The 60,058-nt window shown below is 40.6% G+C and overlaps 1 protein-coding gene across 4 annotated transcripts; it reads left to right on the top strand.

The window, feature by feature from the left end:
* The first annotated feature begins 8,755 nt into the window (after positions 1-8,755).
* On the top strand, positions 8,756-42,355 carry chrnb5a (cholinergic receptor, nicotinic, beta 5a). 4 transcript variants are annotated; one of them, XM_028598388.1, is made up of 10 exons: positions 8,756-8,791; positions 26,447-26,550; positions 28,457-28,571; positions 32,931-33,076; positions 34,782-34,826; positions 34,941-35,050; positions 36,119-36,645; positions 38,382-38,872; positions 40,374-40,519; positions 41,327-42,355. In XM_028598388.1, exons 2-10 carry the CDS (start codon positions 26,539-26,541, stop codon positions 41,340-41,342), a joined length of 1,608 nt encoding a protein of 535 aa, XP_028454189.1. In that variant the 5' UTR covers positions 8,756-8,791; positions 26,447-26,538; the 3' UTR covers positions 41,343-42,355. The 4 variants fall into 4 exon arrangements, with proteins under 4 accessions (XP_028454189.1, XP_028454196.1, XP_028454190.1 ...); XM_028598395.1 differs by lacking the exons at positions 8,756-8,791; positions 26,447-26,550 and adding an exon at positions 27,208-27,674; XM_028598389.1 differs by lacking the exons at positions 8,756-8,791; positions 26,447-26,550 and adding an exon at positions 27,781-28,271.
* The last annotated feature ends 17,703 nt before the right edge of the window (positions 42,356-60,058 follow it).

Here is a 60,058-nt window from a genome sequence, read left to right as displayed (position 1 = left end):
AAGTCACTCTCTCAAATGTAAATAAGTTCATCAACAAATGTCTCAATACAACCAATTCATGTCAATAAGGAACTATTTAGAAATGAAAAACATGAAAATGTAAATCCCTTCCAGCATCTTATTGACCACCCAAACACTTGTGTCTATCTGGTCACAGCGTTCTCTTAAGATTTTATGTCATATCTCATCTAGTATTTGCACAACACACAATACACAAAAACATTTTGGCATGGTCATCATCAGGTAAACATTGAAAGTATTCTTCCATTGCAATCACAGACTGCAAGCCGCCTTAAAGCAACACCAAAGATTCTTTTGTACCTTAAAATAATGTTTCCAAAATCGTTTCAGTGGTTCATCCACTCGTAACTTCTGCATTTGTACCTTAAAATAATGTTTCCAAAATCGTTTCAGTGGTTCATCAACTCGTAACTTCTGCATTTGCTTTGCTGCCCTCTATCGGCTATAACCGCACTATGCAAGTTTGCCAGATTGGGGAGTGGAGCTGTAATTTGAATGAGACAGCGGTAATGGACAATTACGCTTCCAACCTGTAGGGGGACCGTAGAGGAAAAGTGCTTTGGTGTTGCTTTAAACATAGCAAATTCATATGCACTTTTAAACAACCTACCACTGTGACTGTTTAAGGACATGACCAGCTCTGGCACGTGGGGTAGGTTACTGTCCTCTGCAGTCCCACTGTCATCTCATTTATGTTCCATTAAATTCCATTATGTCCCCATTCCCGAGGCTCAGGTGAAGGAAAAGGACAGCCGATGATTTTACAATCGGCCTTCATCTCTTGGTCATTGAAGAAGATGGAGTGTTATTCGATCTTAAGTAGCACACTGCTTCACCATACACACAGCCCTCTGATGCAATATAGACAGTCTTGTAGGATGCGGAGGATGTGTTTGTGCATCAATGGGTTGGTGATTTTGGTCACAGTTGCAATTGAAGGAATATTTTACTGTTATTTTTTGGGACTTCCAGTCTTTGCTCAACGTTCACGTAACTAGATTACCAGCCGGTCAAAGTGGACCGGTCCGGGGCCCCAGGAAACGGTTCTACCAGCTCTCTGTAAGTTCAAAATTACATTTATAGTTCTAACAAGTGGAGATTTAACACATCACAGAATTAAACTTATTAACTTACTAATCTTATTACACTATTTACACCGAGTAACTGCAAGGTGTAACTGAACCAAGTGACAAAGCTGACGTTAGCTTGCTAATATATGACCCTCTCATCTGACCTGACACTTGATAAAATGCTTTCTCATAATGCTACAAATTGGTACAAAACATTTTAAATTACATTTTACAAAATTACACAACACATAATTTATATAAATGATCATTCATATTACAAAATATGCCAATAAGGTTCCACTAAATAACAAAATGACATTGGATAGGTTGATGCTAGCAAAATGGGACATTTCCCAATAGCATACATTCTCCTAACTTTGAAACACACTAATTCTACGTATGCATAATTCTGCAGTGACTTCCTGTTTACATCGACGTTGCTTTTGATTGGACAGGGCTACAAATGTTTCCTGGCAACTGTTTTACTCTACTGAGTTTTAGGCTATGTTTAGACAGAAACGATCTGAAGAGAAAACGCAAAAGTGGTGTTGCATTCTCACTTTTTATTCCGCGTTTATACGAGCGTTGTGGGGGGAAATCTGCGTGCATATGGTGAAGCAAAAGTGTGTGAAATTGGATGTAGTATGGTGGTAGTGTGAAGCACTGCCACACAACACCACCAAGTCCGCCCGCCTGTGCAGAACCTTCCTTCTACTTCTCTCCCTGGTAGCGTGAAGCCAACAACAAAAGCAGACAATTTTGACTGGACAGACGAGGAGGTGGAGTTATTGCTCCAAACGATGCACACACACGGCACACGCACACACGGCACACACACACAAGCGGCACACGCAAATGGCACACACACACTTGCACAGTGCGTTTTTACCCTTTAGACGGGAACGCAACGGTGGAGCGTTTTTAAGATTTCCACTCTGGAGGGTGGTTTCACTTTTGAGCACATCTGGTAAAGTATTTTGTCGTTTTCACCTGCGAGCGTATTTGTGTAAACAGGGCCTTAGCATCGGTCCAAGTTTTTACTAGCTAAGACATTTCTCAAGATTTAAAAGTGACCTATTATAAGCTGTTTTCAGATTCATACTTGTATTTTGTGATTCTACTAGAACATGTTTACATGCTTTAATGTTAAAAGACACTTTATTTTTCTCATACTGCCCATGGCTGTTGCACCTGTATTAACCCACAATATACGCACAACCAGCACATACGGGTACTTTGCTAAAACTCAAGGCCGCACCCCCTTTTAGGGGATAGAAAACAGACGGTCCCATAGAAGGCAATGCAATTTGACGTGTGTTTGGATCATAATTTAGACAAATGTGTATGGATTATTTTCCTGTTAAACAGATGGTTTGTTTTATACACATGTCTAATGTTGATTGTGTAACCTTGCCTGAACCTGAGCATTCACAATACCTTAATAAACTACGGTTGATTACTGTCATGTCCCCTTCTTCCCCTGTATCAGTCGATCAATGAGCCAACACGGTGGCCACATACTGCTAAATGTAGAAAAACATATCTGATTAAATCACTATTGTTAGGCTGAGTGTCGTCTGTAATTAATCAACCCGTTATTAATAACCAACTGTTCAATCCATAAGCTGAGATTTAGTTGGAGACGACAGTCTGATGCTGCTAAACTGTTAGCAGCTTCCCACTAAAGCTAACGTTAGCTATCCATCAGTAGTAACTGTCACCAGCGTCATTTACCACACTGACTGTCAATATTCACGTTTCTTATCAGCCTCAAATATCAGTGTGAAAGTCTCGATTAACCCGCTACACTACAGCTGTTTCTCTCCTGATGTGACAGCACGATTCTTCCCTCTCATAGGGAGCCTCGGCGGTAGTGGTCTGGTCTATAGCCTGGAGCCAAAGCCCATCTATCAGGATCGGTTTTAGGACATGGCAAGAGGACAAATCAAAGACTGGGGTTTTTGGATGTATTGTTGGTGCAACAAACTACACCGCAACCTTTCGGCATAGTTATTAATTCAAAACGGTTTGTTTACAGTAAAGGTTTGGAGCGATATACATTTCCTCTGTTGTAGAGACATTCTATGAAGTTGCGCCGGTTGTGCGTATGAGGCGCTCTGTTGGAGAGACTGTCTCTTTAAGCCAGCTCTGATTGGTCAGCGCGTTTCTGCATTGCCGAATATCCCTAGCTTAGTCCGTAGGGCAACATGACATCATGACTTTGCGTAAACATACACGCCACTTTGATTTCCCTCTCTATTAGACCACCAAGTACTGCCGACCTGATAGCATCCCAACGAGGCTACTCAAAGAAGCATTACCCGTGGTAAACACTTCATTATTAGATATGATCAACATGTCCTTACTAACAGGTTATGTACCGCAGTCATTTAAAATTGCTGTGATAAAACCTCTTCTGAAAAAACCCACCCTAGATCCTGAGGTCTTAGCAAACTATAGACCTATATCAAACCTTCCCTTTCTATCCAAGATCCTTGAGAAGGTGGTTGCTAATCAGTTATGTGATTTTCTACATAGCAACAGTCTATTTGATGATTTTCAATCAGGATTTAGAAAGAATCATAGCACAGAGACGGCACTGGTGAAAATTACTAACGACCTTCTAACTGCTGCAGACAAAGGACTTGTCTCCATTCTTGTTCTACTAGATCTTAGTGCTGCATTTGACACTATTGACCATACTATCCTGTTACAGAGACTGGAACACTTAGTTGGCATTAAAGGAATCGCACTAAGCTGGTTTAAGTCCTATTTCTCTGAACGATCCCAGTTTGTTAATGTTAATGATAAACCCTCCAAGCACGCTAAAGTTAGCCATGGCGTTCCTCAAGGCTCAGTGCTTGGACCAATTCTATTTTCCTTATATATGCTTCCTCTAGGTAATATTATTAGGAAACACTCGATTAACTATCACTGTTACGCAGACGATACCCAATTATATCTGTCAATTAAGCCAGATGAAAGTGGTCAGTTAGCAAGACTTCAAACGTGTATTGAGGATATAAAATCCTGGATGACCCACAATTTCCTGATGTTAAACTCAGACAAAACTGAAGTTATTGTGATAGGACCAACGCACCGCCGAACTTCGTTTTCGAAAGATATAGTTACTCTGGATGGTATTACCCTGGCCTCCAGCACTACTGTCAGAAATCTAGGAGTTATTTTTGATCAGGATATATCCTTCAACGCCCACTTAAAACAAACCTCAAGAATAGCCTTTTTCCATCTTCGTAACATTGCCAAAATTAGGAATATCCTGTCTCAAAACGATGCTGAAAAACTAGTCCATGCATTCGTTACTTCTAGACTAGATTACTGCAATTCCTTATTATCAGGTTGCCCAAATAAGTCCATTAAGACTCTCCAACTGATCCAGAATGCTGCAGCACGTGTTCTGACGAGAACTAAGAGAAGAGATCATATTTCTCCTGTATTAGCTTCTCTGCATTGGCTTCCAGTGAAATATAGGATTGAATTTAAAATCCTCCTCCTGACTTACAAAGCTCTAAATGGTCAAGCACCATCATACTTAGAAGAGCTCATAGTACCTTATTGTCCCACTAGAGCACTGCGCTCCCAGAATGCGGGGCTACTTATGGTTCCTAGAGTCTCTGGAAGTAGACTGGGGGCCAGGGCCTTCAGCTATCAGGCTCCAGTATTATGGAACCAGCTCCCAGTCGGGGTTCGAGAGGCAGACACCGTTACCACATTTAGGAGTAAACTGAAAACCCTCCTCTTTGATAAAGCTTATAGTTAGGGACGAGGAGTTGAAGCGTCCACCTAACCCGGCCCACCTGCTTCTCCTCGTAGTCATCAGTTTTTTTTTTGTTTGTTTTTTTCTATACTGTATAATTAATAATCGAGCGAGAGTAGAGGGAGGCGGTCCAGTACAGCCCGACCCGGTTGGGGGGAGTTCTAGCCCGACCAGGCACCTCTCTTTAACCTGCCTCTCTTAAGTTATGCTATTACAATTCTAGACTGCCGGGGAGGCTGTTCCTCCCTAAGACACACTGAGCTGCTCTCTCATCTCTACTTGTTACTTTTGTATGCATCCTGTCCCAGAAATGCTTGTTACTAATCTAGCTCTGGGGAGTTTACTCCCCGGAGTCCTTATATTTTTTCTTCGCAGAGCTATGCTCTGCGATTCTCTGCATTCCCGGCTGCATCCTGCTGCGTCCTGCTGCATCCGCAGCCTCCCCGTGCTCTGCAGCGCCACGTTACATCCCGCTCACGCCCTGCTGTGATGTTCCTATGCACAGAGTAGTCAGGATCCGGTATAGGAGACTGCACTACTCAGTATGACACGATGTGCCCTGCTATGACATGAACTTCCACGATAACCTTCAAGTCAATGTGACTTCTAATGTGACTGTTATCACCACTGTTCATCACGCCCCAACCGCCCGTCAGACACCGCCTACCAAGAGTCTGGGTCTGCCGAGGTTTCTTCCTAAAAGGGAGTTTTTTCTTGCCACTGTCGCAATAGCCACTGCTAATGCTTGCTCTTGAGGGAATTACTGTAATTGTTGGGCTTTTGGAATTTATAGAGTGTGGTCTAGACCTACTCTATCTGTAAAGTGTCTCGAGATAACTTTTGTTATGATTTGATACTATAAATAAAATTGAATTGAATTGAATAGAGCACCACAACCGGCAGCTCGCGGTGCTCTGTACCCAGCGCACAGTCACCTATTCTGGGGTAACTAGACCATTATACCACTCAACTGACGGAGCACCCAGACCGGTAGCTTGCGGGGCTCTGTACCCAATGCACAGTCACCTATTCTGTGGTAACTGAACCACCAACTAAACAACTGCTCTAATTCACATTAAACTGAACATTTCCGAGCTTGTGTTGGGCTAGGTAAGCAAAACACTTTGTGAATCTTGTGTGCCTTTTTTTGGAATACTTTTTCTCTTTTTTCACCACCATTCCCGTACGGGCGGGGGACACCCCCACGGGAGGACAGCTCAGACTCCTCTTTAACTGCCCATGGCGAGTTGCAGCCCGGCGGAGACCGATCTTGACAGTCAGACCTCCTGTTATCTCTCAGCGGAGTGCATTTCCCTACCCGCTCGGCCGGTCAGAGCCCCCGAGCGCTTGGCCTCTCTCGATGTGGCGACCAAGGAAGGCTAGCCGGCGTCCTTTGGAAGGAAAGGACCTTCGGTGATCCTGAGAGGAGCGGCCTTAAACCGAGAGTACATAACAAAAATCACTTCGTTAAAACGACTGCTCTAAACATTTCCGTTGATGGTGAAGTGAGATGTATTGTATTTGGAAGCAATGCTGTAATGTTGTGTGGTGAGGAATCCGCTGACACGGTTTCTTGATTATAAAGGTTTATTTACTTCAAAGAAATCAGCATCAATTGACAAGCTCTGAAAAGCTTGGAGAGGACCTGTTTTCCCTTTCTCCAGTGGTCCTCTAACTTTCTTTGTTTGAACATGGTATATCTATTCTTCATAATGTAGCCAATGGCTACAAGCCAACTGGCCTTCTTTTCAAGATGTTGGGGGCCCCATTGATAAGACTTTCCAGATGTTAGAGATGTCTTCTAAAAGTAGGCTAAAGTTCATCCGAGTTTCTTTGTTACCAAAAACTTAAGACAAAGTTTATAAAAGGTCCGTTAGACGTCCAGATACTACAGAGACAAGGTGAATGGGACTTCTTTGGGACTATTTATGTGGACGTTTCTGTCCTCATTCATCTTGTTTCCTTCTTGCACAGCCGCTGCAGTTGACACACCTTTAACCCCTTAACGCCGACTGTCGCTAATTTGCATCAAACCCCTTCCATTCCGACTGCAGGCAAGATTGCGTGTGTATTCCCCCCAATGCCGGTTTGTTTACATGCGATACATACCTAGGAACCTTTTGCATGCGCTGGTTTCTCGTAGGACCGGTCGGAGTGGGAGATATATAAGCAAAATTAACCCTACCCCTAAACCTAACCCTACCCCTAACCCTAAAGAAACTACTGTCAATGTTAGGGAGTACGAGAGTGTTTTCTTTCTTGCCGTTGTCAAGATCCATGTATTTGTCATTTACAGTTTAGAAGTTCTAACAACTTTGTGACATAAATGAAATCTACTATGTGTTTTATTAATTTTACCATTTTGTAAAGAATTTTACCATAATGCCTGTTGTCGCTAATTTGCATCATACCTAAATTTATATCTATTCCATATGCTATAGACAAATTAACAATTTCAACTTAATTTAGCATCAACAGAAACACACATAATATTTTTTTTATATAATTGTGAATAAATTCAGGCGTCAAGGGGCTAAACATGATGTTATATAAAATAAACAATAAATACAGAAACGTCCACAAAAATAGTCCCAAATAAGTCCCATTCACCTTGTCTCACTTCACCATCAACGGAAATGTTTAGAGCAGTTGTTTGCCTGCTAGCTCACTTAACACCGCCTCAGCTAATGTTGTGTCAACCTGCAGTGGGTACAGGTCAGGTCAGTGGTAGTTGGTGGTCTAGTTACCCCAGAATAGGTGACTATGGGCTGGCTACAGAGCACGGCTCTCTTCTGAATGTGAGAGATAGCCACGCTCCCTGATTTGCAAATAAGAACTGGAAATAAATAGGGAAATCAATAAATGTGCCATTAAAGAAATAAAATTCCACGGAAATAAACATGTCGATTTATGAAATAAAAGTCTCTTGAAATAAATAAACGGGGACTTATAAAATAAAAGTACCATGAAATAATTAAAAGTAAAACCTTTTAATATATTTATTTAACTAATTGATCCATTTGTATATGAATATTTACATTTATTTAATTATTTATGTATTTATTGGCTCATTTATTTATCTCATGATGTATTTCAAAGGCATATTTATTCATGTATTTATTCATTTATTTAAGTATTTATTCATTTATTAAATATTGAATAAAACTGCATTCCATAGCTTCAGATCGGTTTCAGTCATTAGGTTACTATTGCCATCTAGTGGCGATACATTATATGCATAGCCACATAATATCCATCCATTCAGGGGCGGATCTACAGGGGGGCAAGGGGGGGCAGCTGACCCCCCACCAGTGGCGGATCTAAAAAATGTTTACATGGGGGGGCAAAGGGGTAGCGAAAGATCTTGGTAGGGTGGCAGGGGAAGACGGTACATGGGAACCCCCATATGTACCATCTATGTGCATACATTACATTTATTACAAATTTAAATTTACATGAAACGTGTGTTTTAACTTCACCTCGGGAAACTGACTTCACTTTCAGAGGCTCGGGGGGCCCTACAGTGGGGGGCAGGGATCTACAGGGGGGATACAAGAATAACAAGAGCTTTTCACATCTTGACTTTTGCAGGCCAGAGTAGCTGGAGATATTAGCTGAAGCCTAAAAGTGGGGATATTGCCAGCCAAGAAAATGCTGAGATGTGCACAGGAGGAAGAGAAGGAGGGAAATGAAGAAGGAGAAGACAGTCAACTGGAGAGAACAGCCAGGTCAGAGCAGGAGAAGACCACAGAAGGAGATGCAGAAATGAGTGAAAGAGAAGAGGGAAAGGAAGAATTGACTGTGAGGGATGAAGAGGAGGCTGCAGCTTCAGAGAGACAGGAAAGAGGCAGAGAGTGATCAGGAGGAGGCAGAGAAGACGACAGAGAGGAAGAGGAGGCTGCAGTTACCCCTGGACCACATGGTTGGTTTATAGTCTCCTTACATATAAATTGCAGTACAGTAACATAACATGTCGTGACCTGACGTTTTGCAGTTTTTGGCTATTTCCATTCTGTTGTATATGTTATAGGGTTAGATATGTAAATATTTACATATACAACAACAGTTCACTCTTCTCAAAACACTTTACAGATAGAGTAGGTCTAGACCACACTCCTTAAGTTACAAAGACCCAACAATTCTCCCAAGAGCAAGCATTTGGTGCAACAGTGGCGAGGAAAAACTTCCTTTTGGGAAGAAACATCAGACAGATCCAGGGTCTTGGTGGCCGCTGCCGGTTAGATACAGATGGATACAGATATACAGATATAGAGAATTATGATTCATAATAATGGTAATTATAGTAACAAAAAAGATAATGGAACTATGACTAGAAATAATAGTTGTAGCAGTTTAGGGCGTAGCAGCTTAGGGCATAGCAGGGCATTGCAGGGCGTAGTAGGGCATAGCAGTTTACGTATGGGGGTTCCCATGTACCGTCTTCCCCTGCCACCCTACCAAGATCTCTCGCTACCCCTTTGCCCCCCCATGTAAAATTTTCTAGATCTGCCACTGCATCCATTTCTATTCATATCTCAGGATTGAGTTGGCTTTAATGAGCTTTCATTTAAAACATATTACAAGCATACAACAGGTAATATACTGTTATTTGTACCTGCATCTATGGGGAAATGGGTATAACCACACCTTTTTTGTGATTGAAGCACAAGCTCATGCTCCTGGACACATTCCCAAGTGTATGTGTTACTTCCTTTACACTAGCCATCACACACAGAGCTGTTGTGACAGCTTAAACTGAGTCATTAGCTGAAGTATGGCTGAAATTATTTTGAAAGAAATGTTCGAATGACTGTTTGAATCAGATCCAAGCTGCTGTCACGATGTACCAGTAAAGTGGTAGGTGTTGTTTGCATCAAGAGTCAGCTAATCCGCCTAATCTGAGTGAAACACTTCCAAAACATCAGTGAATGTAATGAGCTACACTGAAATATCGTGCCAATAACGAACATAGATTCATTTTAAGGAAACAGCACATTCATACTCCTGTTACTGTAATGGTTGTGTAATACAGACAAATAGAGCACAGAAGCATTGTGTGAAACCTGTGTACTTGTATATGTACAAGTGCTAAGATATTTTAAAGGAAGCAATCAAATTCATTTTTCACCCATGAAACTGTGATAAGGACTTTTGAAAATAATTATTGCACTTCCTTAAAAGGTCACAGAAAGTTAACGTTAATTTGTTTGGATGCACATGCACTCAAAAAAAAAAAAGAATAAAGAATGTGATGATGTAAGAGCACAGAGGACTAAGTGCAGGGTAAAAGCTGGGGGCTTTGGTGACTGAAACATACACCTGTTACACTTCTGTGTATACAGTATGTGTGCCTTTGCCTGCTTGTCTACGTCAGTGCTTTTCCCCTGGACTTATTACAATATAGAGCTCAACAGTGTGGTTCCCGAAGTAAAATCCCATTCATTTTCTCCATTTAAACCATCCGAATGTTTCTGCTTCTGTAGAAGCTAGAAGTCCAAATGAAATCAACCTTGTTTTAAGAAAAACATGTATAACTTGCTTAAATACTTCACTACCCACAATCCTAAGTGTAACAGTGATGTCTCTGATTGGTGGAACTCTGTGTTACCATGGAATTGTTTACCGCACGGCAAAACGGCTAGAGCGAGCTTCTACTAAGGGGGTAAGCTCAAGGGGGTAAGCTTCGCTTCAGAACTCGAACCTCCGATGGCGCCATTTTGTTGCCACAAAGGTATCACCTCTTGTTAGCATTCCGCTGACCGCCATTTTTTTTTTACGTCACTTGACTGCAAATAACTTTACATCTGAAGCGTTTAAAGACTCTATTTGTCCATTGTTTATTTCTAAAGAAACACGACAACGTATAAAAGGCTCCATTACCTTGTACCTCACGTTATGGCTCCGTAGCAGACGTTTTTGTAAAAATAGGCTAACGATTGTGTCACATAGTATAGGAATTACCGTATAGTACAGGATAAGCTTGCAGGCAGTTTTGACTTACATGAGCTGTTTAGGTTTAATTACTAATGTTAACTAGCATGTTAATTAGCAATAATTAGCCTGTGCCCATGTTATCTCCTTACATACACCTACACTCTCCGTATCTGTAAGATTGGGAATGATTGAGATTTCTCTTGGCACAGCTACCAGAAGACTTACAACTTTCAGACAGGTTGCTCACGTCACATTCTCTCAGTTGGAGGCTGCGCAGTAAAGCTTGCCATCACCGGAAAAGTGCTTCTAATAGCCTTCACTGGTCTCCGTCCAGAACAACGAGGTCTATTGGTCCATTATATACTGTCTATGTCTAAAACAGCTGAATGTGATGCATACACCCCTAATTATTATTTTTTAGTTTATATCGATATTTATTTAAGGAAATCAATGCCAAATGAGTAGCGTGAGTATATCGATCTATCGATACCACAGGATCGATACGCCCATCCCTACTGTTGAGCTATTGATAGTGTCCTGCAATACCTGTAGCTACAAGCTATATTTATCTAATATTTGCATGTAGGTCCAAGTATTTGTCCAATTTTATTACCCTTTGTTTAAGGTCCCATATTAGAAAAAGCGAGATTTTCATCCAATTTTTTTTATAAAGCAGGCTGAGGAGCTTTAACCCAGGAGCCTGGTCCTGACTGCTAAGTTGGTCTTTGTTAAGACCAGTCTTTAGAATTGACTTCACGTCGGTTGCACCAACCAAACTTAAGCCTAGGCTTAACTACGCCCGGTCTTAGCGATGCGCGTTCATGTGAATGACCACCGAACTATGGCTATTGCCGGGCTACAGTAAACGATGTTCCTCTGTTTTGTAACCGTTTCAATGGAGGATCAAAGAAAAAGAAAAGGCAATTTCACTGACGTTGAAAATTGATAGAGCTGTACAGGCAGCACAGACATATGTTGACTGCCAAGCAGTCCAATGTTATAACATGGAGACCGATAACTGAGGCGATCAACGATTGTTCTGACTCAGGCGGCCTTCGTACAGAGAGTGATGTACGAAAAAAGTGGAAAGACCTTGTGAGCAGAGCGAAGAAGAAAAAAAAACATCCAACCAGTGGGGGTCCTCCCCATAAAACGTCAGTTTATAGTGACATAATTGCAGAGCTGTATAGTGACGAAGTAGAACTACTTTACTACTCTACTTAAGTACTAAAAGGCTGTATCTGTACTCTACTGAAGTATTATTTTTTTCTCCTACTTCCACTTTTTCTTGAGTACATATTTTCGATGAATGAAATACTTTTACTCCGATACATTTTTTATGTGCTGCATCGTTACTCGTTACTGTTGTGAATTCCTCAAGCTACAGAGACTGTGTAGATTACAGTGTGTGTAGTTACGGCTATGTTAGGTACGTACGAGATTGTGAATCCCCGAGATCGCGTTGTGATTCTTTTCATTACGGTTGCCCGTTCAGAAGTCAGAGACGATGTAAGTTTGTACTCTTTCTATTTAGCCATTGTTGCAGCAGATTAAGCTATTCCTGAGTTTCTTCAGTGTGCAATGAGTACTGAATGTTAACCGTTTGACCCTGTGATGTGAAGCTGCTAGTTTACCTGTATTATGCTAGCTTGCTAACTTTCCACTGTTATGTGTGATACGTTTTTTGGGGCTTTAATCGTTACTGTGCTGGAGAGGATGTTCATTTTACTTGCACAGTGTAATAATTTGTTATTTTTAATATAATATATTTAATATTTGTTAATGCCTTTGGCTACAGCCTTGGCTAAACATTTGAAATAATATAAAAAATATGATATTCAAACTTTTGATTGCTTTCTTTAATAACTAAATAACACAATACTTGTACTTTTACTTTCAGTACTTGAGTAGTACATTTTAAAATAAACTACTTGCAATACTTAAGTACAACATTTTTTTAATACTTTAGTACTTCTATGTGTGGTGCTTAAAGAGCACTTCTACTTCTAGTCACTTTATTGATAGAGCACTTGTACTTTTACTCAAGTATTGGTCTCTAGTACTTTATACACCTCTGCATAATTGTAGATACAGTATATTTGGAGGGATTGCAGCGAGGACAGCGAGAGTGTGAATTGGGAAGGTCTGTAGAAACGTGCTTAGGCCGGCGTCACACTGGCTGCGTGGCGGCTGAGTGGATTTTTCTATGTCTTTACACATCAGAAACATGTCTGACGCTGCTGCTGCTAGCCTTGTCTGTACACATGTATGTTTCCCATACATGTGTTTGCACTCAAGCAGTAGTATACTTTGTGTAAAACATAAATATACACTGATTTGATTACAACAAAGACAACGTCGGCAGTATTGACGGCAAAATAAGCTACAGAATATTTTGTTCTGTATTGACAGGTGCAATATTTGAAAATCGATCATTATTTATACATTTTTTAAATTACATTTATATCTGCATTTATGCCAAAACCTAGAGACTTTCAAACATCAAAATGTCATTTATTAATATGTATTTGTGTCAAAATGACATATAAACATCTTTTTGTATTCTATTTTGCCTGGAAACGCTTCCAACACACTTGCAGACCTGCCAACCTGTACGCATTTTGCATAGTAGATACGCATTTTGACATCAAAATACGGTGATACGCTTTGTCACTTTAAACTACGCGAAAATCAGACTGCTTTGAGTTCACTCGTTGACGTGCAGTAGCGTCTCAGTCTAACTCTTGATGGTAGTAGGCTAAAACCATTGACATATATGCTAAAACAGCGTAGCAGCCATGAGCATGCTGGAAAAAAAACTAAAGAAGAAGAGTTCGACCAATCACAGCGTAGGGTTTCTTCCTATCGAAACGTAGCTACGTTAGAGGCAACAGAAACATCGCTGCATGTGACGCTAGTTGACACTACTTGGCTAGTTAACACTACTTGGCAGCAGGTAACGTTATCCTACCATTAGCTACAAGCTGGATTAAACACGGTTAAAATGCTGACTGATAACGTTAAACGATGTGACTATATTTCACTGTAGACGAGACACGAGACGTAACAGTCTGCAGCTGCCGCTGTCGGAAAAACAACAGACGGTGCGTCACTTGAAACTGATCTCGTGGTGAATTCAAAGTGATTGTAAAATATGCTTTTTCCATCTAGTTGTTGTTTTTGTCGTTTACCAGCAATTTACTGGTGAAATAGGTGATTATTATTACATTTTTAATAAATAAGTTAGTATAGGAGGCCAATTTTGGAACAATATAATAGTAATCTTATAGAAATAGGCTATTATAGGCCTAGTATTTTGGGACATACTATAAAAGTATAACAGTATTACAGCCCAGGTTACTTCTATCTCTATTATAATATATATATATATATATATATATATATATATATATATATATATATATATATATATATATATATATATATATATATATATATATATATATATATATATATATATATATATATATATATATATATATATATATATATATATATATATATATATATATATATTTATATTATAATAGAGATCATAAGTAACCTGAGCTACACATCACTAAAAATCTTATAGTATTACTCATATTTACAGATCATGGCAGACAGATGGCCTACATGATGTTAAGAGGATGGGGTGTGTGTGTGTGTGTGTGTGTGTGTGTGTGTGTGTGTGTGTGTGTGTGTGTGTGTGTGTGTGTGTGTGTGTGTGCGCGCACCTTGCAGTGGTGCATGGTGTCAGACGAGGACACTGGCAGGGAGAGAGAGGGCAGCAAACCTAAAAAGAAGCGGGTCTGTGCCCCTCAGAAGTTCCTGACAAAATATCAAGAGCAGTGGCCATGCCTTCGCCCCTCTAAACTGCCCAATCATGCCTTTTACACTTTGTGTAATTATGATTTTGACATTGGCCATCAAGGAGCTACAGGTAATAATATAGCTATCATATGAATGGTTGGTTCCCGTTTAATTAAATACTTGAAGGCAATTAATTTATGGATATCAGTTTATATAAGCACACCTAACATACAATTAAATATTGATCATGAAAAAAATGTTTTAAAGCAGGTGTACTGAAAGAAGTATAGCGTAGTAGTGCAGAGCAAGTGATAAATATATAATCATAGTTTTTCCTAATCACTTTTACAGTCTAACCTAAAATTATGAAGAGAGGCTTTAGAGTGTGTGTGTGTATGTGTGTTGCAGACTGTCGACGGCACGTGGAGGGGAAAAAACATTAAAAAATTGTGGCTGCTACAGACTCAGTGCCTAGAATTAACTCATTCTTCGTACAACCACAGGATTTGAGACCAATCCGCGCATAAACCCTTTACACTACATTCATTGTACAACACAACTTGCCATTAGCTGCTGCAGACCATGCTGGACCACTGTTTAAGAAGATGTTCCCTGATAGTGAGATAGCCAAACAGTATGGCGGTGGCAGAACTAAGACTGCTGCCATATTAAAAACACTGGCCTGGCATGACGATGAGTGCATTACAGAAGCAATGAAGCAATCTCCATACAGCCTTGCTACAGATGGGAGCACAGATATGGATGACATAAAAATGTACCCCATTGTAGTGAAGGTGTTTAATGCCAGTCTTGGTAAGGTAGTTGTGATGTTGCTCAAGATTTGTGAATCAAGAGAGTCTACCGGGAGAGCAATATTTGAATTGCTTGATGGTGAACTGACAAGGAGAGGCATACCATGGTCAAATTGTGTCAGCCTTGCAGCTGACAATGCTGCAGTTCTGCAAGGCTTAGGGAAAGGTGTAGCAGCTTTTTTGAAGGCACAACATCCGCATATCTACCTAGTTGGTTGTCTCTGCCACCTGATACACCTAGCTGCAGAGAGGGCATCCAGGCAGCTTAGTGTGAACAACGAAGACTTCCTCATTACCATCTATTACTATCTAGACAAAAGCAGCAAGAGGATGTCGAGCCTACGTGATATTCAAATCATGTGTGACACAGAGGTGAGGAAGATCCTCAAGCTGGCCACCACAAGATGGCTGTCTCTGGGGCAGTGTGTGAACCATTTACTGCAACAGTGGGATGCTCTTACTGTTTTCTTTGGTAATGAGTTGGATGCAGGAAAGAAAAAGAGGACAAAGTCCCCAGGTTCCTCCAATCTGCCAAAGCTTCCACCTGGTCCTACACAGAAGCCAAAAACCACACCCTCCACCAGCATGCCAGCTACAGTGCAGCCCAAGCGCTCCTCTGTCCTACCAAAGCTGTCTGCACCTCCACCTGGTCCTACCCAGAAGCCTAAAGCCACACCCTCCACCAGCATGCCAGCTACAGTGCCTCCCAAGCAATCCTCCTCTATCCTAACAAAGCTGTCTGCACCTCCACCTGGTCCTACCCAGAAGCCTAAAGCTCCTGCAGCTCCTCCTTGCTGCAGAGTTTGACTTAACAAATTTCCTCTTCAAGCAAAACGAAATTGGAAAAAGAGCTGCAAAAGAAAAAACAAAGGCCAAAAGAACCGAGAAAGAAGAGAAAAAGGATCTGACAAAACCTGAGAAGGTACTTCAGTTCCTCATCAACCATATGTCAAAGGTGTATTCACTCTTTCTGAAGAGGGTCATACCAGTTTTTGACATCAGCAACCAAATACTTCAAAAAGAGGAGCCATGCATACATATCCTGCTTCCAACTTTGGAGCTGCAACTGCAAAAGATATTGCTTTCATTCTGTAAACCTGAGCATGTGATAACTATGCTGAATGAAATTGGTAGAGGTATCAGGCAAACCATCACAAGTGAAAAGCAGCTGCCTGATGAGGAACTCTCAATTGGGCGTGAGACCCAAGTCTTTATCCAAAGCCAGGGCAACTTAGAGCTGAAGCCATTCTATAGGGATGTGAGGAAGTTCTTTTCATCTGCAGCTGACTACATGCTTTCCAAATTTCCATTTGGGGATGAGCTACTTATGCATGCTGTTGTGGCCGACATAGAGAAGAGGCAATCGGTGAAATTCTGTTCTGTTGACTTTTTCATCAGCCGCTTTCCTTCCATTTTGCCGGACAGTGTAACAGTGGATCAGGTAGAGGATGAGTTTAGGATGTACAGTGGGGGAAATAAGTATTTGACCCCTTGCTGATTTTGCAGGTTTGCCCACTTACAAAGAATGCAAAAATCTACAATTTTAATCATATGTACATTCTAACAGTGAAAGACAGAATCCCAAAGAAAATTCCAGAAAATCACATCATATGAATTTATTAAAATTGATAACCATCTGATGAGGAAAAACAAGTATTTGACCCCCTGGACAAACACCATGTTAATATTTTGTAGAAAAGCCATTATTGGCCAGCACAGATGTCAAACGGTTTTTATAGTTGGTGACAAGGTTTGTGCACATTTCGGCAGGGATGTTGGCCCACTCCTCCCTGCAGACAGCCTCCAAATCATTCAGGTTCCGAGGTTGTCGCCTGGCAACTCAATTTTAAGCTCCCTCCAAAGATTTTCAATCGGATTCAGGTCTGGAGACTGGCTAGGCCACTCCAGAACCTTGATGTGCTTCTTCTTCAGCCACTCTTTTGTTGCTTTGGCGGTGTGCTTAGGGTCGTTGTCGTGCTGAAACACCCATCCTCGACCCATCTTCAGCTCTCTCACTGAGGGAAGGAGATGTCGGTCCAGAATTCCACGATACATGGCCCGTCCATCCTCCCCTCAATACGATGGAGTTGTCCCGTCCCCTTGGCTGAAAAGCACCCCCAAAGCATGATGTTGCCACCCCCATGCTTGACGGTGGGGATGGTGTTCTTTGGGTTGTACTCGGTGTTCTTTGCCCTCCAAACACGACGAGTTGAGTTGAGGCCAAAAAGTTCTATTTTGGTCTCATCTGACCACATCACCTTCTTCCAGGCCTCTTCTGAGTCGTCCAGGTGGTGAATGGCGAACTTCATGCGGGCCTGTACATGTTTCTTCTTGAGCAGGGGGGGACCTTGCGTGCGCTGCAGGATTTCAATCCATGACGGCGTAGTGTGTTACCAACCGTTTCTTTTGTAACTGTGGTCCCAGCTGCCTTCAGTTGATTCATCAGTTCCCCCCTTGTGGTTTTGGGATGATTCCTCACCGTTCGTATGATCAGGGACACCCCACGAGGCAAGATCTTGTGTGGAGGCCCAGACCGAGGGAGGTTGGCGGTGGTGTGGTGCTTCTTCCATTTCCTGATAACTGCACCGACAGTTGATCTTTTCTCTCAAGTTGCTTTCCGATTCTCTTGTAGCCCATCCCAGCCTTGTGCAGATCAACAATCTTGTCCCTGATGTCCGTAGAAAAGCTCTTTGGTCTTGCCCATGGTAGTGATGTTGGATGCTGGTTGTTTGGGTGTTCACAGGTGTCTTTTATACAGGTAACGAGGTGAGGCAGGTATATTTGATGTAGATAATTGGTTCGGATTGGGGCTGTGTCTTAAAGAAAGACTAACTGGCTTGTAGGAGCCAGAATACTTGCTGTTTGTCCAGGGGGTCAAATACTTGTTTTTCCTCATCAGATGGTTATCAATTTTAATAAATTCATATGATGTGATTTTCTGGAATTTTCTTTGGGATTCTGTCTTTCACTGTTAGAATGTACATATGATTAAAATTGTAGATTTTTGCATTCTTTGTAAGTGGGCAAACCTGCAAAATCAGCAAGGGGTCAAATACTTATTTCCCCCACTGTATCAAACCACCCGCTTTGATTCCAGCATCCTCAGGAAACGTATTTATGAGGCCTGGAGAGAAATTGGCCTGTTGAAGAGGGGAGGCCAGGAGGTCTTGGCCAACCTCTCAGCAGTCATGCTTGGAATACTAGTAATATTCCATAGCAATGCTGACTGTGAGAGGGTTTTCAGTCTTGTTACCAAGAACAAGACCCAATACAGAGCAAGCCTGAGCACTGATATGATCAGTGCTTTGGTTATGAAAAAGGTGAGCATGGCTGCCAAGGGGACTGTCTGCCACATGGAGGGCTTCAGCGACAGGCTTCTGAGGAAGGCCAAGGCAGCTACCTATGAGGCAACACAGTCTAGAGCAGCTGCCACTGCCACAAGTGATACAACTCAACAGTAAAATGTTTATTTAGAAATTACATGACACAGCTTCAGTGATTTTATCTTTCAATAGTTTGCCAGTTGTCAATGTTCAAAAGGACATATTTTCTTCTGTGAGTTTAAGTTATTTATATTATGTTAAAGGTCTATTAAGGTCTATGAAGGTCTCTGATAAGGGTCATAAACCTTTAAACCCTTCCCCTTTGTCAGATGTCCAAGTTGAAGTGAATGTTCTTTGATGTGAAAATACATCTTTTCATTAAAAATGTTCTTGCTTCCCTCATAGTGAATTTATATGTTGAATAACTGAATATGGTGGTGAGTGGGGATATAACTGTATGTCCTATGACCAGGTGAAGTGATTGGTAAGCATGTGAACTAAATGATACACTATACTGATGCCCAACCAGCCAAAATGACGTCAAAGACAGCGGTAATGGCACATTTTTTCCGCATGCGTGCCGCCGTGTTCATGAAACAGAACTTTGACAATAAATCCGCAAGTTTCTACTCAAAAAAGTTTTTGTGGTTGGCAGGTCTGCACTTGAAAAATAAGCGTTGTGCATGCACATGTTTTTGGCATTGCTCAAGCCGCGCCTGAGATGTGCATGTCACGCAAGCAGTGCAAGCTCTAACCTGTTAACATGGGAGCCAAAATAAAAACGGACACTCCACGTAGCTGACACGCTCACACCACGCAGCCAGTGTGAAGGAGCCCTTAGATTTCAACTTTACGCCTGCTACTGACTAGGTGTAAGAATTACGCCCGGTCTTAGCGAGAAGAGGGCTTAAAGCATAACTCGCCAAAATGCAACCTAGGGTCTTTTTGTGAATGTACCCGTGTCAAACTTTCGTTTAAAAACATAATTAGGACGGAAACGCCACTTTTAAGATTCACCGTCGTTTTTTGGTCAAATGGTCTTTTATGTTAGCCTCAAAATAGCTATTTTTAAAACACTAAGAAGGCTCGACACAACATGAAACTTTACTTGAAGTATCACCAGGGGCTCTACACCTTAACGAAAGCATTGAGAACATTGTTTTTTGTACCCAGAGTTTACTAAAAAGAAAGGTAGTTCTTGTTGTTTCCGGCCGCAGCCATTTTATCAGTCAAAAACAATCGATTTCCAAATGCAACGTAACAGGGAGGAGAGTAAAGATGGAAAGCTCCTAAAGTTTAGTTCCATATAAATGCACGGATTATTTCTTGCTTTGTCGTTATTGAAAAACAATATTGACCTCGAAGTTGAAAAAGGAGCCTCATATGGAGTCTGTTCATTCGCATTCGGATATCGACTCGTTTTGACTGCCAAGGTGGTAGCGGCTGGAAACAACAAGAGCTACGGTGAGTTGTTCAAAACCTTTCTTTTTAGTAAACTCTATACAAACAATGTTGTCAATGCTTTTGTTAAGGTGTAGAGCCCCTGGTGATACTTCGAGCAAAGTTTCATGTTGTGTCGAGCCTTCTTAGTGTTTTAAAAATAGCTATTTTGAGGCTAACATAAAAGTGCCCCTAGCACTCCCATTCAAAAGGCCATTTGACTGAAAAACAAAAATACAGTAAATCTTAAAAGTGGCAATTCTTTTAAACGAAAGTTTGACTCAGGTACATTCACAAAAAGATCCTAGGTTGCATTTTGGCAAGAGTTACGCCTTAAGCCAAGATGGTGCAACTAGCATAACTATTAGGTCGGACTTAGAATGCTGAGTTAAGACCTACCTAGCTTAAGACCAGGCGTAAGCCCTGTTGGTGCAACCGGCTCTAGTGGTTCTCAACCTTTTAGAGTCGCGACCCCCAGAATACTGAAGTTGTTGTTCGCGACCCCCTTACCCTCCTTTACAACGAAAGAAAGAGAGCCGCAAACTGGTGTAAACAGCTGTTTCTACATGCCTCCCCTTGCTGATTTTGAGTGATTTTTCCAAATGCTCTGATTGATACATGTAAACAAATAATGGTTCGCTTTAATCACAGTTTAGTTTTAGCAGCTAGCACCTAGCCGTTGTCCAATGCGCTCCAGGCTCTGTGGATGTTTGTGACTTTTTCTCTTCCCCTGACTCCTTTCTGTGTTTCAGGACCTCCTCATTTACAAATGAAGCTCTGAATATAATACATTAAGTGTACCAAACTCACACAGTAATGCAAAAGCAACATTCCCCAGTCTAGAATGTTATTTGTTTTCTCCCCAGTCATCTGGCGACCCACAGAAATGATCTTGTGACCTCCAGATTGAGAACCACTGCTTTTGCCTATAAATACTGTGAAAGTATCGAAACCCTAAATTCACAAAGAAACGAGCCGTCTGGACTCCCATAAGGGTGTGATGTCACTATATGCTATATAAAGCTATATAAATGCTATAAAGTGCTGCTCCAGTGCCGTTACAGTCATTCCCCGGCTAATATGACATGTGCATGATGTGGAAGACCCAAGAGAGGGTAAATACAGGTATATTCAGACAGAGTATGAGAGAAATAATGTTTTTTGAACATTAAAGGATGTAAACATGTTCAAGATTCAATAGTTTATTTCCATGTCCTACAAGTTCTAGTAGAAACCCAAAATACAAGTACACACTTAAAAATGATGGGTTAAAAATATCCCAACTTGGGTTGTTTTATAACCCAACCGCTGGATCACTATTGCACCGGACCAACAGTAGTTAATTTGACCCAGCAAGATGGGTTGGTCATTTTTAACCCAACAGATGAGTTAAATATTCTACCCAAATGCTGGGTCAAATTAATTATAATTCTGGATTGATTCAACTACATACATTTGTTATATAGTGTACCCAAATGCTGGGTCAAATTAATTACAATTCTGGGTTGATTCAACTACATATTTCTTATATAGTGTACCCAAATGCTGGGCAAAATTAACCCATATGCCAGATTAATTCTAACACATTACAGTACAATTTAAGAAAATAAATTGCAATAAAACTGTTAAACTACAAACCTAGAACAGAATACATGCTAGATGTATGCATATATTATTTAATAAACACTTAAACAATACAAAAACAAAACAACATAATGGAATCTTTGAAAAAAATTTATTATATCAACAATATAGTGGAACTGGTGCAGTTCATATCACTCAGGTAGGAAATAATTCAGAGCAAAACAACAATTACGAATGAACTGGCTGAACATTCAACAGGTCTATAGTGAACAAATTCAAATTCCTATTAAAAAGCTGCTATTAAGAGCCATTAGCTCTACTTGCAAGCAAGTATTCTACTTTGAATGAACTTTACCATTTTAGACTCCCCTCCTGGCATTTCACGTGACCAAGTTTCAAACAACTTTGATGCAGCATCCCCTTGCAGGACAAGCCTGTGCAATCTATAAAATGGAAAACACATTTTTAAAACCAATTCAATGTGGCACACTAATAAAACATTATAAACAATGCATCCTTATATGTAAGATCATATTTCCCTATACCTACCATGCCTTTGGTCATTAGGAGAGGGAACTCTTCGAGGATCTGATCAATGGTCCAATTGTTGTCCCTAATACACTTGGCCCTGTAGACTGCTGTGTTCGGCATGTAGTTCTCTATCTGGCTGAGGGGCTGAGAATTATTTCCCAACCATTCTTTAAGCTGTGACCCACGTTCGTCTGATATGGTACATTCTGTAAAAAAGAACAAGAAAGTTGTCATTCACTGAAATATGGATGTTTTGCTTCATCAAATCATTTTTCAGTTTAATAATTACCTGGTATGAGAGCCCTTGCTAGAGCGCCATCATCTGGCGTTTGTGGTGGTGTCTGTGCCGTGCTCTGCAACCTGCTGGTTGATCTAAGCCGCTTCCTGACGTTCCGCGGCCTTTCCTCCAGGAATCCAGTGGCTGGCTCTATTCATCTATTGGAGTCACTTTGACATATTACATGGAAGCTATTGAAAAAAAGAGGAAATTATATTTCATAAGAATTCATGTCTGAAAAGGGCTTTAGTAGCAATTCAGACTTGATGTGCTGTGGATGGGAAAAAATATTTCTTACCTTTTAAATCTTTTGACAAGGTCTGGCACTCTGTCAAAGTGTTAATGACAAAGCTATCCATTGATCTGAAACAAACATAAAAAGAGCTTAAGCAAAGATACAATTGCTATTGTATTAACTATTCAGATATCACCATGTAAAAGCAATGCAGACCAAAAGCAGAATGTAATCCAATGTAAAGATAACAGCCATTTTATTTAGCATCACAATCCTCCCTCTCTATCTATACAATTCATATGACAAATTGCATGCATGTGAATTGTTTTTACCTTTTTACAAGAATATTTGTGGCTGCTCAAAGCATAGCCTTCAGGGCACGAGTGTCAGTACAACAGTACAGCAGTGGTTCCCAAACTTTTTATTATATATTTCTTAACCCTTAACTCAAGTGGCCCTTGTCGTTTGCCAGGCCACCATTTTAAAAAAGCATTTGTTCTTATCTATTGTGGGTCACCACATTACTTAAATAAATGCACATAAATGCATTTAGTCAGACATATCAGGTTATCTCACTGTTTTTACATACTTTAATCAGTCATACACTGTTATGCCTTCACATTTCACATTAAAAGATTCAGGAAAAACAAGCGCGTTCATTTATAGCCAGTTAAAATAATATAGCTAGCAAAGCAACTAACTGACAGCCTGTTGGCTAGTAAACTATCTAGCTAGCTAGCTAGCTAGATAGTTTTAGCCAGCTAGCTAGATAGTTTGTTAACTGGCGAATCACCTGGCTAGCTTGAAACTAGCTGGCAAATTAGCCTGGTGAACTGAATAAACATGACCATATGCCCATGGGCATTATGAACTTGTTTCATTAATTCATTAATATAATTCAGACCAAACGGATAAGCTGTAGGCTATCCATGCTTCCATGATAACGGCTAAATGGCTAACGTTAGCTAGCTACGTTGTTAGCCAAACTAACCAACTAGCCTCACAATATAAAGATAGTACTTTAATAGGTAACGCAACACAGACAATGTGAATTAGACATGTAGCTAGTGTACACAAACCTTTTATTATTTATTTGCCTCGTTGGATGACCAGACTGGTTCTTTGCTTTGACAAGTGCTCGGTGTGTGGACTCTGGTGATGATCTGATGACGTTCGAAGCACAAACAACCCAAGTGCTGGGTCAACCGATGTATGTTGGGTTGATGGATTTTGACTCAACGCATGAGTTGCACAAAATAACCCAACTTCTATATAAATAACCCATAATGGGTAAAACATTTCATAACCCAGCAGTTGGGTAGATGAAATAACCCAGCATTTTTTAGGGTGTATGATCCTGAAAATGAGCATCATATGTGACCTTTAAATCAGTTCAAACACCATGGATGTGAATAATTAGAAATACTGGAAATTGGAAATACATAAAAAAATTTTGAATGTAGGTTTGGCAAAACACCACTGATTTTTTTTCTCTCACACTCAACACTTGCAACTGAACATTTCAAACTATGCCATACAAATAATACCCAGATTATCAGGTTTTGTCAGAAGATGCAGGGTCTAGTAAGTGGTGCCCTTGGGTCTGATGTTTTGTGTTTGATCTGTACGACTACACTTATCAGGTATGAGCAGGGGAGCAGAAAATTTCCGCAGGCTTCTTTCCTAGACTCTATCTCCTTCTCACTCAATGTTACCCTATCACATCCCACACCTGAGCCAATGACACTCAAATCTCAGACCCTCAGGCTGAGTTGTACATATCTAGTACGCACTGATTCACTCTAGAGAAGATGGAGTGACTTGTTTCCCGGGGAACAGCCTGCCCTGCACACAACCTTTACATTATGAACTCATAGTGACTTCTTTTCAGTATCTTTGAAAAACCATCATCCAGTGCCTAGCTTTTGCTTCTGGTCTGCACTAAAAACATTCCCTTAATATAATTATGACTCTTGGTACAGGCTTGTTTCATGCTTTGATGCACAACTTGGTTGTTTCCTGCCTTCTTGCTGTCTGCTTTATTTCTATCCCCATGCTCCTATTATTGGGCCACATATTTATCTGCTACTCTGCTGCCCACCCCCTGCCTGCCACATCTTATTTGAAGCTCATTCTTCCTGCAAGACGACTTAAGAACTTTATAAGGCCCTCCACCAAAAAGGTCAGTTTACTTGGACCTAAGGAGAAAATAACCCTCATGATGATATATGTATCCCATTTGGGATTAAAATGCACCTGGATACATTATCTGAATCTGAAAAAAGAACGCAATCTAACTCATTTGCATATTAAGGTTTGATTCATTTAACACAAGGTGTAAATGCAAAGATCCATGGATCGGATGTCATCATCAAGATAATGTATCCAGATACAGAGGAGATGTTAATACCAGGTACCGTAGTGATGCTTTCATGGTTTATCTCAGTTTGGGCTTAGAGGTTACAAATGTATAACCTGCGTTACAAACTGAGGGTGTAGCATTTGCTGTATCGGGCAGGCAGTGTCTCTGTGTGTGTGTGTGTGTGTGTGTGTTGGGGGGGGGGGAGTGCTCTAATGAACTATGCTATTGAGTTGCATTATGGGAAATATGGGATGAATGTTTATGGCCTAAAAGTCAGGATATCTTGGCCTATGGGGCTTTAATTTTGAGCATTATAAACTACTACTATATTACTATTTTCTGACAGAATAACCATCCTCCACTGGAGCTGTTCTTTGGCTAACATTAGCTAACTCATTTATGAATGGGAAGGGACTGGAGGTTGTTTGCCGCAGGCACAGCAATCTTTCCAACATGCACACTCAGCAGACCTTATCTGGATAAATAAAGATTAAAAACCAACAAGAGTAGAGCTCTAACAGAGTAACTCCTCCACTGTGTGTTACGTTGATATATTGGCCCTACCAAACACAGTGTGTCCAGACTGTGTGTGTGTGTGTGTGTCAGGTATCATCTTGGCGCTGTTGTTTAGCAACCTAAAGCCGCCTGTGTGAGAGAGAAAAGGTAGGGATGGAGCAGAAGAGTTAGAGCGGGAGGGGTGTTGTCAATTGCCGTAAACTGTGGCGCGCTCGTGCCAGTTAACTTGACTGAAGCAGACACACACTTCCATTATGGCGGATTGAAATGTTCACTGGGCCGTGTAAAGGAGTAATGTGTTAGTTATATGGCCTGGACTGTGAGGGATTTATTCACATGCTAAACCCATCAATAATGGCACACAAGTAAATCTCTCGTCAGTCTTTGTCTGAGTTCATTAGTTCTGTTTTAGGAGATTTTGTGAGTGGAAAGGCATTAGGAGATTGTGTGTGTGTGTGTGTGGGATTTAGATTAAATCATGAAAGTGTGTTTTAATCTTTCCTTTTGGTTTTCTTATTTGTTTTGTTTTTCATATCCTGCTTGTGGAGGTGTCTCAAAAAATCCAGGTTTTCAACCAATCTCCCTGGCCAAGAGGAATCAATTCTTGCAACTGTCAGCTACTGAATATTCAATGGGTTATTCATAAGCGACACGCAGAAATAGCAACAAAAAAAAGGGTGGCCTGTTCATGTCCTCTTCTCTTTATTGCTTTCACACCCAAGCCTTTCTCTCTTTTCACTGTGACTTCAGAAGCAGAGTGGCCTGCGACATGACTCTCCTCTTAGTGTGATGGGAAATCGTAGCCATGTGCACTCGGTCCAGCTGTTAAAAACACTCTTGGAATGAGTATAAAGGCAAGCCCACACACACTATATGCAATATAACTAAGTACTCTGTATAGCGGCTCTAAGGCAGATGATGTAGGATAGTAAGATGAGCAGGATACATTATAGCTCCACTATAGAGGTGTCTTTTAACAGAGCCCACATACGCTACGTTTCAAAATAAATCATCTTTCAATTAAAGAAGTCAACATAAATTGTTGTTCTTCAGACATTAGAGATACAGAAAGCCTGCTGATGGTGAATTAATTAAGAAATCTGTGGTGACTGCAATTCCCACTTCTCACATTCTTTTGTGATTTTAAAGCCCCCCCCCCTCTGCTCAAAAATGTGTTTTGCATATTGTAACTTTACTCTGATTTTTGACTTTGACACTAGAAGGCTTTCGCATTCACCTGCAGTTTTGAAATATATATTATATTTGCGTATTCTTAGACCCCGATTTCCAGTATCAGAGAATGAGTAGGCTACATATAATTTGAAGAAATTGTAAGTGTAATTCCTTTAAAAAAAAAAAAAAAAAAAAATGTGTGAAAAAATATAAAACAAATAGTTATTAAAAGTTAGCTATCTCTAAAAATAAAGATTCTTATTTTGCAGGCAGTGTGGAGCAGTATATATAACATTTGTGTATATTTGTATATTTACATGTTTATATTTGTTTTTATTCCATTTTAAGTGTGTTATTTCACTGAACAATAGAAGGAAATCCTCTTCCCTATCCTCCACTCCCTCCCCTATCTCATCATGACAACATCTGCTCACAGCTGGCACTCTATCGGCGTCTGCTTATTATTATTTCAAAGCATATCCCAGTGACCAAACTGCTAATATTTACATTAAGGTCCAAGTAAGCTACAATTCAAACTTAGCTCACTTTGCGTAATCGTGCGCCTATACAGGCATCATTACAGAATATGCTACAAACACATTCTATATCAGATGGGTGTATATTTCCGGTTACACCCCTCGTATGGTGTGGTGCCGTGTGGATTTCCCTCGCTCTCTGCAGTGTTGTTCAAGTTTGGGATCACTCCGTGCCATCCATGTAGCCTAAAGTAGGCTATCAAAGCACCACTAGCAGAACAGAGGCCATCCAGACAGACTGGCAGCTGAACAGCAGTTCAGAGCGTGACGTGAGTCTTTTTCCACTCCGGTCCGAAGCCCAAGGAGCACTCGCTTTACACACCTCCCCGCCCCCCCTATCCCCCCCTCCTCCCTTCTTCCGCTTCTCCTCTTGAGGAAAACACGGACGCTCATGGAAAATCCCTCCCTGTCCTCTTTATGGACTTTAAACGAAGTTACCCTGAGGTAACACATGTAGCCGACAACAAGCGTCTTATCTGCCCGAGTGCACTTTCTGCGCCGATTTCTTAACGCACTAGAACTTGCCTGCGCTCCATCAGAGGAGAGCGACGCGGGTGGGCGCTGCTGGTGGGTTCTATCCACAGAAGAAGAAGAAGTTAAATGAAGATTTTTATTTTGGACCACAACAACAACAACAACACTCATTTGGACGGTTTGATTCGGATCGCGAGTGGTCTAAATGTCCCCGTGCTGAGGCAGCGGCGCGCAATGGGCAGCCCAGCTCATCTAATAGTAGTCGGCTATAAAATAAAAGACCAACGATGTTCTAAAAATGACCTGTTTATTATATTAGAGAAGTTTCTTCTTTAATATATATATTTTTTGCGCTGCTGAAAATTCCAGAAATAAACGACCAACCGGAGCAGGTGTGTGTGTGTGTGTGTGTGTGTGTGTGTCTGTGTGTGTGTGTGTGTGTGTGTGTGTGTGTGTGTGTGTGTGTGTGTGTGTCAACCAGCGCAGAGAAGAGAAGAAGGGAGTTGTAAAGAAAGAAGACTTGCTGCATCACGGCGGAATATTTAAACACTGTGTATTTCCGCTGTTCACATTCAAGGGACTTCTTTTTTTTGGAGGACAAGAAAGACAAGAAAGTAGCAAGTGTGTCCAGGGAAGCGGAAAGGAGATGACTATCAACACTGTTCTCCTGCTCTTCATTCTCTCTCTCACAAGTGAGTTCTTTCATATTCTTTAAATCGACCCAAGTATGGATGTGTATTTCACTGAGATGACGATGATTGTCATTGTTGACAATAATCATAAGTGAAGACGCTGTCCACGGTGCTGAAGCACGCATCACATCACTTTGCTATTTTGAAAACACGAAGACAAAAACTAATAGTCACTCTCTCTCTCTCTCTCTCTCTCTCTCTCTCTCTCTCTCTCTCTATCTCTTTCTTTCTCACACACACACACACACAGAGGGAGAGAACACCTTGAGTTAATTAGGTCTGAGTAAACTGCAGAAGAGAGATAACTCACCACAAAAATGAATGGATGCAGTGTCCGGTAGATAATCGTGCACAGGTCACATTAAGGGTGGCACTAATTTGATATTGACCGTTTTAATTAAATCTTGAGCTAAATCACAAATTGCTTCTTTGCTGTCAGTGTTCAGTAAATCTTACTGTGAGAAATCTTCCAAGAAGACAGACTGAACAAACTGCTGCGTTTTTTTTTTGGCATGCTACATCCCTATACATCAGCCATTGGATTTGTATGTACTTAAATTACCCAAAGTAAACAGGCAACGGTTCAAAGTAGCCTACTGCATGTTTCAAAATGTTGCAGTAGCCTGCTTGTAGTATTCCTTTATATTCTCTAACAACCAGGAAGATAATCTGAACAAATCATAACAGAATCGGGTCATTTGATTCCATCAGTGTAGCTTGGGGCCACTCTTAGAATTCTTTGACTATAGTTTGTAAAAAAAAAGGCAATAAAATTGTCTTCTTTTTTTACATTTAATTATTTATGTTACCATTTCTATCTCTCTATAGTTAAATGCTACTCAAACCCTTCTTTACATGACAGGAATGTCAATGTGGTGGTAAACCACCAACTCACTTTCTTTTATTGAAATTACATTTCCTTTACATGATTTCTTAACAGTAACTGCCCAATTTCAAAAACATTAATTTCAAAAGGTAGTTTGGGTGTATTTGTAGAGTGTAAACAAGTCCTCAGGCTAGAATATGAAGGACATGACCTCACTGTTCTTAATAATAGCTACGGCCCTAAGTGTAGCTTATGTAGCTATTCTCTGTGCGTTATGTTTTGTCATCGTATTGTTTCTGTAAATAGCAAAACAACATTGGCAGGTTCCAATGTGTGCGTGTTGTTTAGTTCATGTTGCCTTAAAAAAAACATTGTGGAAAGGATCTTACACAACCTGTCTTACCTAATTGTGTTCTGTAACATCTGATTTACATTGTTAGTGTAGAGCTTGATGATCAGTCTGAGCCCATTATGACTTTATTTAGAAAGAGACACAAACTCAGAAGACCCCTGTGTGTCCCAAATTGGAAGGATGTGGCATGTCTTTGAATAACACTCAACCTTTGCCTCAGAGACAGGGTTTAAAAAATGATGTGTAGTGGTCATACTTTTAAAATAGTCATAAGTAAGAGCAGATGGGCACTTTGAATAATTTACAGAAGGCTATTTTATACCTACCGCCGGAGAGCTCTGTCTCCTGTCTTTTAGGAAGAACACTTCGATGTCTCCACCGCTGTCCTGAAAGAAAAGCTTCCTTTTACTAACCTGACCTTCACAACATCATCAAAAGTCCGTGTTTACCATCCATTGTTTTGATTGAGCGACACCTAGCAGCAGAAAATTACATATTGTATGTTTAATAGAGTGTTGACTTGTGTCTTTTCCCCAAAACTGTATTAGCTTGTAGGCTGGACTTATCCTTTAGTAGGGCTTTACTAAAGAAAGACCGAAAACGAAAAAATCTGAGCCATCAATGTTCATATCTGTTCTACAAAAACAACTGGACTCAGACAAAGATCTGGTATGACAGGAAACATAGTCAAGCATTAATCTGTAACATCCATCAAGGCAAAGATATCCTGAAATCTAGGTTTGAATTATTTAAATGATGTAATACACCGAGAATGCACATAGCACTTTGCGGTGTCTTCCACCATGTTGTTGTGAGTGTTTGTATTTCCATGAAGGTCTGAAGACTTGACCTGAGGGATGTACCACCAAGCGAGTTCGACAGAACCAGGCTTTCTTTGCCTTAGCTGGCTCGACAAAGCCTGAAGCCCTCATCAGACATAACGGGTACCACGAGAAGTGGTTAACAACTTGCTCTGTTAACCCAGGATTTCTTCTTCAGGATGTGTACACATTCCCATAAAAGCATCATTTGACTCTTCTACTGCACAAAATGGACCCATCCCATGCCACCTACTTCCACCCATGTAACCTAAAGCGTTACAGGTCAGAGTAACGCATATGTTAAATTTTCTAAGCACAAACGGACATTTGGAAAAACAGAAAAATGGGTTCAAATATCCAATTTTTCATTTTTTTCCACCTTGACAAATAAAAAAATTGGATCTTTAAACAGTTTTTCCAATTTTCTGTTTTTATTCAGAGGATCAGAAATTTTGAAAATTGCGTCTGGGCTCCAATAATTCATGCAATGGTATTCTTTCCCTCGTTCTGCCTAGCTACGCCCCGCCCCCCACTCGAAACCATCAGTTGCAAGCACCTCTGACCCCAAAGTCTATCAGTTTTTTTGGTCCATATGCAGTTAATGACCTGCATATTCCGCAAAGTAGAGGAAGAGAAAACCATTGCAGTATTGAATAATTGGAGCCCAGACGCAATTTAGTAATTTTTTCAATTTTTTGATCCTCTGAATAAAAAACTGAAAATTGGAAAAACTAGATAATTTAATCAAGGTGGAAAAAAATGAAAAATTTGAATCCCTTTATCTCTTTTTCCAAATGTCCGTTTGTGCTTAGAAAATTGAACTGATAAGTGTTACACTGACCGTTGCAACACCTTAAAGGTCCAGTGTGTAACGTGTTTAGTTGTTCATTATCAAAATCTGTGTTGCCCGTTCACAAACTTGTCCTTTTTCATAAACATTTACCACCACCATCAATTCCAAGTATTCCTTTTGACCTGATATTTTACATTTGCATGAACTGGGGTAGACGCTCCATATTCATGCGCCATCTACAAATACGTTAGCCGGTAAGGGACATACAGGACATACAGCTCCGCCTTTTGAGATTTCGCTGTCACATGATAAACTCACAGGTGCCGTTAATGCTGCTAATGGGTATCGTAGCTTCCTGGCCCCGGCAAGTCTGAAGAAGGAAACATGGAGGACCACACGTATTCAAAATCCAAATTTCAGGAATTTCTTCTTCTTTGCCAAGAAAAAGAAAAAGGAGATTGAAAATAGCAAGAGACCGGCTTTTTGAAGCGTGAAGGCTACCGTAGCTGTAATACCTACTTTGAACTGCGTGGCGCGAGAGAGTTAATATATATGATTTCAACTAGATGGGAGAAATTTCTACACATTGGACCTTTAATACGGGAAATACAGGCCTTTCTGTTGCATTGAGACCACTCCAGATAAAATCTGAATGTGATTAAGGGCTCTAACTATTAGCTTAACCTTCAGTTTAACTTTAACATCTCTATTGCACAAATAGACTATTCAGGTTCTTACTTTATGGCAAATGATTTATCCTACGAAGTTACAATAAACTGCAGGCTGAAGTTCTTTTCTTAACTTCGCACAGATTCCCCAGCCTCTCTTGCTTCCAAATAGCTAAACACATTGGCGCTCACAGTTACATGAAAACTTGAAACAGCAGGTCGCTGTTGTAAAAATAAAAGAACATGCATGCTCACTCAGCCTTCCCTGCGTGTAATCTTACAAAAACAGACAATTCATCGGGGCACAGAGGGGGTGAAGCATTCCAGATATTAAATGCTCTCTGTGCTGTTGTCAGTTTGTTTGACAATGTAGACATAATGACTGTGGAAGTCATGAGAGTGGGTCAAAAGCATTCCGCTTCTGACTTATTTATATGATCACTTTTACGTAACCAATAATTTAGGGCTGAGGAAACACAAAGCTTCAGGGATCCTCTCACAGGGAAGGATGCATGACTGGATTTTTGTTTGTTCTTTGGCTCTAAAACCCTGCAGTAAAGCGCAAGACTGCAAGACACACACCCATACACACGCTCACATCGCCTTAGTGCCCTTTGGTAAATTTACTTCATTTACAGCCAACTTGTTTATTGTTCATCATACATGGTTGACACTGGCTTGAAAACATACTGTGATAGAGAGGGTATCACGCATGGAACTGCAACACACACTCATAATGTGGTGACATATTCAGTGTTACGCTACCCATAGACAAATGCTTTGTTCATTTCAAGCAGAGCATGTAATGGTACATGCATGTGTACCTTGTGTACGGTTTTAAAGGTATAGCACTTTCAAAATAAAATGTTTTCCCACTCTGTGTTCTGAATGGTCTGTAGGCAGCAGGGCAGAGAATGCAGAGGAGCGGCTGGTGAACTACCTGTTGGGTCCAGAGCGCTACAACAAACTGATCCGACCAGCTGTCAATAAGAGCCAACAGGTCACCATCTCCATACAGGTGTCTCTGTCGCAGCTCATCAGTGTAGTAAGTATGCTTGTATAGAAAAACACGTTTGTACACATGCACAAATACACATTATCAGAAAAGCTTTGGGGCTCACTTTGGGGCCCCTACCCTACCTATTTGATAACGGTGACATCCTGATTGTGACAAAATGTGTTTAAGCATACAAACAAAATATATCGTCGCTGTCTGGTGAAAACCTTGTATGTCCTTGCATTTCAGGAAATGAAAAAAGGCGAACGTGAAAACATTACAGTGAGCTATTTACCTTCGCCAAAGTCAGATGTTATCGCCTCATCGCTGTTTAAATATTTGTAAAACCAACAGACAGACTTAAAGGGTGACCAATAGCATTGATTTATGAAAAAAAAATTCAAACCATACAAGGCATATATATTATTGTGAATCTGACCTGGGAACTTGGATTCATATCTTTTAAAGCTTCTAGCAATTCTTGCACATCACGGCTCATAACAAACTTGCAACATGTAGTAATATTTCATGCTTTGCGTTTTAAATGTGGGGGTCATAGCGGTCATCACGGCCTACAGACACATCACCGGTATGCTTGTTTTAAAAAGTCATGATGGGCAAGCTGCATTGTAAAGCCCCTGGAGGCCCACAGCACCCCCCCACCCCCACACAGGTATTTTCACTTATGTAGCCTGATGTTCTTCTCACGACAGTGTGGATGTGTACCAACTGTGTTTGATTGACATCTCCATTAGGGCGGGACATCCTGACCATTGGAGTTGATTTTAGTTCAAAGAGTCACGTCACATCACGTGAATCCAACCATTGCTCCTCTCGATAGGCCCTTTTCATATAGGAAAAAAAACAGGTGTTACTAATAACAACAATGCCTCATACACATACATCAGACTTTATTACTGCTTCAGTACAGTTTCCCTTAAATGAAACTCAAACAATATAGCTACATAAGTATAACAACAGCATTGAATACATATTACATTATTAAATGTGTTATAACAAAAAGGTTATGATAATGCAGGTTAGGTGAACTGGCAACTTCAAATTGCCTGTAGGTGTGAATGAGTCTGACTCTGTTTGTCTGTCTCTTTGAGTTAGCCCTGTGACCGATGTACGTCACCTCACACCCAATGCATTCTGGGATAGGCCGCAGCCCTCCTGCAACCCTGAATAGGATAAGCAACTTAGAAAATGGACGGAAGAATCATTTTGGACATTTTTTTGTTCAAAGAAAGTATATCTTATAGTGCAGTCACGTCAGCATTGGCCCCCCATTGATTTCAATGATGCGATGCTTTAGCTTCCTGTCATAGCCATATCCCATCTCAGATGCCTTGTGTGACATTTAATCCTACATATTTGCAATCTCAAATTATTCTAAATATTACAATTTATAATGTGTTATATTCTCTAACTTATGACCACACATATTTACTCTGGGTGCACGCTCTGCACTCTAAAACTTCTGCACAATAAAACACAACTCGGCTCTGTATTAAGTCTAACTTTGTGACATTTGTGAAGGTGTTGGAAGGTATGTTATTTTGCCTCAAAATGGTTATGTTATTGCATCCACTCCCTTAAGGTGTGCTTTGGCATTTTGGCTTGGACTTTTATCGTGCTAAAAGCCCTGCCGGTGGACAGCATTGTAATAATTCAACCATTTATATTGTAAAGTCAAATCTTATGGACATGATGCTCATTGTATCACAAGCTGATTGTTGTTTTCTTACAGAATGAGAGAGAACAGATAATGACGACCAACGTGTGGCTGTTTCAGGTACAATGCAATCTTTCTAACTGCCCAGTGCACATACAGTGTTCAATACACAGTACATTAGGCCTTTGTGTGTTTGTGTTTGTGTTTGTGAGTTCATAAACGCTCTCTCTGCAGGAGTGGAATGACTACAGACTGAGATGGGACCCAGAGAAGTATGAAGGCATCAAGAAGCTGCGAATACCATCCAAACACATCTGGCTTCCTGATATAGTGCTCTATAACAAGTAAGTATTTGCATGTCATTCTACCAAAAAGAAGATCCGTTTGTCTGTATTTGAGTTAGAGGATCTGGTTCTATTATGCTGTTTTTAAGTCAGTATAATGAAAAAAAATCCGGCATTAACATTAATGGATTACAGTATGGTATTAATAGAGGTACAGTATATTTTTTGTACAGTATTAAGATATTTTCCACCATTATTGTCGTTTGAAGCAGAAAATCTGCTGCTAAAATAAGCCTGTTTTTTTTCTATGGGGATTTTGTAATTATCATTTTCTGCATTCTCTCTTCCGGTTAGTAAGTGCTTAACAGTGTGCAAAATACCCGTCAATATTCAGAGGGGCTCCCATCTCCCGATTTTTGCCCCAATACCAATCTAAATTTTCTCAATGTGCAATAGGCCTATAACATTACAATATTTCATGGATGCAAGCCAAGACAATCAGTCTATAGCCTACATGACAACACACATACACACTTAACAATTTTTGATAATCCGATATGCTATAGTATTCGTAAAGGTAAGAGGTTGCATTGGCTAAAGTTGTTTGGATGCACGTTGTTTTATAACAAGGAGAGGCAAAGTTGTGCATTACAATGCAGACATGACAATAATTGGCACCAATCTGGCGCACTTACAAGAGCAATCAACTGAATAAATGCCAGGGATAGCCTATGGGAGACTGGCACGCAATCAGTGCACTTGCAAATAAGAACCTGCAGTATGACCGATTGTGTGACATTATTTAACCATCCATCTACAGCAAATATGATCAGACAGATACATCACTGAACACATACATAAAGTATATTCGCCTAACCATGCAAACAGGCCATCTCTCAAATTGAAAAAAGCAACACAATGTCTGCTTTTATTATCACTTCAGACAATCATCAGGGAGAGTTTGGGTTTGTCTGATTATTATCGTTGCAATGAAGGGGAAAAAAGGCCTACAGTGCTGCCTCAAACGTTAGCCGACTTCAAATATGTCTTATTCAAGTGTTTAATGTAATTATACTCTGTGAATCTGTACTCTCTCTAATCTTACATGTCACTCACAACCTTTTACAGTGCTGACGGCGTGTACGAGGTTTCCTTCTACTGCAACGCTGTGGTCTCCAACACAGGAGACATCTTCTGGCTTCCCCCGGCCATCTACAAGTCGGCCTGCGCCATCGAGGTGCAGAACTTCCCCTTCGACCAGCAGAACTGCACTCTCAAGTTCCGCTCCTGGACCTACGACCACACAGAAGTGGATCTGATCCTCACCAGCGACTTTGCCAGCCGCGACGACTTCACGCCGAGCGGAGAGTGGGACATTGTCTCGCTCCCGGCGCGCAAAAACGAGGACCCCAACGACATCACCTACCTGGATATCACCTATGATTTTGTGATCAAGCGGAAACCCCTGTTTTACACCATTAATCTGATCATCCCGTGCGTGCTGATCACGTCGCTGGCTATCCTGGTGTTCTACCTGCCGTCAGATTGCAGGGAGAAGATGACGCTGTGCATCTCAGTGCTGCTGGCGCTCACTGTGTTCCTGCTGCTGATATCAAAGATAGTGCCACCCACCTCTCTCGCAGTGCCTCTCATAGGTCAGTCATATTGATGTGTTATAAATAGGGATGCACCAAATCCAGATTTTTGGGGTTCGGCCGAATACCGAATCCACTGGTTAAGATTCTGCCGAATCCGAAACCGAATACCGAATTCTACTCCCAGTTTTTAGCTGTGACTGTCCTTCCTTTGCCGTACCTGACGTTGCTGCATTTTGGCTGCTGTCTGTAGATTCCTTCACGCACAACTCGTATTCTTTTGGATGTTTAATACGCAAATGTTTTAACAGCGGCCATGTTGTGTTGTATTGTTTAGGGTACTTGCCACCATGAGACAAATTGGCATTGCAAATTGAACACGTAGCTCGACTTGAATCGCCTTCTTTTGACTGAAAGTACTGCCAAACAACACTTTTTCTGCTCACCAGTTCCATTTTTTCTTTCTACTACTACTGCATTGAACGCTCCACCTACGTAAACACCTTCCCGTAATCAACAGTGTCGTCATTACGTCGACCAGCGTAGCGCGCGTAGTGCAAGCGTAGGGTTCGGTTCGGTGGAAAAAAATTCTAAGGTTCAGCAGAAACCGAACCCCGTCAAAATGCTACGCTATTTTGTGCAAACTCACATTAAAAACCTCAAGGGGCATATCCCTTGCTTTCTTCGTAGGCTTTTAATATGAAAAATGTGCAGGAATTGCTGACTATTAACTTAATAGCAACTTAATAGCAAACAACAAAAGAACAGCAAAGTAAGTCAAGTTGATTTATTTATTTTTTAAGCACATTTAAACACAGCTTATGCCAACCAAAGTTCTGTACAACATATATAATAGTATAAAAGAACATTAAAATGTAAAAATAAAGAAAGCAGAAAGATAACATAAAGAGAACATACCAACGACAACAACAGGCAGCACTTCACAAATACAGAATTATAGACATGATAGCACATTGAGGGATTAGTGGGCTAAAAGGCCAATGAATAAAAATGTATCTTTAGCCTGGATTTAAAAACAGAAACTGAGGGAGCACATCTGATATCTAGCTGGTTTCAGAGTTGTGGAGCAGCAACTGCTAAGGCTCTGTCACCTTTTGGTTTTGGTTTGATCGTGGGACACACTGGAGAGATTTGTCGTCAGATCTAAGAGACCTTGGGGCTGACTGCCGGTAAATAAGATCTGTGATATAAGACGGGGCCTGACCATTTAAAGCCTCCAAGGCGATCAGCAGGGTCTTAAATTGGATTCTAAAGTGAACACGGAGCCAATGAAGAGAGACTAGCGCTTGGGTGATGTGCTCACACTTTTTAGTGCCAGTCAACATCCTTGCAGCTGCATTTTGTACCATCTGTAGTTGAGTTAATGAAGACTGGGGAAGGCCTGAATATAGGACGTTGCAATAGTCCAGTCTGGATGTAATGAAGGCGTGAATTACTTTTGTTCATATCATGGAAGGACCGAATTGGCTTGAGTTTGGAAATGTTTTTTGACTGAATTGTTTATCAAATATGACACCAAGGTTTTTTGCATGTGACTTCACATATGGGCCTTTGGAATTGCTCAGTACATGTTGTACTGATGGAGTTAGTGATGTGAAAATGTACGTCCTGAAAAATGTGAGCCATGCGGTGCCTTTATTAGAGACTTATTTGTCCATGTTGGACATGCAGCCAGCAATTACTGTATTTGAGACTCATTATTGATTACCTAGAAACAAGTGAAAGCAGAAATATGTATTTGTTGTTGATGTCATCTTGTCTTTTCTTTCTCTAAGGTAAATACTTGATGTTCACCATGGTGCTGGTCACTTTCTCCATTGTGACCTCCGTCTGTAACCTCAATGTGCACCACCGCTCCCCATCCACCCACCACATGCCGGACTGGGTCAAACACTTCTTCTTAGTCCGCCTCCCCACCTTCCTCTTCATGAGGCGTCCAGGCTCTTTCAACACTCGTGATAAACTCCGCAGGAAGTATGCCAACCGGAGTAGCGTCGGGAAGAACAATTCCCAGAGTGGCACAGAAAAGAAGCAGTACTCCAACATCAGACTCGGTGGGATCCGAACAGATGCCGACTCCATCTACGTGAATGAGGACTTGGCGCACAAGTTCTGCTGGAAGGATGACGACATCCCGGATGGGGGTGGTGGGTTGTCAGACCTCCGGAGGTCTTTGCCTGTTCAGTGGGATGCGGATGTGGAGGAGGCAGTGGATGGAGTGAGATACATCGCCGAACACATGAAGACAGAAGATCATGATGATAGGGTGAGGACGTAAAGCCGTGGTTAAAAAAATAAATAAGTGATGAAGAGCAGGAAGAGATAGGATCAAAGGATGAAAGAAAGGGAAGACAGAATGTATTATTGGAAAGAATGGGGGAAGAAAAGACCTACAAAAGCAGATTATGGAGAGGTTATCAGGACTAGATAAGACACGGAACATGTCTTAAATCTTTTAGTATTTGCTTTTGTCCTTCTGCCAATCATCTATATTTGTTTATGAAAACCTCAGAAAACCATGCACACACTCATACGAACACAAACTGACTGACTAACCCAACTGGGGTTTTTAAACTTCTACCAAACTTACACACTTAATACATATCATAAACATATCACAAACATGTTTTGCAGCTGTAATTGCTCATGGCAAATTCTTCATCAAGCTGCCCCTCTTCCTTTTGGCTGCAGTGCTGTTAAAATTATGACCTGATATGCATCCTAAAAGCTCCATAGACACTGCAGCAGGGAATACAATACTGCATCTTAATAAGTTTGCTCATTTAGTTGGTTAAAAACATTGTCTCTGGCTGACTTTATTGTCTACAGCCGTCTTGTATTTAAACAAGAACCCAATGGTGTTAAAGGCATAGTCCGGATTCTTTGAAATGGAGTTGTATGAGGTACTTATCCAGAGTCAGTGTAATAGCTACAGTAGATGGCAGTCGGCACATTGGAGAACCAGACAGGAGTATCAACACGGAGCCACCTAAAAAAGGCTTTTTTTAGAATATTTTCACCACTTTACCTTGCCGTCAGGTCTGGATACTCCACATAGCATTCGGGGATGGGAGAAAAATGTGCTCTGGTTTAATGGCATTTCTTTAAACCAATCAGAATCGTCATGGCCGGTGCTAAACTCCACACAGAGCTGCTGCAAAATAGTCATGCGAGAGAAAACTCAGATTGGACAGATAGTCTAGCTAGCTGTCTGGATTTACCCTGCAGAGATCTGAGGAGCAGTTAACCATAGTCCTCTGAAATCCACCGAATTTAAAATTCCAACACAAAGAAAGAGGAAGGAAACTGCACGGGAGCAATCCCGGAAGTTGAATGTCAAGGATATAGACTAGTTAGTTTGTGTTATTGTGTGACTTTGGGATTTTTAAAGGTTTAGTTCGGATTCATTCTCAACCTGCTTTCAAACAGTGGGGAAATGCTACACAGTGGATGTGCTTGTCTTAAATGGGTCTTTTTATTTTACGTAACTTTTAACACCACAAACTAATGTAGTTACTTATTGATGTGCTCTGTGGCCTTGGAAGTAATTTACTACTGTTGGTGGTAAGCTGTTTACCTATTTCCAGTTGCTAAGCTACCATTGCACAGTCATTGTTAGGGGGAGGGGTCTAGCAAATGATCAATTATAAAAATAGGTGGATTATGAGTACACAAACCTTTAGAGCTCTACACGCACATACTTTATAGTGATGCTTTGATCTGTCTTAACAACCTGTAATAATCTAAAGTTGTTGGTTTTGTTCCAGATCATAGAAGACTGGAAGTACGTAGCCATGGTGATAGACCGTCTGTTCCTGTGGATCTTCATCTTGGTGTGTGTGGTGGGAACTCTGGGGCTCTTCATGCAGCCGCTGTTCCAAAGCTATAACACACCCACTGCTGATGACACAGAGTGAGTCACATACACATAAAAATAAAATCCATCACAACACATATCTTAACTTGGCAAAGACTGTCATTTAAATGTCCAAAATATAAGTGAAGCATACTGTTTTCTGTATACCCGTTGAATGACTTGACCCCATGCTTCTGCACAAAGAGGCTCAACATTTGTATTGCATTTGACATGTCAAGTCACTTTGTATTTAAGCAGTTTTACTAGTAGTATGCCTTATTTGTTTGTGACATGAAGCTGCAGCTGCTTCACAATAAAAGCCATACTGGTAAGTGGAAAGCTTTGAATGTGAAAGTGTTTCACATCTTTCTAAACTGGATCTGCACTGCATCAGTTGTATTAAAGCTTCAGAGTGGATGAGATAATGGCATGTTATCAACCTGTACAATTGCAACTGTCTGTTGTTGATGCAGATTAATGGCCACTTGGTTGAGATACATTACGGTAGACTCATAAAATATCTTGTCATTTATGATAAATGGCAGCCTAAATCAGATTAAAAAAAGAATTGATTATTGCTTTGACATTTTTGACGTTTGTTTTCTCGCTCTTTCAATTTGCTATTGATTGATTAACAATTGCAAGAATTGATGAGGACCGGAATCAATATGCAAATCAGAAGTGATAATGTCTAAACTATTGCCAATCCTATTAATAGTAGCCTTTTGTGTTCATGCTAACTACTTAAACATTTCATTTTTTTCATTTTGAAACATAAAACTAAGCATTCATGCACCAGGTGATTTTTGCAGAATACAATTTGTCTTTGTTTCTATTCACTATTTTGTGTTTTTCTTTTGCTAGGTATAGAGATTTCTAGGATGTGTGGACATGAACTTTAACTGTAGCAGCTATAACCGAAAGGCTGCACCAGGTCTGGCTCTGATCTGTCTTTGCTCGTTGGATCTGATACATATCCAGCATAACCAATGCAGCCAGCTACATTGGTTGTGTTTGCAGCAGTGGACCTCAAACAAACACAATCATACTGGGACACTTTTCTTTTTGAACTGCATGGCTTCTATTTCTGATGGACTATGCCTCCATCCAAGCTCCGCCTTTATCACAGGCATGGCAGTCTTGATATACTTTTTATAACTCAAAAAGTGTGCAACAAGAATGAGGTTGTCAAAGAGCCAAAGTAGTGCCCGTGCAGTTTCTGACACAACATACAAGACAGTTTCCCTAACCCTAAGACAGGCTATTTTACCCAGCTTTTATTTTCCAAATGTATATAACAACCACAAATGACAAAGCTGGTAAAAAATACTGGTCATCTGTTGTCTTTGTTTTATTTTGGACTGTCTGTGCTGCTGATGGAGCTCTTTACAGACTCAATGTGAAATGGAGGTGCAAAGGTTCATTACACATAACAACTCCTATAAGACCATGAGGTCTTTTTTTTCTCCTCTGCAAATAAGACAATTTTCCCAATGGACCATCATTTCTTCGTTCACAATACAAGCTTTATTGTAACATCGTGAGGACAATTTGTCCTATCCACCTTTTCTCTTCATAAAAATATGAATGCATCATCTCTCTCGCTCTGTCCTTTTCATGTTCTGCTTCAGAGCTTTGTGCCTGATTCTCCAGCCTCCACCTCCCAAGTGGTGTTGTAATTGTTAACGCATTGTCTTATTTTGAAGAATGTGTATTCTCCTCTTGCTTTCTCTTCCTGTCTTTCTCTCACTTGCTTGGTTATTCTCTTATTTTCTCCCTTTGTGTGCTATATCACATAACACTTGTAGCAGCACCGGGTTACATACAGTACTAAGCGTAAATATGACACTGACTGTATTCTATTACATGTTAAATAAAAAGCTCTGTATTTTATGTGTTTGTTCCCCAGTTTCTTTCTCACATCTTGTTTCTTTACTTAAAGGACGATACCAGTCAGGGAAAATATAGTTGATCCACTCTCTCAGTAAGAGAGAGGAGGGGAGAAGCTATTAGTGGAAGAGAAATCATTGTATTGCTTTTGTGGATGGGGATAACTGACATTGTTGAAAGACTCGGCTGAGGCCTGACAGTGTAGGATAAAAGCAGGTGTTCAGTACTCAGAAGGGGGCAGACAGGATTGGCAGAAGGTGGTATAAGTATTTTTATACTTTTCAAAAGTTGGAATAATGACACTAATGTTTCATTTGTGACTTGTTTTATCTGGATGACCTCAAATACATTTTGAACGTTTCTCACACTTGTTTTCATCATGTGTTGATCAAACAGCAACGGAAGACAAGCAGTTGTGTGTTTTGCGCGTGTGTGAGGTCTTGTGAATGTATGTTTAAGTGTTGCTCTAAAATACATATTCAGAAAGCATGCATTTGTCCTGTTTAAAATCAAAAATAATGTTCGTCTGTGTTATTAGTGAGAAAAAATTAATTCATGGACAATTCAGGGAGACATTTTGTTTTGCGAGTATATACACACACACACACACACACACATTTAAAATAAAACACCTTTAAGAGCCTCCGCTCTGGTCAGTGGATCTATCAAAAGAAAGTTGAAAAAGGCCGAATCCACGTGCAGGGTCACATTCTGTTAATGGACATTCTATTGTGTTTGTGTGTGTACAGAAAGCCTCCTTCCTCAGTCTGAAAGAAGAGGAAGTGTGCTCGACAGCACTAATGCGCCTGGGTCCCATTGGAGTCATGTGTGTGTGTCTGTGTGTTTCAGAGTGCATGTGCCCAAAGTGCGAGCTCCATCTGCCAAAGAAAAGGTAATATCAGGTGAAAATAACACCACCTTCCAACTGTCAGCAGCCTCTGAAGACAGAGCACACTGTTACTTGTGATGTACTACTACTAAATGAACACGCACACACATAATAGACTATGATAAGATTTAACTGGCCCAAATCCTTTATCTCAGCAAAAATGAAGCACTGATTCCTGAAGTCAGCACGTCAGCAGAAATACTATGAGACTCTGCTGTGGGGACAGCTATCGACAAAACACCTATTTACTGTGCCCTCTCTGGTGTGTGTGTGTGTGTGTGTGTGTGTGTGTGTGTGTGTGTGTGTGTGTGATATTTACCAGGTGCCCCACCCTATCAATATAAGGTTGACTGAAGCATTAAGTTGACAGATGTGACGTTGCTGTGTCTGGGCGAAAGGCAGAAGAGGACAAAGCAGGCCAGCTGTCAAACTGTAGGATTAGATCATGAAATGTAATGTTGTTGTGGGCTGCATCAGAGACACATCACCAAGGGGCTGTAAATGGGGGGGCCCTTGAATTTGTTTGATATTGTTATTTTATCCATGAATATGACAATTTATAAATGCCTTTAAAACTCACTCATAATGACAAAAGGCTTGCAAAGCATCCCTTATACAATGCATTTTTTATTTTTTTATTATATTATTAAAATGTGGTGTCACATTGCAATAGTTTAACGGGTATGTGAAAAGAGTGTGGAATAGCTCAACTAAAGAAAAGTATAGATACATTATGATTTGAATAAAAAAAAAAAAATAATAGACTATGCAACTGAGAGTACATAAAAAACTAAACAAGCAGAAGTCTTAGAACAGGACAGAAATCTAAGAGTAATTAATAAAGAGTTTAAATTTACAAGTAATCAAATGGGTATAAGTCAACCATTTATCCATAAATAGTTGAAATACAGTAGTTTGCTTAAAAATAGAAAAATAAAATGGATAGCTAAAAGTAGCCTAATGGATACACAATTGAAATAGTTAGCCAAAAGTAATTGATAAATGGTTAAAATAATAAACTAAAAGTAATAGATACATGTTTAAAACTAACGGATAAACAGTTGAGATAATTAGCTAAAGGTAATCGATGAATGACTGCGATAACAGTAATGGATAAACGGTTGAAATGGTTAGCTAAATATAAATAGTTGAAATTGCTATTTAAAAGTAATAAATGGATATACAGTAACATAGCTAAATTAAATAGTTCAAAAAGTAATCTAAAATAATTGATAACATGCTTCTACTTCTACTACTAGCTTCTGCGAGGTGGTAGGCTTCAAATGCAAAGTTGACCAAAGTAACCTAAGCATGTCATGCATTTTAACTTGTGCTGTGCTTAAGCCAAACTAACTACACCAATGAGCTAACTTGAGCCACTGCTTTCATTTATCTTCCTACTGTGACTCTGATCTCTGATCTGTTTTTCACAGAGCAGCACTTTTCCAGTACACTGCTTTTTAACTGATTTCTTTCCATCAATCCTTTTGGTGCTACCCTCCGCAGCCACCCCTCACCCTCACCCGTCTGATCTCTGCTGCAGTGTTAATTTAGGTGAACCCAGCTTTGTAAGATCAGCACTTTTTGTCCAGCACACACATGTACACACTGAGCCTTTTTGTCTATTTGTTAGTAGCTGTGGTGACTGTGCTGTGCTGATTTGCCACATTTCCAATGCCCATAGCTCCCAGTGAATATCCAGCATGCTGTCATGCAATAATATACATATATATATATATATATATATATATATATATATTAATAGACATAAGCAGTATATATATATATATATATATATATATATATATATATATATATTAATAGACATAAGCAGCTTAGTGATACATTGTGGTTGGTGGACTGATGTAGACTCAAACTCTGGTCATTTAGCTATCAAAAATATTTAGATTAGTTTAAATTTTTAAGAAGACCTTATACATTGTGTCAGTTGCCTTGGAGGAATATGCTTTTAGCCTTCTTGCCAAGAGTGGGGTGAGAAGATCAATACCACTCATGTCTGTGTGGTATCAATCATCTCATCTAACTTCAGCAAAGCTGTTATTCCTTCCTAACTTGACTTTACATATATGCATTTATTAAAATGAGGCATCCAACATATTGTCAAATACTACTTCTATTTGCTTTTTCGCATCCAGACCATCATTAAATGGAGATTATGCCATGGAAATAATCTCCAGCACTCACTGTTATTTGTTCTCTTCATCTCACTTCTCAACATGACGTTATGCCTCAAACAACAATCATCTGATTTCTATTCTTGTCCCCTGCAATGTTTGCAAGTGTTAACAGGGGTCTGCACCACGGTGGATAATCCGGCTGCCTGCCTTGCTAAAGTTTCCTAAGGTTGCTCTCCTAAATAAGCAGGGTTTGTCAGGGCGCCCCTGCAGTCATGCAGAGGGCTTGTTCTGCTCCGTCTACCCGCACTGGTGCCTGAGGGCGGAAACACTACTGCTCCTTCACACACACTCCACCAAACCTGGACACGTCACACATCTCCGTGACCCATTCCTTCTTTCTCTTCCCTCTATCAACCACCGTTCCTCTATCCCTCTCCTCTCTCTATGTCTGCTCTTCCACTCTTACCACTCTTAGCACACTTACTCCCCCCGCCCCTTTTCAGTCTGTTGTAAATTGCGTGTGGAGAAATGAGAACTAAAAATACACCAGTGATAAACCCAATTATCTGTCCCTTTTCACGCTACACGCCCAAATAGCTTAGAACATGGGACAGGCTGTACGCCAGATACCAGCCTTCAGTGGGGATTGTTTGCATTGGTGTTGTCTACGTGATACGCAGGTATCCGCAGTATACCCACTAAGAAAGCTCCAGGATTTCCATATACCTACTTAAAAATGTCCAATGACACACAACAACATACTTTCCATTATATTTTTGATATATTTTGAATTGTCATCTGTGTTTTTCTTCTTTGCATTTGTTAAATGAAGGTATTTCCACCGTTAATTGGTGCATAAAAGTGTATCCAAATGTAGTAAATAAAGTCTTTGACGCTGAAAATAACCCTGGGGGAGGACACCCAGACCCCTCACTATGATATGATTTCGGAATAGAAAAGTATTGTATATACTTCAGTGAAAGCTAGTAGAGAGTGAAACAGCCAATATAAAGTTGTGGCAGTGTAGCTGTAGACCCCCTGAAGACCCTGCAGTATTATACTTTCTGAGTTTTCACTGTGTCTTTGCGGCTCCTCTAGATAACGCCTGCTAAGCATGATGCCTTAAGTCAGCTTGTCCAACAGGATAACTCACTTTCAGTAGCACCCAATATTTGATCAGCTTGCATGTGCGTTTATGTATGTGTGTTTGTGTGTGTGTGTGTGTGTGTGTTCGGCCTGCTGTCTGAAGATGACCAGAAAGGACATAAGCACAGAAACACTGCACTGAGAAATACATTCAAGACGACAAACGAATGCCCGACTTTGCTCTCTGGTGAACAACTTTGATTATTTTAAAGACTTATCCTTTCAGATATTTCACACTCTGCACAGCACCGATGCACTGTACTTGGCAGATGAGTTTTAAGTTTGGCTTTTCACTTCATTTCGGATATCCAAACCATGTAAAAACATCCCCAGTGTTGACAGTACATTTGGTCCCTGATTAAACTCCCCTTCCCCTTTCTGCCGCCACAGCGATGAATTAAAGATATCCAGCTCAGACAGTAATCAGTGTGATGCTCTTCGACAGCACTTATGATGTACTAACAGAGGTTTGAGCTTGTTTAAGTATTCCTCTTGCCTGTGGCTCAAGTATGTATGAGTGTCAGATAGTCCTTCTCAATCATGAGCTGCAATAGTCAAAGTACAGCCAAACTGGTGAGCTGCTGCATTTATTTTTGATTTATTCCCACCAATCCCTGACTTGCAATCTCCTCACACAGAGACCTGTGGAGCTCAGTGATTTTCATGTGTAGAATATCATAAGCCACACATGGGGACAAATTCCAGGACTTTAAACTGTTAAGCTGGGAGTTTTATTTATATAATTTGGGGCAAAAATTGGCATCCCCAATTTGATTCATTGCAGTTATAGTCAGCATAAGCTAACCCATTTTTGGACTACATGCACCGGACCATATGACTTTTACTGTCCCAGAGGAAATTAGTTTTTGCAAGACCAGCGTGTGTGTGTGTGTATTTCTGGGTATGTTTTAGCTCCAGTGTAAAATATGGTTTCTGCTGCTTATGTCTATCATCCCTGTGTAGGTGTACTGCACATCCTGGTGTTATTATTTTTGCTTTTTTTTAATCAGACAAATGAACAGATGTTTGTGTAGCCGTGTGTATGCGCTTTTCCACCTGCATTTATTTGTGTGTGTGTGCATTAAGATGATAATCCTAAATTCAGTAACACAAGTGCTTCTGTTGGCAGATCTTATATCATATGATGTAAACACAACCATATGTGTTAATAAGATTAATGTAAAGTCTTTACTGAGGTCACTTCTATTGGTCTTAATGTACTCTATGCTAAAGCACTGATTGCTTATATTCTTTTCTAAATTGCTTGAAAAAGACTTGGTCCCAGGTCTTTAGATTCAATGGTAACAATTAAGCAACCACTGAAGCAATAAATAGCCATTTATTACATTACAGTAATGTGGTGTTTTGTTCCCCAAGCATATACATTGGAGGCACTTTAGGGTTAATTGTCTTGTGGACAGGAGGAGTAAGGGACTCCGGATGTCCAACTTGTTTAGCCATTTGCCACACAGTTCCATTGTAGGCATCCTTTTTTATTTACAAAAATAGACCGATCTAGGAAAAAGTGACTTGTTTGAAATAACTATTGTACTGAGACAAATATTTACTCAATATGGCATTCTTTGGCATTTATTTACCATCACTCTGCGGAGCAGTTCTGCTCTATTTCACAGTTATTTACCTACAAAATTCAGATGCCAAATTACACACACGATGTTGTCCATTTCCATTGACTCCATTGAAGCATTTTGCTTAATAACAATTTAAATTAAACCATTTCAAACAAACTTTTTAGAATATCTTCCTGAAATATAATTTTCTACATTACACCACAACTACAACCAGAAATAGGTGAGCAGAGTGCAGATGACTACACATGGACTGCAGGCTGGCTTTGCCGTAAGGGCAGGTCATTTATGACGCCAAAAATAAATAAAACAGTTTTCAGTGTTTCAGTGATATCATGATTACGTCGTGCTGCATGCAATAATCCCTTTTTGTTTTCAGAACCGATAAAAGGTCTTCAGGTCTCAAAACTGAATTTAATTGTCTGCTTTAATCAGCTGATTTAAAAACTGATTCAAAGGGGCAGTCAGTGATTCTAATCCCATATGTACACATTTTGAAACATTCAGTGAATATCTCCTCACGGTCCGCTAGCTGTGTACTGAAAAAGCCCCGGCTCTGCAAACGGGAAACAAACAAACTCCCAACACTATTCAGTTGGTGCTTGTGCACAGGACAGGGGAAAGGCCACGGATGTATGAGAGGGGGCGTTCGTTTGGGTGCTGAGTTCAAATATTGTGACAACCCTGCTATTAGTCAGCAGTGTCTCTGTGGTAAATTAATTGATTGGGTGATTTTTGGATGTGTTAGTTATCAGTGATATCTGGTGGTGCCTGGGCCTGGTGCTCAAAGATTATAAATTTAGGCTCTGCCAATCATTCTCTCTCTCTCTCTCTCTCTCTCTCTCTCTCTCTCTCTCAGGCACCCTCCCTGAATTTATACTCTCTTTTGGATATTTTGTAAACTCTACAACATGCACACACGCCACATTGTCATACATGCTCACCCATTACTGATCCTACTGACATTCACATCCCACGGTATGTGCTCCTTTGCCATGCTTTGCAACCTACTGTAATTACTTCTGTTAAATAAATGACTTTGTTTGTTCCTTTAAACGTGTGCATCTCTCATTTTTGTCATGGCCCAAGAGACAGGTTATGACAATATCAACAGTCTTTCACCAGAATCACTGCCTCCACCCTTAACCCTCTGGGATCTGAGGGTAGTTTCAGACACACAAATGATTTTGGCATGCTGTGATATTGTTGTCAATTTGAACAAATCCAAGCAGTATTTTTAAAGTACCATGACTGTTTTGTATTCAGCACAGGTTCATCTACAATAATATCATGTTGTATTACCATGATATGTTTCACTTGTGTTGTGCGTTGCATAAGGGTGCAGCCATTTGTAGAACAGACTATTGTTTGGTGAGTCTGACTGACTTCCTGAATGCAGCAACAATAAACCTCTCTGAAAGTCATGCCTTCTGTTCTGTCCATATTGTAACCCTGACCTATTTTACTCTATACCACCATTTCTTTTCTCACCTTATAAGGAAAACATGATATCCACCTCCCTGCATACTGGAAGCTTCCAGAAGCCTCTGATCACCTCCGCTCCATTAAACCCAACCTCAGCGAGATGATCATGCCAGGGAGAATAAAAAAGGGGCCATCCAGCTTTCATTACTTGGGGTTGAAAATAAAAGCACTTCTCTCGGGGTCAGGGGATGTGGTGCGGATTTGGGGACATGAATAATTCAGGTTGGTCTAAAAGTTCTAGCGAGGGAGGTAGATATTTTTATATGTTGTGTTTCACTTGAGGCAGAAAGATGGCACCAGTGTACGGTGTATGAATGAGAGCAGGTGCAGGAGGGAAAAAATTTTTTGGAGGTATGTGAGGTGAAAGTAGAAGGGTGACAGGAAACATGGAAAGGATGGAATGTATTGAGCAAGTACGGAAAATCAAGTAAAACAACCGAGGAAAAGCAAAGTATGAAAAAGGGAGACAGAGATTGATGAAGACAATTGTATTGTTGGGATGACGACTGGAAAGAGAGGAAGTGCAAACGGAGAGAGGTGGAGAGACAAGAGGATGACACTAATGGCGCATCCAGCTTTTCCAAAAAACATGAATTAAACATTGCCCAGGGCAGAGCAGCAGCACAGGCCATGGGGCATCACGCTAAACAATCCTGGCAGAAACATTGATTCTCTCCTAGTTCCCCCTCTAAACCGCTTCACTAATGAGGCTGACGAAGACGAGCATGTCATGACGCCACGCTGTGAGCTCAGCACTTGTCAGATGGTGACACCAGTAGCAGCAAAACCACATTATCCCTGCCGTGCTTATTCTGTTTTTCTTCATCCCTCCTTTTCATACAGCGCTTGTCTGCTAGGATTAGATTAAATTAAATTCCTTCCAATATAAATTAGAAAGAATGTTTTGATGCTTTTACTTGTGTTGAAATAAGGGGAGGCTGATTGTTGTGACAACATTCAGACAGTTGTGAAGGTTGATTTTGTTTGTCCTGGTTGATATGGCCTGAGGGTAAAGGGGAGATCCTGGCATAAAGTCTGTGTGTGTGTGTGTGTGTGTGTGTGTGTGTGTGTGTGTGTGTGTGTGTGTGAATAAGCCCTGGTATACACACACCTATGCTGCACATAGGATATTTATATCCACACATGCCACATCTGGTAGAGTTTCACCTGGGGCAAAACACCATGTTTGACTTAGATATTGTAATAAATATTACTGTAATGTGGTAATCGTTTCATCCAGTCTCATAATGCAGTGGTTTCATTATCTTGGTAATTCATTTAAAAGATAATATTAAATGAAACTAAATTGAATATGATTAGAAGGGGTTTATTGGATGGGTGGCAATGTGGCTCAGTGCCACGTTGGTGTTGGTGGACTTTAAATAAGCTACATCAGGGGATGTAGTATATTGAAAAACACATCAACAGAAAAGCATTTGAACACATGATGGTACTTTTTGAATGATAATAGGCCATTTAACAAAACAGTTCAACATACTGAATCATCTACCGTGCATTTTTTTTTTTTTTTTTTTTATAGCTGTAATAGAAAATAAACTAGTCAGCAAGGGTGAATTCTTCACAGGCCTACTGGGCCCAGTGAGCCAATCGGTCAAGGCGCAAAAACCTCTGATTGTAGTGACTGTTATTAGCATTTCTCTTTGGAAAGTCACAGGAATCAGTCAGTACTAATGTCTGTGCCCAGTGGCCTAAGTGTGTGCATATGTGTGTGTGTTTGTGTGTGTGTATGTGTGTCTGTGTCTGTATGTCTGTGGGTCCATGTACAGGCGCATACACACATGCACGCACAACCACTGAGTGAAGAGGTAAATTCAGTCTGTCTCTCTCTCTGTCCAGGACACATCCACATCCAGTTGTGTCTTGTTCACTTTCTTCCCACTCACTGACGTATTTGTTTGTGTCGACTCGGTTTAGCTCAGCTCGGCTAAGCATTACTCCCTTAATTACTTTGTTTAATGACGTCAAACCAAGCGTGGAAAATCGCGGGCTAAAATTAAACATAATCAGCGTGATCCGAGGCACCTGGAGAGTATATAATACGAGCAGCGCTCCACAATGAGACAGAAACGATGTCTCGGAGTATCTCAACTTTCCTGCTCAGCACAGCGCGGTGCTGCAGTTTAGTGGCTGCTGTGGAAAAGACACAGCATGCTATACAGTCCCTCTCTCGTCTTGAATTTGGCAACCCAAAGAGTCTCAATAGATGCAAAGAATGTGCTTTAACTCATCAGGATACACTGACAAAATAGGTTTCAACGTCTTAGTGTCATGCAACAGAACATGGTGTGAAACGCCAATACTAAATGACACATCCCTCAAAATGAAGGAAGTGCGCAGCTGGGTTCAGCACCACGGACAGCTCTCAGTGAGGGAAACTCAGTGGCGCTGTCCGTGGTGCTGAAATCAGCAAATCAGATTCACGCATAAGGAGCAACACATCATTCAGTCCTGCATTTACCATCAAACAGAAACTTTTTAACCACGTCTATATCAGCTAGAGATCTGGGTAGAAAAGCGGAGCACCTGCCGCAACTGCCGACCACTGACGCAATTAAGTCAGATCTTATTCTGTTTCATTATTGTGATTACTGACCTCTTTGGCTCTGCCATAAAGTAATTAAGGGACATTCGAATGTGTGAGAGACTATTTTAGACGGTATTTCAGAATCGACCTAAAAAACTAAACCATGGTGAGTGCAACACCTGCCTGTAGTTACTAGACACCAGTGCCAAACATTCCTCCTGAATATAGGCTCACTTTTTGTGTTTATAAATGAACGTTCTCTTCCTGTCACCCACGGAATTAAATTACGTCTATTATCCTTCAAAGCAAGTGTTAGGGCGGCTCTTCCCTCCCTGTGTGGAGTCCGTATTGATGCGCCGGAGGGGAGCTTCGCGCTCATAGGGGAGGGACGAACGAAGTGAAGTTCGGATCAGATCAGGAAGGTGCGCACCGGCAGAGCGAGACAGACTGCACCAGGGGAGAGACGCACGTTTTCATGCCATTACGCATTATTTCTTTCGCTCATTAATTGAACCGATAGAGTTCATTAAGAAGAAAGTGAAGAGGATCCTCAAGCGACACGGGGGAGAGATGCAGCCGGCGGCGAGATGGACTTTGCCGCTTCTTCTCGTGGGGTTGATAGCGCAAGGTAAGTGGGATTTATCCCAGGTAGGCTTACATATGATGTACGGTAGTTTTTTTTTGTTTGGTTTCAAAGAGTATTTGATGATATGGTAAGAGACCGTGCTCGATAATTAACTTGGAGATTTTGTAATGGTTTAATTAAACGCGTTTATTTTATAACTTTGTTTTAATCTTTCAGCTCTGCGAAGTCAGCAATAACGTAGCGGAGCTTCTGTCCAGTGCTAAAAAAGCCAAAGAAGTTTCATAGCCGTTAGAGCTGTGGCCATCGATCTCATTAGTCTTTCAGTTTTATTATTATTTAGAAAATGACAACATAGTTGTTAAAATATTGAATGCCAAACTGTCAATATCCGCATTATGAATTCAAAGTTGTTTCAAATGTTTTTCTCTCTCAACATGATCGTGTCATAAAGCTCATCCATGACTCGGTTTCGTGTTAACTAGGCCAACAAAATGAAATGCAGAACAAACCGGGAAATGAATTTGGATGAATGCAAATGTTGTTTTGAGGCGAGAGTCGGGATATCAGGAAACCAAAACAGATTTGTTTACAGCATCTGTTTCCCTGTTTACGGCTGGTGAGAGAGTGTGTAGGGTTATATAGGGCCTGTGCCAACATCGTATTATTCAGACCAGACAGAGGGCAGATAGGAAGGTTTCAGGCAGGGGAGATTGGCCGTCTGCAGGCATTTGATAAAAACCTTTCTCACTGCCATGTGCGTCTTTGGATAAGTCTGATAACCGTATTCCGTTTTGCCCTAATTATGATTAACAGGTCGTATTGCATTTGTAGTGTGTTTGCTCATGTAGGCTACAGCGTTGTGAAATGATATAAAAAAAAATATATATATATATTTAGAGCTTTAGAGTGAGGATATTTTGTGAAGGGATTGGGTAATCTTTGATGGACCCTTCCCTTTTTAAAAGGGGTATTATAGGGTTACAAGTTGTGACTTGTACATTTTAAAACAAGAAAGAGAACAGCTTTGTCTGTAGATATTGAGTTGAAATTTATGGGATAACAAGGGAAGGAGGAAGGAAGGAAAGAAGAAAAGAAAGAAGGAAGGAAAGAAGGGAAGAATGAAAAAAGCAAGGAAGAGAGGAAAGAATGAAGATAGGAAGCAAGGAAGAGAGGAAGGAAGGAAGAGAGGAAGGAAGGAAGGAAGAGAGGAAGGAAAGAAGGAAGGAAGGAAGGAAGGAAGGAAGGAAGGAAGGAAGGAAGAGAGGGTCAGAGGGAGAAAGAAAAGAATAATGCAAGGAAAGAGGAAAGGCAGGGGAAGGAAGGAAGGAAGGAAGGAAGGAAGGAAGGAAGGAATGAAGGAAGGCAGGCAGGGAGGCAGGGAGGCAGGGAGGGAGGAAATGAATCTGGTATTATTGAAATGCACCCAGCCTTAATCACTGACCACAGCTGAGGCAGAGAGCCTGGATGTGACCTGGAGCCTCTTTGGGAAATAGATGCAGAGACAGTAATTATGCTGCGGCATTTCAATGCAGTAGCGTAAACATTTGCTCCAAGGGCATAAATAGCAGCTATCAGATTTATGCAAGGTGGCAGATAGGCTCTTTTATGGTTTATCAGGCTCCACACACATACTTCATTCCATGCATGACCCTCTTGGCTGCGAGGCAGCTGTTTGTGGGTTTATGTGTGTGTTTCCCTCACTCTCTTGTTCTCTGCAGTTTCAGAAGTCAAGTTTGTACCAGCATCATTTGTAAATGTTTGTGGAAAGTCGTAAGCCTTAATCTCAGTCTGTAAATGTAAAGGTATACTCAGACACACTGCTATAGACAAAGGGATCAATGTTAGCCAGTTAGTTAGTTAGTTAGTTAGTTAGTTAGTTAGCTAGTTAGTTAGCTAGTAGTTAGCTAGTTAGTTACTTAGCAGGCGAGCTGAAGACTCTAAGGATATTTTTGTGTGGTGACATTTGGAGTGGTATGTTTAATTTACATTTTCGAATCTGTGTACATTTTCACAAAATCAGAGTAAAAATTACAAATCTCAGAGCATACATTTTCAGCCAAACATCAACATATTAAGGAAACATTTATATTTGTGCAAAATGTTACCACCTGCCAACATGTTTTAAATCTTTGTTTTGCCTACAGTATCCAGTCGTGGCAACTGAAACATGGCTTTACTGGTTGTTTAGGCAACCCAAAGCACTTAGAAAGATCATGGTTTTGATTAAAGGATGAAAAGAAATCTACGCTGATTTAAAGCACAAGTCTTTTAGTAGATTAAACCCAAAATGTGGGAAATTGTCTGGGGTGTAAAGATCCTGTGCTTTGTACACACATCCATCCACTTAGACCTCCTCCCTATGACCTCTTTGCTCCTGCTTTTGAAGAAGCATTGCCAATCAGGGCAGCAATTATGTTTCCTCTGTAACATATTTGGCAAAGCAAGTTAGTAGTATCGAAAGCAATGTTGTGCATTGGGCCAGTTAAACTGTGATGCACTGTGTTTGGAGATAAGTCAGACAATAAACTGTAGCATTGCTCTCAATCATCACCTCAGAACTGTCACATCTTTTTCAGGGATGTGTGGGGATATTCTGGCGAACAGAAGGCTAATGTGACCGTACTTTTAGCTGCAATTTTAGCCTCATGGCAGCTAATATGCACATAGAGGTCCACAATGCCTTCAAAAAAACACAAATAGTAAATAGCACGTTCATATACAGTATATACCGTATATCTGTTGCTTCTGGTGGTTTTGAATGTGCTACTACTAATGTGTTACCTCAGCCTGTAGGTATATTCATGATGCTGTCCGCTGTTTTCAAATAGAGGCTGCTCTCTTAATGTCTTTGAATGCATGACTGATGATCCGGTCAGTGAACTGTGGTGATGAGGTGTGTGTGTTTGTGTGTGTGTGTGTGTGTGTGTGTGTGTGTGTGTGTAGCTGCGTGGTAACAAGGCTTATATCACAGTAACATTTACAGAGCAGAACACAGAGCAGAGGGGGCGTGGCTAAACACAAAGTGAGTCACAGATAAATGGGTTGAGAACACCTCACACTGCAGTGCTCACTTTACACCGCTGTAATCACACGCCTGTTTTCATGATGCCCAACTTATCATTTGCTCTCAACGTTTTACCGGAATGAAGTTTGGAGAGTGTTTTATTCATTTCCAAAAAAATCTGGTATCAGTTAACACTTTTCATTATAGGATATTTAGTGTATAATACCTGTACTATCCCACATTGTTGGCGCCAAATTTTTCTCGCTCTGGCTTCTCTCAGGGTTAAGATGACATTTGCTGAACCCCAGAGAGAGGATCACCACAAAAATGTAAATTTTTTAATGAGAAAACCATTGTTGATATATTGAACAACAAAGGTTGAATGACTCTTTTACATGAAACACATTCAAATTCATGTAACCCACTTTTGGGGTAACGTGCCTTGAGGGAAAGATGTGCAATTTCTATTTGATCTGCTCATTTTGAATGTGAAATAAAAGGCAATTTTCTTTCTGCATGAATATGTGTGAGCACACAAAGGCCTGTGCGGTGTCCCGTGAATGTCATAAGGCTTTTGATAGCACTATATTAGACCTGTTTATATCTGCAGAAAAAGACAGAATGGAAGAAAGAAAGAAAAGAAAAATTAAAGAAAGTAGTTTGCAGGGTTTTGGGAGAGATGGAGCATTCTGCTTTTCTAGACGTTGTATCTTTTCCTATTCCATTTACTGGGCACACACAAACACACACACACACACACACACACACACACACACACACACACACACACACACACACACACACACACTGTCCAAATTCCTGCTCCACTATCCTATCTTCTCTGGCTCTTTGCACCTGTCTCCACAGTTTCGCACACACAACTCATCTCTCAGGTTGTTGCTGTCATCAGCTTTCTACTTCATCTTACTCAGTTGTATCTCTGTCTTTTCAGCTGTCTCTCTCTCTACTTTTCTCCCCCCATTTACTGTAATCTCTGTCAGTTGACTTCAGCTCATTTCAACTCAGCTTTATGGGCACAAAAGGAAAACAAACAGTATGAGCTGAGCATTTCAGCTCATCGCAAAGCAATTACTCCTTTATATAGTGTTTACCATACAAGCATTGTGCGTGATGAAGATGTAAAAGTAAAAACACACTTTCTCTTTCACCTCCGTGTCTCTCTCTCTTGCCCTTTCTGTCTCCCTTCGCTCGCTCTCCTTTAAAAGCATTTGCATGCTCAGGGGAGAATGGAGGCTAAATGGCTTTCTAACAGTATCCTCTCAAACGGCCCATAAAAGGTCTCTTCTTCTCCGACACTCGTTATCCGTCCTTCACCTTCTCCCCCCCCCCTCAGTGTGCAAGTTGACCTCCAACCCTCATGTCTTGGGTGCATTAAATATCTAACGGGATCTATATTTTAACCAACTAGCTTTCTACTGTAAGTGTTTTTAGACAGATTCTGCATAGCTAGTTGAATAATTGATATGGTACGTTTGAGTACATTAACTGTACATGCTGCTGAGTTTACTGTAATCACGAATTCCTCTTCTTTCCTCGATCATAACCTACAGCTGGCTTATTTTTTCTGAATTCTGTTTTAAAAAAGGAGTCCGATTGAAACGATAAGCTCAACCAATAAACTACACAGTTGTATAGTAATGTCAAAAGACATATCAGACTGCTTCCGTTGAATTATCAATATGTTAGGACAGAGGTAGCCAATAAGCATATGTATGTCTTATAGTGGTCACGAAAGAAATGCTGGAAGGACACAGGTTCTATATGTTTGACGTGACACTGGACACTACAGAAATAATACAAACAGGTTGCTAAAATTAAAACCATATGACACCAAACTTCTACTCCATATAAACCATCACTTACAGTAATGTCAGAAGCTGATCATTCTAGCTGCACCAGCTGTTCATCTTCAAATTATATAAACAAGTTCCTCCGTAGAGATTAAATATTTACACCCAGTAACTGCCAGGCGTAACTGTTGCTTAGCTAAATGAATCAACTGACAAAACTAGCGTTAGCTTGCTAATATGCCCGGTTTTGGACAAGAGAGTGAAACAGGTAATATGAAATATGGTCGACACATCTGACCTGAAACTTCTGTTTAATATCGATGTAAATTGGGGTATTATTTACATTCCTAGATCCCAGAAATGTGCCTGGGGAGTACAATTTCAGTATAACTAATGAATTATGGCCAAAATTCTCATTATTATTATTTGTCGCTGATAAAATTGATCAACTCGTGCTAGCTAGCTAATAATATTGACTCACACTTAATTCTAATAACATCCACACAGCAGAGAAAAACAACACAGTGGATGCATCCCATGAACTAATATTAACACTAGCTTGTCAATGATATAGTCTTTGGCCTTGGACGTAGCGCTAGCATGCTAATGCTGTATGTAGTATGCTATTTAGCCAGACATGTCAGCGATCACAGCTCACATTAGAGTAGATAAGAACACTGTTTAGTCAATTCAAGACGCCACTGCTTGAATGCAAAGTACCTTACTTTACTACAACCTCATGTACACCGCTTCAACGTGTTGGGAAAGCCAATGCTTGACAGCCTGTCTAGGCACAGTTGCTAAGCTATGATTGGACAAACGCCACATCAGTGGGTTTAGCGATCTGTCAATTGAAAAATTGTTTCATGCTCATTTGGTGGTAATAGAGAGAAATTTGTGATCATGATTCATTGATTGATTGATTCCTAAATTTCATGTTTGTACATGTTGGTTTTATTTATGCATCACGAAACACATTTTTCACTAGTATTGAGACTTTTGTCGTCCATATACTTTCATTTAAGTAAATCATTTTTCATCCCTTGATTTTCACCTTTTTGCCAGTGATATGCTAATCCTAGCATGAGAGAGAGAGGAGAGAGAGAGAGAGAGAGAGAGAGAGCGAGAGAGAGAGAGAGAGAGAGAGAGAGAGAGAGAGAGAGAAGAAATGTCCAGAGATGAAAGTGGGTAGAACCTGTGGCTCATTTCCTGTCATAGTTGGTTCTTTTATGATTCTCAACAGTGAAATGCATCTGACCATGTTAAATGTGTGAATGTGCGTGTATGCACACGTGTGTGTGTGTGTGTGTGTGTGTGTGTGTGTGTGAGAGTGTAGAATCCTGTTTTGATCAAAGAGCTGGTTTAGTCAGTGGTTTAGCAGCTATGCCTTTGTAATTATACCAACAAGTATGCAGATGAAGCACCATGACAGTCCATATTAGTCCAACTAATTTCTCCACTTCTTTTCTGTTATCTTCTAATTAAAATCACCTTTCTTTCTTCCATCCTTTCTTCCTCTCTTTCATTTTCTTCTATTTGATTCTATTTCTTGTGCTTGTTCAAAAATACTACTGTCTTTACTGTGAATTGGAATATTTTGTTTTTGCCAAACATAGATCAGATGCAAAGTGTTGGGTATCATGCTCCCTGTGAACTCTATTTAGCATAGTATTAGCACATGCTAGGCAGCTACAGACAGAAGGCTATGAAGTCTGGATTCTCATAATCTTCTGAGTGACATCTTAAGAAGGCTTTGCTTTCAGTCTCCTCTCCTTTCCTCTCCTCTCCTCTCCTCTCCTCTCCTCTCCTCTCCTCTCCTCTCCTCTCTCTGTCTTGCTGTTTTTTTATTCCTCTTGTCGTTCTCTCCAGAGGGCTGCCACAAGGAGTTCAGCAACAGCTGGCTTTCTGGTGTCATTGTTGTCTGTATGAACATGGTTATTTCTTGCCTTTGAGAAAGGGATCTTGATGTAATAGGGTCAGCACTGTTTCATCATTAGGATTTCAAGGCCTATTCCCAAAAGAAGTCCATTTTAATTAAGAGACTTTGCTCTCATCTATCCAAAACTCAGTTTGGCTGGTTTTAGTCAAATGAAGAAAAGTATTTAAAAAAGAGTTTAGGGAAAAAAACACAAGTACCCCAAGGCCAAATCTGCTGATGTCTTTGAGTTGACACAAGTAGGCACTGCAAAGTTCTCTATGTTGGTTCGTTGCTTTGTTTGTTTCTTTTTTCTTTATTGCTTTCTTTATCCATTTTGTGTTCCCTCGCCAATCCAGCTCTCTCCTGCACCCTGTCCTCCATCCAACAACTCTGAGAGCTGCCCAGCAGAGAAGAATGTGGTATTGATCTAGATATTTATAGAGGGTGGAGGAGAGTGAGCGGGGTTTCTCCGTGAGAACTCTAGGAGCACTTGGGGTCTTGAGGCAGGAAGAGTAGGTGACTACCTTCACCGACGGCAGTGAGTGATAACTCTTGTGACTCAGTTGGCCTCAAGGCAGCAAACTGTGTGGGGAAC

The sequence above is a fragment of the Perca flavescens genome, chromosome 2 (assembly GCF_004354835.1).
Source record: "Perca flavescens isolate YP-PL-M2 chromosome 2, PFLA_1.0, whole genome shotgun sequence".
NCBI lineage: Eukaryota > Metazoa > Chordata > Actinopteri > Perciformes > Percidae > Perca > Perca flavescens.
Note: the sequence above shows the minus strand (reverse complement) of the source record. Positions and strands in the feature narration are given on the sequence as shown.

Coding starts and splice junctions, on each gene's coding strand:
- chrnb5a (XM_028598386.1), top strand. CDS start 27,823: ATGGACTTTAAACGAAGTTACCCTGAG. Junction 33,077..34,781: donor TGTCGCAGCTCATCAGTGTA/GTAAGTATGCTT, acceptor GTTTTCTTACAG/AATGAGAGAGAACAGATAAT. Junction 35,051..36,118: donor GATATAGTGCTCTATAACAA/GTAAGTATTTGC, acceptor AACCTTTTACAG/TGCTGACGGCGTGTACGAGG.